A 72,089-nucleotide genomic window follows, 5' to 3' on the forward strand; every position below is an offset into this window, starting at 1 on the left:
CAATGAATAATATCGTCGTAAATTGGGCATAACTGCAGTACATTAGTTACATATGCATTAACATTACGAACCATGGAGCATTGTAAATTGCGTTCAAATCAATTTGTCGGTCCACATGCGGATCAAATCGACATCTGTGTTATTACGTTATGGATTTATTTTATTCAGATCCTTTACTTCCATAGCAGGTGCGATGGAGTACAGCCAGTAACATGCATGGACATTCATTGTCGATATATTTACGTATTACCTTTGAGTACATCTTTGACATAAGTAAAAAAAACTGATTTCGACTTCAATTTGTGCGTTGATGTAACCATTGTATAATCTGAAGTTCGCACATGATGTACACTGACGAAAAAAAATCACAACACCAAATAACAATTAAGGTAATTTAATTTCAGAATACATTTGTCTAGGTAACGTATTTCAGTGATTAACATTGGATGATAACAGGTTACTCTAAGCGCGAGGTATGCCATTGCAAATTTGAATGCTGTTACATTAATTACCGGTGTAACAGCAGGGGTATTTAATGCCAATATGCAAAGTTGTACCTATGTTGTCAGTTTCTGGGATAGAGTTCCTCGCCAGTTTCCCTTGGTCGGTCGACCCAGGGACGGTTAATGCTGTTTGTGGATGACACTGGAGTTGTCGTCCAATGATGTCCCTCATGTGCTCCATTGACTGAGCAGGCCAAGGCAACGTGTCGACACCCTGTAGAGCATGTTGGATTACAACAGCCATACGTATGAGGTCGAATCACCAAACCGATGTACAAATTTACAGTCAGATTGCGTGAGGTAACCACTAGCGTGCTCCTGCTGTCGTACAAAATCGCATCCGTGACCACAGCTGCACGTGAAGGTCCAGTGTGCCCAGCACGCAGACAGGTTACCTGAATGTCCCCAATTGGCCTCGTTGCAAATAATACATGGCAACGACAGCCCCTGAGCAGAACCACCCTTCATCAGAAAACAACTCGCCTTCATCCTACCCTCACACTTGACGCAAAAGAAGTCGCAAATGGTGGTGGTTTGGGGTGAGTGGAAAGCACGCTACAGGACTTGCCCCCCTTCTTGCAGCGGTGTACCGTAGGTCTCTAGAAGAGCGTAGCATTCCAAACGATTGGAAAAGGGCACAGGTCATCTCCGTTTTCAAGAAGGGACGTCGAACAGATGTGCAGAACTATAGACCTATATCTCTAATGTCGATCAGTTGTAGAATTTTGGAACACGTATTGTGTTCGAGTATAATGACTTTTCTGGAGACTAGAAATCTACTCTGTAGGAATCAGCATGGGTTTCGAAAAAGACGGTCATGTGAAACCCAGCTCGCGCTATTCGTCCACGAGACTCAGAGGGCCATAGACACGGGTTCACAGGTAGATGCCGTGTTTCTTGACTTCCGCAAGGCGTTCGATACAGTTCCCCACAGTCGTTTAATGAACAAAGTAAGAGCATATGGACTATCAGACCAATTGTGTCATTGGATTGAGGAGTTCCTAGATAACAGGACGCAGCATGTCATTCTCAATCGAGAGAAGTCTTCCGAAGTAAGAGTGATTTCAGGTGTGCCGCAGGGGAGTGTCATAGGACCGTTGCTATTCACAATATACATAAATGACCTGGTGGATGACATCGGAAGTTCACTGAGGCTTTTTGCAGATGATGCTGCGGTGTATCGAGAGGTTGTAACAATGGAAAATTGTACTGAAATGCAGGAGGATCTGCAGCGAATTGACGCATAGTGCAGGGAATGGCAATTGAATCTCAATGTAGACAAGTGTAATGTGCTGCGAATACACAGAAAGATAGATCCTTTATCATTTAGCTACAAAATAGCAGGTCAGCAGCTGGAAGCAGTTAATACCATAAATTATCTGGGAGTACGCATTAGGAGTGATTTAAAATGGGATGATCATATAATGTTGATCGTCGGGAAAGCAGATGCCAGACTGAGATTCATTGGAAGAATCCTAAGGAAATGCAATCCGAAAACAAAGGAAGTAGGTTACAGTACGCTTGTTCGCCCACTGCTTGAATACTGCTCAGCAGTGTGGGATCCGTACCAGATAGGGTTGATAGAAGATATAGAGAAGATCCAACAGTGAGCAGCGCGCTTCGTTACAGGATCATTTAGTAATCGCGAAAGCTTTACGGAGATGATAGATAAACTCCAGTGGAAGACTCTGCAGGAGAGACGCTCAGTAGCTCGGTACGGGCTTTTGTCAAAGTTTCGAGAACATACCTTCACCGAAGAGTCAAGCAGTATATTGCTCCCTCCTACGTATATCTCGCGAAGAGACCATGAGGATAAAACCAGAGAGATTAGAGCCCACACAGAGGCATACCGACAATCCTTCTTTCCACGATCAATACGAGACTGGAATAGAAGGGAGAACCGATAGAGGTACTCAAGGTACCCTCCGCCACACACCGTCAGGTGGCTTGCGGAGTATGGATGTAGATGTAGATGTAGACGTATGAGTCAGAGCTGTCCTTGAAGTAAGCGATTTGTAACAGTTCATTGTGTCACTGTAGTGCCAACTGCTGCTGCAGGTGCAATAGGATGCGCCAGAGGCATACTCCGAACGCGACGGTCTTCCCTTACGGTGGTGCCACGTGACCGTTCGGAGGCTGTACATTCTCGTGACCACGGCTGCCAGGAGGCATGTGGCTACATTCCTGCCAATTCCTTCCGCAGTATTGCAAAAGAAACATCCAACTTCTCGGAGACCTATTACACGATTTCGTTCAAACCTAGCTTTGTCGCCTTAAAGCCGTTCTTGAGTGACATTGTAAGCGTATTGTCATATCTCTGGCTTAGTTGTGGAGTATCTTTGCGGGCAGCCGCGTCTGTAGAAAGTCGAGCACGGGACACGAAACTGTTATGTTGTGTAGTGTGTAGCTCTGCATGCAAAAAGCATTGTTAGTATTCAGGTTGAAGTGCTACTACAGGAAAGTGATTAAATATGGAAGTAATTCAGAGGAAAGTGCGTCAAGATGTAATTAAAAATGAGCACTGCCGCCGATAACGTATTTGTGTATCCTCTCGTTGCGCGTCGCACAGTATCAATCATCCGCGCCGTGTTCGGTCTCCCAGAATGAACTGATGTGAATCAGTAGAAATTAGTTGCCATAAAAGAGTGTAGTCAAATGCCAGCGTCTTGTAGCGAGCGTGAGGACGTGCGTGCGATCATCGCGTTTCCGCATTATCAACAATCAGCCGCGCCGCGACGGTTACGCGCACGCTCGTACAGGTGAGAACTAAGAAACTGAAAAATTAACTTTACGGACAGTGTTATATCATTACTAGTGACAAGGAGGACTATTACCAGATATCTGTCAGAGTGACGAGCGTAAGGACTTTCGTTCGACAATTCGACTTCCGCATCATCAACAATCACTCACATCGTGTCGGTTACGCGTACGCTCGTCCGAATGATCTTTTTTGGACTGTTACTCATCAAGATTGTTAATTGGGACCAACATTTACGACTTAGAGTGTAAACAGTGCAACCTGTGATTTCCATATCGTCTCAGAATGTTCATACCAGACTTAGAACAGTGTTGTGCTTAACGTTGGGTGGCTCCCCTTACTCGCTTGCATATTTAGACACATAATTTCAGGCAAGCCAGCAGCAGTGTGTAGCAGAACAGTACGACCGCCGCGGGATTATCAGGCACGTGGTGTGGGCAGGGCGCACGGTCAAGAAAAGCAACGGTCACGAAACGAGAAGTCAGTTTAAAGTACCCCACCCATTTGTACTTCCGGGCGTGTTACAACATCAACTCACCACCCCAATCTCTAAGGTAACTAACGCTTATGTCTGTTACAGGGTGTGTTTAAAGCAAACTTAATTTGCAACTTCATAATGGTGCTACTAGCGCCACCGTTAAGTAACTGGCGCGAAATCTGACTAAACATCATTTCTGAGATGTAGGAATGCGCCTACCAATTATCGTTTATGTCGCACAATTCCTTATTGGTGATGCGATTTATTCCTCCGGCAGTGTAATAGTAAAATTTAGTTCTGTAGTTATCCTGTACGTAGTTTCTTCATTGTCGTTTTGAAGGTATCGGATACGCAGCACTCTAAAGTTGATGTGTGACTCCCCATGTGGATTGAAAATTTGATTTGCACGTCACATCTCATGTAACATGAAGCTTAAAGGTACTGTATTTGTAGGTAATGGACGATACCTTTGTTATTTATTATGTTTCTAAAATCTTTATACTGTTATCCACGATGTATACTGCAGTCTTCTATAGATGATACGTTTTTATAGGTGTTTCTTAATGACTCTTAAGTCGAATTTGGCCAGTAGAACAATAAATTACAGAGAAATCCGCAACCTACAATGGACAGCATTTTCTTTTATGATATAGGCCTATGCTGAAGTTGTGGAGACAGATTACCTTCTAATGAAGTTAGCAAATAGAGCAATTCAGCTTTCAGTCACTCTCTGCATCACCCACTATTTTTCAGGTCCAGAGGGCAACAGCAGATCCTGGCGATGTACACTCTCTGCAGTGCCTATGGGCACAAGCAGCTGCGCGGTGTGAACTTCTGAATTTCATATTAACATTCAACATTGTTAGCTTCCTTTAATCTTTATTAAGATATAATTTGGGACTCTCCCGACTGTTCTTAGTAGTATCGGTTTCTGCAGTAACCTCTCAGGTTTTCTCAACATGAAAAAGTTAACGGTATGTTGGTAGAACTTCATTTAGCGATTACGTATAACATCACAACTTGTACCACCATAAGAAGGATGGTTTGTTTGTAGAAATATTGTATGTAAAATGGAAACAGAACTCGCACTAGGCGCGCTATAGTTCTTACATTTTAACGTTTGTACGTCGCGCCTGCAGTCTTCATGTTTTAACGAAGTCCTATTGTTGAGTTTCAATGCAAAGAAATGATTTGCGCAATAGTAATAACAAACGGCCCACAAAATGATAATTCAGTCGCAACTGAGACTTTATTAATTTATAAAATTTTATCATACGTGTCTGTTTCAAGCTCGGAAACGCCACAGTCTCACCCTCGCCACCAGGCTCGAAGTTTACTTGGCTGAATTTTCATTGTTAACCGAGTGTTTCTGTGGTATATAGCGCAAAACAGCATTAGAGAGTCCTTATCCATCTGCATGTTTTTGTCAAACACATAAGACTTACCAGTGCCTACATAGATACTGGAGATGACGTCTTATTCACCGTAACTGTCATTAGGTGTAATCCAAAATTATGTGTATGAAGTTGAAGTGGCGTGAACTCCTCAGTTAATATCGGTAGTCATTCTTCTACCTCAATTCAGAGAAAAAAAGCGCTCATATGTCACTGCCTGCTGGGAGACGGCAAGGAATAACTTCAGGGTTTTCTAACTCCATTCCCAATGGCTTCATATTTCTCAGTGTGTAGGAGCTGTGTATGCGCTGAGTGAATTGACAGTTTTTATAGAGCGCCATCATGTATTGTGTTATGTTACCGAGAGAAGGGATCGAGTGACGATGTGCTGGCACATAGTGCACTCTCTTGTATAGCCCTAAGGGGAGTGCCGGGCATAACTTCCCCCTATATCATCTGTGGTGTCATCCACATATCGAAGCACATGAAGTAATAGCCACAACAGCTAACATCAATAGGAGACTTGTCACAGCCTTCCAGATGCGGACAGCCTCATCATCTGTTTATACAAAGGGCGTTCAAAATGTTTTGCATAGTCGCCCTAATTTTTTAATTTTTGCAGAAAGAGAATGAAATTTTTTGTGAACATACTTGGAATATTTAGCTATAAGTTGGTCTACATTTTCTTTTATTTACAGGTGAGCCATAATGGACCGTGGAGTCGGTGACGAAGTTCCTTTTCAAGACCGGCGATGACTCTGTCACATCGATTCACAGGAAGTTGCTTCCTGTTTATGAGGAGGACAGAGCCGGCTGCTGGTGGCCCAGCGGTTCTAGGCGCTACAGGCTGGAACCGCGAGACCGCTACGGTCACAGATTCGAATCCTGCCTCGGGCATGGATGTGTGTGATGTCCTTAGGTTAGTTAGGTTTAAGTAGTTCTAAGTTCTAGGGGACTGATGACCTTGGCAGTTGAGTCCCATAGTGCTCAGAGCCATTTTTTTTTGAGGACACAGTAGATCGCAGGAGTATTCAGCGGTGGTTGCAGAGATTTAAAGAAGGTGATTTCTCTCTCCTGGATAATCCACGATGTGGTAGACCATCGACGGCAATGAGTGATGTGAATAAGGTTCAAAATGGTTCAAATGGATCTGAGCCCTATGGGACTTAACATCTGAGGTCCTCAGTCCCCTAGAACTTAGAACTACTTAAACCTAACTAACCTAAGGACATCGCACACATCCATGCCCAAGGCGGGATTCGAACCTGTGACCGTAGCGGTCGCGAGGTTCCAGACTGAAGCGCCTAGAACCGCTTGGCCATTCCGGCCGGCTTGTGAATAAGGAAACCATTGATGAAATCATCCAAAATGCCAGATGTGTGACGACACGACTTCTTACTGAAATGACTCGTTTGTCATTGGGTAGTGTGGTATCACTGGTACAGTCACTAGAACAAAAAAATCTGTGCACGTTGGGTGCCTAGATTATTGACAAGAGAAATGAAAACGATGAGGAAGAATGTGTCCGAGGGTCTCTTGAAGACCTTTACTCATTGGACAAGCTGCGACGTGACATCGAGACCCACAGACCACAGCTTGTGGGTCAGCTCATCAGACTACTCCATGACAATGCCAAATCCCATACAGACCTTACGACGCAGGAGAAAATCCGGAAAATGGGTTGTAAAATTGTTCCTCACCCACCCTACAGTGCGGACTTAGCTCAGTCTGATTTTTACCTATTTGGTCGTCCGAAGGCCCACCTACGCTCTAAAACATTTGATAAAGAGAAAGACCTTATTTCCTGTGTGAAGCGATGGTGTAAAAGTCAATCCGCAGAATTTTACAGCGGTGCATTTACATCATGGAAAGAACCTTGGGCCAGATGCCTCACAGCTGATTGAGACTACATTGAGTAGTCTCAATGTATAACTAAATGTTCCGAGTATGTTCACAGAAAATTTCATTCTCCTGCTGCAAAAAAATAAAAAAAAATATAGACGACTGTTCAAAACTTTTTGAACGCCCTTTGTAGAGCACACGTCTCACAATTGGCACCAACATGGGCTCCGCTTCCTGCCAGACGTTGCCTAAGGACATTTGTAGTATCTTCGATAGTTGCCACCAGCACGGACCCCACAAGAAGGAAAGTCTTTGCCTGCCAGATGCGACCTACGGCCACATGTGGTGTCCGATACATCAAAGCGCAACTGTCAACGTTGGAACCACCATTGACTCTACTAGAAGGAAAGTCACTACCTGCCAGATGCGACCTACAGGAACGTATAGTATCATCAGTATACTGAAGTGCACCACCACCGAAACCGCAAGAAGGAAAGTAGCTGCGTGCTGGACGCAGCTTACAGCCATTTACGGGATCATCTGTATATCTAAGTGCAAGGGTACACCTGGCACCTCCATTGGCACCACTATGCGCAAAGTCATTAGCTGCAAAATGCGGCCTACAGCAACATGCTATATTGTGATCATACCGAAGCGAAAGTGTCACAATTGCCACCAACACTGATACCAATAGAAGGAAAGTGCCTGCCTGCTGGACGTGGCTTGCAGCCAGTTGTAGCCTTACTGATATGTCCAAGCACAAGTGTCACAGGTGGCTGCACTGCTGACACCACTTGGAACAAAGTGGCTGGCTACCAGAAGAGGACTATAGCCTCATTTGGTATCATCGATATATCAGAGTGCAAGTCACGCAGGTGGCACCACCACCGGCACCGCTAGGGAGAAAATCATTGCCTCCCGCACGCTGCCTGTAACCACATGTAGTATCATCGTTATTTTGTTGCACTGGTCTCACAGGTGGCACCACCATCGACACAGCTAGGGTGAAAATCGCTGCCTGCTGGACTGTAACAACATGTAGTGTCATACATCGGTTCACTGATGCGCCGCATCATCCTTGCAAGTTACCTTTCTTCCAGAATAGACCTGTTTTATTTAAGTCTGTGTCACGTTTTGGTTGTTGATCTGTCGATTCCTTCCTCTAAAAAGTGATGAAACATGGGTGAGGAGAATTTTGAAATTACAATGCTGTCTTCCTCCCCTACCAAGGACGACGTTTTAGTTTCTTGTGTTTTGTCTGTATTAGCTTTAGTGAATTATTATTACTGTGCCACCACAAGAACTTTCTCTTGCCGACGTACTTCAGTTGCAGGGGCAAGAGATTCAGGAAATGCTTCAGAGTGTCAGTCAGCTGGCAAAAGTACTTGAAATGGCAGCGACACTCAATGAACCACAGACGTACCCAGACACCGAAAATATGACAGGCTGGGCCAAATACTGCGGTCACTATGACGTGCATTTATCCAATTACGAGATGACAGCCACGGAGCCCAAAGTTTGTTACCTTTCTAGAGTGGGCGATGAAGTAACTCGGTTGGGCATCAAACTGTTTCGGGACTCTCGGTTACAGGACGTTGATTATGATTCGTTAATTCAGAATTTAGATGAGCACTTAGATGCTCATGTGCACTTAGAAACTACCAGACACAAGTTTTTTAGTCTTAGAAAGCTGCCTGATCAGAGAAATATACATTGTGTCACATAACTAAGAGGTTTTACAGATTTAGTCGTATGGTTAGTCCTATAGCGCCGCCATGCTAAGTGACGCAACTACCCAAAGTATATGCAAACGCTCTGCTGTTTTGAGGATACCAAATCTGATTTATAAACTGTGCTTCTTATAACTGATTCTCAGAATGTTGTAGATGAAGCAGAGATAGATTTAGAGTCTCCGGCCCTTTCTGTAGTCCAAAGTGCAAAATACACCCAGTTATCTAATCAGTCAGAATCAAGCGATAGGCAAAGGCACCGTGCATGCGCCACTTTGCCGTCTAACACAAGTAAGTCATGCCTCCAGTGTTATACAGTGAATGACCGCAAAACAGGAGCCAATGCAGAGAGGCAAAGTGCTTTTGCTGTAGCAGAGGCGGACGTGCTCAAACAGTGTGCTTACAATACCTCCCTGCCAGGCAGCAGTCAGATACTGTCTCTCAGTAAAAGAAAAGTTTGTATCAACCGAGGCGGTGCAAGAGACACAATCGTTGGCTTGTCCTTCACATAAACAGAAACGTCCACAAGTGATCCAACGCAACAGAAATAAACTATATGTGCATCCTGTGAAACTGTAGTAATTCGTACAGGTGGCCAACCTTTCTGAACAGAAGCACTTATGAATCGTTAGGTAACCCACAGCTACAGAGCCTATTGCCTCTCTATCAGCATACAATGGTCTCATTAATTCAGTACTGGGCGTGTGAAACCTGATAACATTCAGTAAATTACTGAATCTGTATTACTTGATGTATTGAATTCTCAGGCGAGCCCGAACATTCCTGGTCTCATTTCACTTGTCTAATACGGATGTTAAGGACAATGTGTTTCAAATCAATGCTTCTGTACCTCAGGACTGTGATAAGTACAGTAATCTTTTTCAAGAAGGTTTGAGAGGAGATAGAGATTTCGAGGCATTCATTAAAAAATAGAGCGTAAGCACATTTTCATGCTGCACGGCCCGCCCCCATCTCTTTTGTGATCAGGTTGCTTAAGAACTGAAACGATGACAAGACAGTGGTTCCACTGCACCGATGTCAGCAAAGCAGTGTGCGTCTCCCACAGGATTTCTCAAAAAGGCATCGAATGGGTTACGACTCTGGGTAGACTTTATATCGACAGTAAACCCGCAGACCGTGGTGGACTCTTTTCCTCGGCCTCTGTCCGATGAACTGATGGACAGACTGGCACAGTGCCCCTTCTTCTTCAAATCCGACTTCCAAGGGACGTATTTAAAGTTACTCTTGGATGACCAGACCAAAAGATTCTTCGTCATTAATACTCTCTTGGATTTATATCAGTGACACTCCCTCCCTTTTGGCAGTGCATCATCTCGTGCCATTTTCCAACGATTTATGGAACAGTTAACAACGAAAGTTCTTACCTGTACGAACTTTTTAGATGACGTTGTAGTATCTGGTCACACGTAAGTGGATCATCTAGCCAACTTAGAATGTTTGTTCCACGCTCCCTCGGAAAAGGCCTGAAGTGCAATAAGGCGATGTGTCCATTTTTCCATACGGAAATTGGGACATGTAATGAATACACAGGTCATCCAGCCAGCACAATCGCAGTTGGCGGCGATTAGAGATTTAACGACGCCTCGTAACGTTAAGCAGTTACAGGCGGTAATGGGAATTCTGAGTACATCACGTTTATTTCTTATGCAGCACAAATTGCTACTCAGTTGAACTGGCTGCAATAGAAAGGTGTTCCATTCGTGTGGTTGAGCGATGGTTATTTAAGGAGGCATAAAATTTCACTAGCATTTGTACAGCCAATGTTTCTATCTCATGGCAGACCACAGAACACAGGCGGCTTTTTTCAGTCCCTCCAAATCAATCTCGCCACTAATAGCAAACACATTACAACGCTGGGCCCTGTTGTCGAACTACCAGTATGGATTGTTGTACAGTCCCGTGGCTCAGCACTCAAACGCTGACTACTTATGACAGTCACCAGTCAGTGAATTCTGTGTTTGATTCCTCTGAGGATACGTGCTTTCATATTGATTCACAACATATTGCTACCCTTCAGAGGTTTCCACTAGATTATCGAATTGCAAAGGAATTTGTGCAGGACCTAGCACTTCGAGTGGTCTTGCAATATTTACGCTATGGGTGACCTTTGCAGCTTAAAAGAAATCCACCATTCCCTGACATATCATTACTTTGTGAACCATCACGTACTTGCTGCGCATTTTGATGTCCTTTGTGGTCCTAGTGAGAATAATAATGTGCGGGTTGCGGTCGTTCAATCACCCCAGCGGGAAGTGTTGATACTGTTGCAGCAGGGTCATCGGGGAGTGGTTCGCATCAAAAAGCTCTCTTGCCGCCGTTGTACGCGACTGGGCATGAACGGCCAAATTGAACGGATAGGACAGCCTGTGCGGAACACTAATTCGTTTCACTGCAATGGTTCTTCGAATGGCCACACCAAACAGGACTTGGCTGTAGTTACATATGGATTTCATGTGACCCATTTCGAATACGTGATGGTTGCTGGTGGCAGATGGTTATACAAAGTTTTCCTTTGTAGTCCCAATGAATTTCGTCACAACGTCAGTACAGTGTTGGCCCTCACATAGTTTTTTGCATTGAAACATTACCAGATTTAGTGGTTTCCGACAACAGACAGCAATTTACGTCGACGAACTTTCGACAATTTTGTCTAAAAACGGCATCCAACACATCACAATGGCGCCATTTCTCCGACAGCCGAATGGTGAAGCCGCAAGTTTTGTATGCGCGACCAAGACGCAAAGTGGGAAGCTACGTTAATCCAATATATCAGGCCCTAAGGAAGTTTTTGTCGTCCTACTACCCTTTGCTTCACGAGGGAAAGTCGCCGGTGGAACTCTTGCATGGTCGATGTCATCGTACTCCCCTGCATCTCCTGCAACCGCACAGAAACCACATGTTTCACCACGACCTACAAGGTTTGAGCCGCAGGACAGTGTCATTTTCAGTGTGTGTAAATGGTAAGTGTAAGGAGCAGTTGTTGTTGTTGTGGTCTTCAGTCCTGAGACTGGTTTGATGCAGCTCTCCATGCTACTCTATCCTGTGCAAGCTTCTTCATCTCCCAGTACCTACTGCAACCTACATCCTTCTGAATCTGCTTAGTGTATTCATCTCTTGGTCTCCCCCTACGATTTTTACCCTCCACGCTGCCCTCCAATATTAAATTGGTGATCCCTTGATGCCTCAGAACATGTCCTACCAACCGATCCCTTCTTCTGGTCAAGTTGTGCCACAAACTTCTCTTCTCCCCAATCCTATTCAATACTTCCTCATTAGTTATGTGATCTACCCATCTAATCTTCAGCATTCTTCTGTAGCACCACATTTCGAAAGCTTCTATTCTCTTCTTGTCCAAACTATTTACCGTCCATGTTTCACTTCCATACATGGCTACACTCCATACAAATACTTTCAGAAATGACTACCTGATACTTAAATCTATACTCGATGTTAACAAATTTCTCTTCTTCAGAAACGCTTTCCTTGCCATTGCCAGTCTACATTTTATATCCTCTCTACTTCGACCATCATCAGTTATTTTGCTCCCCAAATAGCAAAACTCCTTTACTACTTTAAGTGTCTCATTTCCTAATCTAATTCCCTCAGCATCACCCGACTTAATTCGACTCCATTCCATTATCCTCGTTTTGCTTTTGTTGATGTTCATCTTATATCCTCCTTTCAAGACACTGTCCATTCCGTTCAACTGCTCTTCCAGGTCCTTTGCTGTCTCTGACAGAATTACAATGTCATCGGCAAACCTCAAAGTTTTTATTTCTTCTCCATGGATTTTAATACCTACTTCGAATTTTTCTTTTGTTTCCTTTACTGCTTGCTCAATATACAGATTGAATAACATCGGGGAGAGGCTACAACCCTGTCTCACTCCCTTCCCAACCACTGCTTCCCTTTCATGTCCCTCGACTCTTATAACTGCCATCTGGTTTCTGTACAAATTGTAAATAGCCTTTCGCTCCCTGTATTTTACCCCTGCCACCTTAAGAATTTGAAAGAGAGTATTCCAGTCAACATTCTCAAAAGCTTTCTCTAAGTCTACAAATGCTAAAAACGTAGGTTTGCCTTTCCTTAATCTTTCTTCTAAGATAAGTCGTAAGGTCAGTATTGCCTCACGTGTTCCAGTATTTCTACGGAATCCAAACTGATCTTCCCCGAGGTCGGCTTCTACTAATTTTTCCATTCGTCTGTAAAGAATTCGTGTTAGTATTTTGCAGCTGTGGCTTATTAAACTAATTGTTCGGTAATTTTCACATCTGTCAACACCTGCTTTCTTTGGGATTGGAATTATGATATTCTTCTTGAAGTCTGAGGGTATTTCGCCTGTTTCATACATCTTGCTCATCAGATGGTAGAGTTTTGTCAGGACTGGCTCTCCCAAGGCCGTCAGTAGTTCCAATGGAATGTTGTCTACTCCGGGGGCCTTGTTTCGACTCAGGTCTTTCAGTGCTCTGTCAAACTCTTCAAGCAGTATCGTATCTCCCATTTCATCTTCATCTACATCCTCTTCCATTTCCATAATATTGTCCTCAAGTACATCGTCCTTGTATAGACCCTCTATATACTCCTTCCACCTTTCTGCTTTCCCTTCTTTGCTTAGAACTGGGTTTCCATCTGAGCTCTTGATGTTCATACAAGTGGTTCTCTTATCTCCAAAGGTCTCTTTAATTTCCCTGTAGGCAGTATCTATCTTACCCCTAGTGAGATAAGCCTCTACATCCTTACATTTGTCCTCTAGCCATCCCTGCTTAGGAGCAGGGTGCTGAAAAAAGCATAGCGTTTTATACCACCCAGGGTTCGATGACGTTGCACTTGTGGCATCAGAACCAGCTACAGCGTTCTTAGATTCATGATTCTGTAGCAGATTTTCTGTGCAGGATTCCACAACACCATCTCTGCCTCTTTTCCCACCTTGATCGTTGCCTCTTGTCGATGTTGCAATGGAGAGGAATGTTCATCAGCCACCTCCTGCAGCACATCCAGCAACGCGGGCAGGCACTAGACTGCCTTGGGGGATCCTGCAATTGTCGTCGACATCCCGCCCACTGTATCGGAATCCCTGGACTTTTAGAGAGTTTTTCGAATTAAATTTGGGTTCTTAGACTCCACCTTCTGTAAAACACAATGTGTTTCGTTTTGTGTTTACCACACCTATGGTGAGCCGTGCGCAGCTCGCGGTCATGCCGTTTATTGCTCGTCATCTTGTCTTATGGTTCTGTCGCCTCTTTGTTATTAATTCGATTTACTGGCATCACTAAGTTGCTGGTTTGTGTGCCCGTGAGCGCTTATCGATAAGTGCACTGTCGTACTATCTCTGGAGCGACCGCTAGTATTTCCGGGTCGGAGTTCAGTCGGCACGCAGCAGCAGTGAGTCGGGGACGGAGCGCCAATAAGGAGCGGACAGCCAGTGCTCGCCGACCGCTGGCGACACGCATGAACTGTCCGACGGAAGGAGATTGGAGCAGGACAACCGTTGGTCGGTCGTTCGGTAGGTCGTCTCATCGGGCGACGTGTATTTGGTCTTTGACCGTTTCTTGGCCTCGTCACTTGGTCATCTTGCCGGACATCTACATCTACATCTACATTTATACTCCGCAAGCCACCCAACGGTGTGTGGCGGAGGGCACTTTACGTGCCACTGTCATTACCTCCCTTTCCTGTTCCAGTCGCGTATGGTTCGCGGGAAGAACGACTGTCTGAAAGCCTCCGTGCGCGCTCGAATCTCTCTAATTTTACATTCGTGATCTCCTCGGGAGGTATAAGTAGGGGGAAGCAATATATGCGATACCTCATCCAGAAACGCACCCTCTCGAAACCTGGCGAGCAAGCTACACCGCGATGCAGAGCGCCTCTCTTGCAGAGTCTGCCACTTGAGTTTGTTAAACATCTCCGTAACGCTATCACGGTTACCAAATAACCCTGTGGCGAAACGCGCCGCTCTTCTTTGGATCTTCTCTATCTCGTCCGTCAACCCGATCTGGTACGGATCCCACACTGATGAGCAATACTCAAGTATAGGTCGAACGAGTGTTTTGTAAGCCACCTCCTTTGTTGATGGACTACATTTTCTAAGGACTCTCCCAATGAATCTCAACCTGGTACCCGCCTTACCAACAAATAATTTTATATGATCATTCCACTTCAAATCGTTCCGCACGCACACTCCCAGATATTTTACAGAAGTAACTGCTACCAGTGTTTGTTCCGCTATCATATGATCATACAATAAAGGATCCTTCTTTCTATGTATTCGCAGTACATTACATTTGTCTATGTTAAGGGTCAGTTGCCACTCCCTGCACCAAGTGCCTATCCGCTGCAGATCTTCCTGCATTTCGCTACATTTTTCTAATGCTGCAACTTCTCTGTATACTACAGCATAGGAAGGAGTCGGCTCCTTCCTTGTGCAGAGATGTTGTGGCCAATGGGCAAGAGTTACCTCTGCATGGATGGGTCCGAGCCAGGGTGCCTGGGTAGCCGTGACTCCGTGTTCCGAACGGACACAGAGTTGATTCGGGTTGGAGCTGCAGTCAGCTTCGGACAGCCAAGACTCGCCCGACCGTTGCCGACACACGTAACTTCAGTGGGAACGACCTGGGTTGGTCGTTCGGTCGGTCGTCTCATGGGACGACGTGTATTTGGTCGCCGACCGCTTGTTGAAACACTCTGTGTGTCGAATTGATTCGTCCTTGTTGTTCCACAGTGATTGTTTTTATGTTTGTTCGAGTTTGTGTCAGAATCTGTGGCTTTAATATGTAAATCCTTGTCTGTAAGGTTTCTCTACAATTATCTTGAATTCTTGAAACTGCCTGTTCTGTAAATGTGTATGTTAACGTGGTCTTTAATTATTCTTGAGTAATTGTTTGGGCCTTCAGCCGACAAGATACTTCAAATTTTCTTAAGATGTTTTTCTGCTGAACTGTGTAAAAGCGTATTTTTTAAGCCTCTCTTTTATTATGTTTTTAAGAAATTATTTGGCTTTCAGCCGAAGAATTTATTTGAATTTTCCTGAATATGGCCTTTAGCCGAAATTTGTAATTGCTTGGCTTTTGAAGAATTTCCTTAGCTGATCTGATATATTATTTCGGCCTTTAGCCGAGAAGATATTGTAATTTTGCTTAAGTAAGGCTTTCAGCCGTTACTCTAAATCCTGGTGCTTTAAAGGGAATCATTTAAACTTAATCTGGAGAAATTACTGGGCCCCTCAGCCATGAATTGTTCTTTGTTGTTTTAAAGAGAAAACTGTGCATTGGTTCGAGCAATAAAGTTGTGTCTGTGTCCCTGTATAACTAACAGTATTTAACCTGGGCCCCATTCAACAGCCTGATCCGCTCTGTCCTGCAAACCAGATTTCAATGGGTCACCTTCTCTGGATCTTGATTTATTTTTCTAAAACATCGTACAAAGTTCATGGTTTTGAGGGAAAGATTATGCCTCCAAAATTCGTTTTCGTTTGGAAAACGTGGTGTACATAACAGTAAGGTGAATTATCAAGCTCTACAGCAAATGCATATTTCTTCTGAACCGTTAATCTTCCTTTTGCAATTCGGTGATGGTACATATTTGTAGGCAATATACACTGAGGCGAAAAGAGTCATGGGATATCTCCTAACATCGTGTTGTACCTGCTTTTGCCCGGCGTAATGCAGGAGCTCAACGTGCTACGGACTCAACAAGTAGTAATAAGTCCACAGGAGATATATTGACCCTTGATGCCACTACAGCCGTCCACAACTGTGAAAGTGTTGTCGGTGCAGGAGGCTGTGCAGGAACTGACTGTATATTATGCCCCGTAAATGTTCGATGAGACTTACGTCGGGCATCTGGGTGGCCAAACCATTCGCTCGAATTGTTCAGAATGTTGATCAAACCAGTCGTGGTCGTGAACAACTGTGGTCCGGTGAGGTGACATCTTTGTTTGGGAAGGTAAAGTCCACAGACGGATGAAAATGGTCTCCATGTAATGAAGCATATTTTCAGTCAGTGATCGGTTGAGTTGGACCAAAGGATCCAGTCCATTCCATTTAAGCACAGCCCACACCATTATGGAGCCACGATCAGTTTGTACAGCCTTGTTGACAACCTGTGTCCATGGCTTCGTGGGGTCTGCGTCACATTCTAATGCTATCATTAGCTCTTACGAACTGAAACCAGGACTCATCTGCCCAGGCCACGGTTTTCCAGTCGTCTAGGGTTCAACCGATTTGGTCACGAGCCTTGGAGATGTACTGCAGACTATGTCGTGCTGTTAGCAAACGCACTCGCGTTGATCGTCTGTTATCAAACGCCTTTAACGCCATATTTCGCCGCACTGTATTGAGATATACGTTCGTCGTACGTCCCACAAGGATTCCTGTGGCTATTTCGCGCAGTGTTTCTTATCTGTTAGCGCTGAGAAGCGAATGTCGCTGCTCTCGGTCCTTAAGTGAAGTTCGTTGGCCACTGTGTTGTCCATGGTGAGAGGTAATACCTGAACTTTGGTATTCTCCACACACTCCTGACACTGTGGATCCGGAATGCTGAATTCCCTAACGATTTCGGAAATGGAATGTCCCATTCGCCTAGCTCCAATTACCTTGCCGCGTTTAGAGTCTGTTAATTCCCGTTGTGCACCCATGAACACGACAGAAACTTTTTCGCATGAATCACCTAAGTATAAATGACATCTCCGCCAATGCACTGCCCATTTATACCTTGTGTACACGATACATCTCATTGTAATCTGCAGCAAACGTTCAAAGTGTTTGACAGTCAAATGTAGCGTACAGAAAGCACAATAAGGAATAATTTCATTTTATCAAACCACTTTATGGAATATTTGGACTTGTTCAGCCTTTCCTAATAACATTCTGTTCCCAGATTTTGTTTCTCTATACCTTGTGTCGTTGAAAGTCTTATTACACGTGTGTGCGTCATGGTCACATTGCGCGTACTTATGAAGCCCATAGCAAGGAAAGCGCGTGGAATCCCAATTAGCGAGGCATAATTTGGTACCAGTAACAGCTACTTAAGAGCATGCATTAATTGTACGTGAGCCGGTGCTAAGCGCTGCCGCTCGCTCTCTGCGCTCCTCCGCCTGATTCATTAGACTTAACACCCAATTTTCGACCCTGCGGGCGCCGAAGCAAGTCACGACCGCGCGCGGCAGTAAATATGAAAGCTGCCCCGACTCTGCACACGTTGGCCGGCGCGCCATCTCCGATCACTTTGGCGGGCGATGACGCAAGCGTTGCGGCGCGTCACACGCCGAGGAAGCCCCCGTTCCCACAATTAGGCGGCAAAGTGGACGGCATTGCCCCGCATGGCGAAACGGGCTTTGAATTTCTGTACCCCTCATTAGCTCCCCGCGCAGAAGCGAACACCACCGAGGAAAGTTACGCCTTCAATCACTGTGCCGTAACTTCAGCATTTAGAGTAGGTCGCATAAATGGTTTGAGAACCAATTGCACCCACAGCCTTGAAGCAACATGTATTACAGTATATACTATGTCAGCTCGATTTCGGATGTTTCGTTTATCAGTTCAGACAAGGAACCCATTATATATGATGACAGTAACTGTTCTTGAAAGAACAGATACTGTTGATGACCGTCCAGCTTTTCTCTGGAATAAATGATGACTAACTGAAACTCTCAGCTGCCGACAGGTGTTGTTGATATACCTCGATGTGGACAGCTGAAAATGTGTGCCCGACTGGGACTCGAACCCGGGATCTCCTGCTTACATGGCAGACGCTCTGTCCATCTGAGCTACCGAGGACACAGACGAATAGCTCGACTGCAGGGACTTATCCCTTGCACGCTTCCCGTGAGACTCACATTCCCAACTGTCCACAATTCTACATATGTAAAGTACCATATAGACATTTGCCCATCCACTCATTACTCGCGCACGCTTTGGCGATTCCCGTAAGAGTTTGGGCAACCTGTGTGCATTCGCACAGACGAAGGTCAATGGCTGGGTAGCCTTTAACTATATATATGAAGACAGTAACTGTTCTTGAAAGAACAGATACTGTTGATGACCGTGCAGCTTTTCCCTGGAATAAATGATGACTAACTAAAGCAGGAGATCCCGGGTTCGAGTCTCGGTCGGGGCACACATTTTCAGCTGTCCACATCGATGTATATCAACAACACGTGACGGTAGCTGAGGGTTTCAGTTAGTCATCATCTATTCCAGGTAAAAGCTGCACGGTCATCAACAGTATCTGTTCTTTCAAGAACAGTTACTATCTTCATATATACAGTTAAAGGCTACCCAGCCATTAACCTCCGTCTGTGCGAATGCGCACAGGTTGCCCAAACTCTTACGGGAATCGCCAAAGCGTGCGCGAGTAATGAGTGGATGGCCAAATGTATATAAGGTACTTTACATATGTAGAATTGTGGACAGTTGGGAATGTGAGTCTCACGGGAAGAATGCAAGGGATAAGTGCCTGCAGTCGCGCTATTCATCTGTGTCCTCGGTGGCTCAGATGGATAGAGCGTCTGCCATGTAAGCAGGAGATCCCGGGTTCGAGTGCCGGTCGGGGCACACATTTTCAGCTGTCCACATCGAGGTATATCAACAACACCTGTCGGCAGCTGAGGGTTTCAGTTAGTCATCATTTATTCCAGGAACCCATTAAGTGAGAGGTTGTAAATTCAATATTTAGTAAAGCTCATTTGGAAGTGTTGTGTTAACAATCACGGCGGGGAAAAAAAAAAAACTGCTGACGACTTACCATGTGTGCAGGAGGGTGACAGAAAATAAGTGTCCGGGAGATGCAGAGATCAGCCTTCTATGAGATTCATGTTCACTTCACAAAATGGACATCGTCGATATTCAAGATGCGTTCAAAACAAACCATTAACGAAGATAGAATGAAAAATGGCGCATCACAGTGATCACAAAGATTCGCCCCATCAAAATCTAAGGCGAACTTCTTGCGAGTTACAAACCGTGCAGGACGTTCAGCTAGCATTGCACTCTTAAAGAATGCGTATAGAATCATATTGGTGTAACGGGATCATGAGAACTAATAGAAAGTGATGGCACACAGCCGAATTCGAAACAGTTTTTCGTCGAGCTTATCGTGAAACTGGCTGTCCTTTAAGGCGTTGCTGCAGATCCTGCAATAATATGTTCAGTAGATATCGGAAAAGCAAAAATCCAAAGGCTGAATTTGTCCATTGGTTCCAGATGGTATGATTGGCAATGTCACATGTTATCCAGGGGGGATAGTTTGCTCTGGAGTATGATTTTTACACGAAAACCAGGGTTGGTTGTTTGGGGGAAGAGACCAAACTACGAGGTTGAGAGAAGGACGTTGAAGGAAGTCGGCCGTGCCCTTTCAAATGAACCATCTCGGCATTTACCTGGAGCGTTTTAGGGAAATCACGGAAAACCTAAATCAGGATGGCCGGACGCGGGATTGAACCGTCGTCCTCCCGAAAACCAGGGATCAAGCAAAACAAGTTATTTTGACGAGCTATTGGCCAAAAGTAGAGCTCATGTCATACTGTAGCTCTCTTACATCCTTTTTCGCACTTTGCTTGTTGTGACGTAAATAGTCCCTACTGCCCTTCGAAGATAACGTACACGAGAAAGAATCGTAGGTGGCATAGCACTTCCAATTTCTCGCAGCACAATACATAGACCTAACTTTCCAGCCAATTAACCATCCAAGAGATGATCGAATGCGAACGCAGCATAGTGAAACTATCGCATCGACCATCTCTTCATAATTATGCTGTACTGATGGAGGTGATATTTTAATTTTACCTACTAGTGCCGCCTTTGGCACGATTGTTTTATGCATCTCCACTGTAGGATGTGATTTTAGTGTATTTTTGCTTCTGATGATGGTATATTTAGATATACCGAAACCGCGGTCAAGGATTTCAGTAAATCTGTATCGTACAACTGTTTGGCTTTTATCATTTACCTTGAAGATTTTTAACAGTTGCTGCTTCAGCCATGTTTAAAATTTTGAAATCTGTCTACTGTATTGGTTGGGCTGGATAATACTTTATTTTTATCGACTAAATATTAGTGTTGCAGCTAACTTCAGCGCAACTAAGAAGTTATCATTGTCAATACTGTCGACATAGGTCCACACAGTAATATTACATGGTAATTCCTCGGTTGAGTGACAAAAATTTATTGCGCAAAAGTGAAAAATGAAACTGTTTCAGATTCACGCAAGTACATGTAACAACATATGTTTAAGAATCAGGAACCTAAACCATAATTTCACTTCACATTAAGTGCCCAATGAAATTGCGTATCAAAACTTAATCTGAAACTGAACGTACGGAAGGATTGAAATACTAAACAGACAGCAATACTGTTTCCAAACGAGGATTTTTCTCCTTGACATCAACTTCTACATGGAATTCGAAACCCTTAAGGAGAAAATTATACAGATGGTGGAGGATGCTAAACTGTAAAACTTCAGTTAAGGAAATAAGTGCTGAAAATAAATATTTACTTTTATTGACATAAAATAATTATATTCTTACAGAAACAGTTTTGGTTCATACTGAAGAGACGGTCGCCACTATTAATGGATACAATAAAAGGTTTTTTTTTATCAAATTCTCTCAAATATCTCAATTGCCTACCACTTTATCATCAGCTTGTACGAACACGTAATGTAAAAAATCCATAGGGGTGAGACTTTTTTTGGGGGTCATCAGTCTTCTGACTTGGTTTGATGCTGCCCGCCACAAATTTCTCTCCTGTGCCAACCTCTTCATCTCAGAGTAGCACTTGCAACCTACGTCCTCAATTATTTTCTGGGTGTATTCCAATCCCTGTCTTCCTCTCAGCTTTTGCCCTCTATAGCTCCCTCTAGTACCATGGGAAGTCATTCCTTCATCTCTTGACAGATGGACTGTCATCCTGTGCATTCTCCTTATCAGTGTTTTCCACATATTCCTTTCCTCTTTCGATTTTGCGCAGAACCTTCTCATTCCTTAGCTTTTGAGTCCACCTAATTTTCAACATTCGTCTGTGCCACCACATCTCAAATGCTTCCATTCTTTCCCGTACAGGTTTTCTCACTCTCCATGTTTCACTACCATCTAATGCTGTATTTCACATGTACATTCTCAGAAATTTCTTCCTCAAATTAAGGAGTGAGACAATGTGATCGAAATAGCTGTGGGACACGACCTGTTCAAGGAACAACAGACAGTAATATCGCAGTGGACGTAGCACCGTCGAGTTAAAACCACAAGCTCTCGAGCCCAGAAATACAAGTAGATAAAGTCTCTAAAGTCTGTGTCAGCACATCTCGAATGAACACTAGGCAACGTGCACCACTCATATTGGGCGGTGCTAGGAAGACTCAGTTAGTTGATGCCGTAGAGTTTCAGCCCACGCACGAATAACGAATCGTTGCCAGTGATCTGAGACGACTGCTGAGAATGAGACGTGGCTGTTGTGGCTGTTGAAACACCATCACAACGGCAAGAGGCATCATCCGTTAACGAACTGTAGTAACTTCGGCACTGCAGTGCTGTGCTGGGTAATACATTAATTGTAGTAATGTCTGGGTTCCAAATCTGTTGATTCCAGTGCTGGGGGCCATTTTAATGATAAACTGTAATTTCTGCTCAGCCCGTAGTGTTCTACTGCGCACATTTCGCAGGGAAGTTGACATGCGGATGACCCAGTTTTTCCTAAGTTTCTGTTCATGGATATAAATTTCTTCTCGTAATTATCCTACATGTTGCGAAACATTTCGGCTTCCTGGCATTATATTCCGCTGGACTGTACATTAAATGCATGTTAGTAACTTCATATAAACGATAAATACTTCGACAACCAATCGTGAACTGTAAACATTGTTGAGTTCCAGGGTGAATAAATCACAGATGGTTATGTATTGTTTCTCAGCAAAGCTTCACCAACATCGAAGTGAGTAGGTGTTGTATGCCATGAAGAATTAACATTCGGTCTCTGCGAACCAGACGATACTGTTCCTTCTAGACTCATACCACTTTAACTATTCATTTCTGGTCATTCGTCCTGCATCTTAAAATATCCTCAAGTGTCTCCATAGCTCTGATCCTAATGTTTTGGGACTCCTTGTACACCGTTGTGGAAAATGTAAACAGAAACGAGCAGTTTATTTCCCACCTATGTGTGTCTAGCATATGGATTATTCCATTAAATCTTATTCTGGCTTCTGCTCGTCCTACATGTAATCCTTCAATCTTACCTCGCTCCCGACACATAGCCATAGATACTTCAAGACTGTTGCTCTTCCACTGGATGATGACCAGTTTTAGAAAATGAAGGCTGTTACCCTGTATATATGTGGAATACTTTACATCGGACTGAGGGTCTACTGACATTCTGGTACCAAGCGTCGATACTCTTCTAGTCTTACCGCAATGCTACCGTTTTCTGGCTATGGGATTTCGTGATACAAAACAGCATAATCCAAGAACAGCTTAACGGACTTTCCGATACTATTCATCACATGATTTATGTGTGTAGCGAACGGTGACGGTCCAATAATTATCCAATGTGCGCCGGAAGTTGCTATGACTTCTGACAATTTATACCCGTTAAGAATGGCTTTCTGAGAGCTGCCTGCTAAGTAAGCTTCAATCCATTCACAAATATGATATGATATTCTGCAAGCTAGTAATTTGTTTGTTAGGCGACAGTGTGCATCGAACGTCTTCCACCAACCTGGGCGACTTTTATTTACTGGCTTCCGAATTTTATTGACTAGCAGAGCGAGCTGAAGTTCACAACGCCTGTCTTAATTGCTACAAAGCAGGTTTTAGTTCCGGAGAAACATAAAATGCGAGAGCAAAACATATACACACATTATTGTCAACGATATAAGCCTATAGGTACACGCCTTTTTCCAGTTTCCTGGGACGCTTCGCTGTTCCAGCGACTTATGATAAACTGTCAAAGATAAGGAGAAAGTGGTTTCACATGATCTGATTTTCTTTGGTTTTTTCTCCTTCCGTGATCATGTATGCTGGTGTACGAGGGAGGCCAATACGTAATGTACCACTGCATCAGTAACGTCCCCATCAACAGAAGGTGCACGATCTGGGCTGTAGAGTGGATGACGAAGAACAATCCAATAATGTTTTGTGTGCACTACCATTACAGACGTCCAGTTGTCCAGCGAGGTCCTTGATTATGATCCGTCCATTACGTACAGTGAGAGTGTCCGCACCTTCCCACGATGGGGGAGCCACAGCTGTGTGCGGCTGGCAGGAACGTGGGAGGTCGGACATGTTTGCGCGACCTTGTTACGATGATTACAGACGGCTTGCCCAATGGCTCTCCCTGCTCTTGTTCACTGTTAGGTCTTATGAGACGTTCTGCAAGCCCCTATGAATATCTGCGATGTTCTGGTTTTCAACCAAAAGAGATTTAGTGACAGCTCTCTGCTTGGAACACACCTCGGTTACAGACACCACTTTTGAGACACCAAGTATCAAAAATCATGAAACTATACGGGCTGAAGCGAGAATATGCCACGATGTCTCACAACAAGTTCTACATTTTTTCAACCGAATCTGGCCGAGTAAAAGAGTAGTAACGGCGCTCGTAAGTATTTCGGCTTCAGTATGACGATGAAAGACGGAAGTTGACGCGTGCAACGATGCATAGGTTTACAGGAAACTTCCTTCTTAAGGGAAAGAACAGTTACTGGCGGCCAGTTTGCCATACAACTTCAATATCAGTAAATTTCGTACCAATGACGTACTTAAACTCGCCGATCCGCTTAGCTTTATTTTTAGGCGGTATTCTTCTCATCTCAAGATTAATGCTATGTGAAATCCCCACATACTCAGAGTTAGGCCGGCCGCGGTGGCCGAGCTGTTCTAGGCGCTTCAGTCCGGAACCGCGCGATTGCTACGGTAGCAGGTTCGAATCCTGCCTCTGTCATGGATGTGTGTGATATCCTTAGGTTAGTTAGGTTTAAGTAGTTCTAAGTTCTAGGCGACTGATGACCTCAGATGTTAAGTCCCATAGTGCTCAGAGCCATTTGAGCCAGCAGTCGAACAATGAGCATGCAATTGGAATTCACTTTGCACAATTCACAGTTGGCACAAATTTCTTTCCCTGCCCTGACGATTACAGGTGCACAGTGGTCATTCGGCGTCGGGATAAAATATTTATTGTGTAGTTTGAAGGTGAAGGGGGTAGAAAGAAAAGAAAAGGGAAGGAACTAATGATATAAGGTGCATTGAGACTTTATGAGGAATCAGCGGCGACGAGTGAAAAAATGTGCCGAACAGGAGTACTCCTGCTTAGTAGGTAGTTACGTTAACCACTGCGCCATCCGGACATACAGGTATCAGAAATGCACGGAATATCTCCGTAAGGTCACAGACTGACCCACATTCCCACCTAGCACCAACTATTCGCACTACTCGTCTTTCGGACATGTCGGAAAGAACAGGCACCACACATTCATACAAAAATATAGGAATTGAACTAGTTGTCTAATCTAACGATTGGTCACATCTTTCCACAACGGGACAAACAATGAAGAAGCTGAAAACATTTTATACTAGCATTTGGCAACAAACTCAAGAGATTATTTTATTCAATTAGTTGTGTGCCGTACAATAACTTTTGTTGTTAGCTGTAGCTGAATATATTTCCACAATCCTTAGGTATTTTGATATCATGCCACGATGCTACGACCACACACGGGGAATGTGTGGTAGCAACCGCTCAGTTTGTTAAAGATCCGATGGATGTAAACTATACTATTCACTTTTATTTTAAAATCTGTCAAGTTTCATTTTATATTTGGTAGTACTACAGTGATATTACACGAAGTACAAAATAAACAAGTTTATTAGAGTTGTCACTTTCGGCAACAGCTTTATAAATATTTGTAAATAGCCGATACACCTTTCCCGGTGCTGCAATCTTGATATACATTTATTATTCTAGACACGTTTTAGCATTTAGTTCAGGTGTATTACGATAGACGAGTGAAAAATCAACTAAAAATTGCTGGAGACTTCTTTCGTTTAAATGGCGAAAGAAGCCAGAATGGGCCTTTCGTTTAAACTATGTTTTTTAAAAATCGATTACACATGTAAAATATCTGCGATATACTATAATTCAAACTAAGTAATATTATTAGCAGGAGTTTGTGAATAATTTATGAATGGTTTGGTACGTTAATTGCAGACAGGGAAACAATTGTAGGCATTGAAGCAATTCGTTTGATAATTTTCGTTTTTTAAGAGTTAACTAACACGCACTGAAGATGTGTCCCAAACAAGGTCCAAAACATGTGTGGGATGATAAATATCAGCAGAAGAAAGACGAAGTTTTTTACATAAATATACATTCATACAAAACCTTTTTCGCCAACACAGAATTGAGCCAAAATTTTATAATTGTTATTAACGATTTAGCAGATGTGTTGGTCACATTAACTACAGACAGGAAAAAAAAAATTAATAGCTTACACGGTGTTTCAAATGCTCATCCTTCGCTGCACCTATAATGCACATGGAGAGGTCAGAGGTCGCTATTATTGGACGTTACAACGTCTAAGTAGATGCTATTTAATATTTGTGGACGAATATAACGGAAAGCTTTGAACCAATTCACCACGAAAGTAATGGCTGTTGTATCAGGGCTATTACAAAGGAACCATCAGGCCTCTGAGAGTCTCGGACTGCAGACGGCCAGTAAAGCGTAATTTACCTCTAAGGGGACACGGTAAAGTGGCTATCTGTGAGCATATGTCGGCCATGAAGTTCCGGCTGCCTTCAGTGACAGGCGAAGACTCGACGCAGGAAGGGTTCCATCAAGCGCTGGCTGGCCATCGTGTGACGCAAGGCGTAAAAGAGCCCGTGTGTGTGTGTGTGTGTGTGTGTGTGCAGCCTAAGTAGATCACGCGCTGCTCGTATTACGCGCGACCCGCCCATGGCCGCACCTCCTCTCGCGTGCTATAAGTAGTGGTCGCCCGGCGCTCCACTAGCACACTCCTCCCCGCGTCTGACAACGTTCTACGAAATGAAGGTAAGGACACCTCCTGCAAGGTATGGTACAGATCCATCGTAGTAGAATATCCACGTCAGAAAGTGACTACGAAAGTAAAAAGAGTTTCATCTTCGATTCAAAGTCTAGTTGCAACAACCAAATGCTGAAAGAAACGAAAATGAGCGCAAGAAGAGCACTGCGAGAAGCATATAACGAACGGGAAAGCAAAATTTTGCCAACCGATTCCGCTGAAAATCCTAAGAAGTGTGGTCGTAAAGTAAGTAAGTGGATCCACATTTTCTGTTCAGTCGCTCAGTGACCATGACGGCACCAGAACAGGGTATGACAGAGAGGAGAAGGAATCACTGAATTCAGTATTCCGAAATTGTTTCGCCTCGGAAGATCGAAATAAGTTCTAAGAATGGCACTATCGCTGAAATGGCAGATACAAATATCAGTGATCCTAGAACAGAAAATCAATCAAAATCTCTCAGTAGTGAAAAGGCAAGTATATCAGACGAGTTACCTGTGAGAACTTGCAGATATTATGCGAAAGAACGTGCTTCCCTTTTAGCACTAGTTTATTGTAGCTCGCTGGAGCAAGGAAGGGTACTAGCGACTGGTAAGATACAGGTTATACACGTTTTCAAGAAAGATCTTGGACTTTATGCGTATGATTATAAGCGAAAATCGACGTCGTCTGTTGTGTAATCATGGAACACGTCCTGTGCTGAGGCATCATGATGGTTCTAATGACTGAAAATCTCCTTTATAAAGGCCAATACCTATTGCGTAAATATAGATGTTACGAAACACAAGTGTAGCTCGTTCTGTATGTCCAAGAAATCCATAGCACCTTAGAGAAAGGGTCCCATGTTGATACTGTGTTAACTGACTTCCAGAAGACATTCTGCTGTTTAGTGAGCAAAATATGAGCTTAGAGATTATCAAACACGATTGTTAACTGGATCAAGAACCTGCTAAGAGATCTCGATACGTTATTGTTAAAGGGACAAAAACGTCTGATGACAAAATAGTGTCGGGAGTACCCCAAAACGGTGCTGAAGGACCATTCCTGTTCACAATATATGTAAATCAGCTAATGGATAACGTTCGAAGCTCCACAAGGCATTTTTTCAGATGACACTCATTTCTATAAGAAGGCTGCTACGCTAGAAGAGTCTAGCAAAATCCAGGAAGAAATGTGGAGTATCGAGGATTGGCACACAGAATCGCAGTTGACCCTGAATATAAATAAATGTTTCGTGGAGAGATCCATTACTGGTCCAATACGTTATTGAAGAAAAATCTCTAGAAGCACTAACAACCGTAAGACACCTAATAGTAATCATCCGGAGCGACCTAAAGAGGAACGACCACATAAAACTGATTTACTAACTTCCAGCATTCTGGAAGGCGTGACGTCAGCAGCTGTGTAGTTTACCAAATTATGTAATAAATCACATAGAACTGTCGAAGTTGCAATATTAGTTTTCTTTAGTACTTGAGGACTAGTTTCCAGCTAAGCTCACTATCAAATTATATAGTAAGCTATGCAATAATCTACATTACCGGAGCCGCATGAGTGTTCACTCTAGCTAAACACATCTCGTAAAATAGTGCAGGGCTGAACTCTATTCACCTAAGACGAAAGGAGTTCAGTCCTGCACTACTTTACGAGATGTGTTTAACTACGCTCCTGGAAATTGAAATAAGAACACCGTGAATTCATTGTCCCAGGAAGGGGAAACTTTATTGACACATTCCTGAGGTCAGATACATCACATGATCACACTGATAGAACCACAGGCACATAGACACAGGCAACAGAGCATGCACAATGTCGGCACTAGTACAGTGTATATCCACCTTTCGCAGCAATGCAGGCTGCTATTCTCCCATGGAGACGATCGTAGAGATGCTGGATGTAGTCCTGTGGAACGACTTGCATGCCATTTCCACCTGGCGCCTCAGTTGGACCAGCGTTCGTGCTGGACGTGCAGACCGCGTGAGACGACGCTTCATCCAGTCCCAAACATGCTCAATGGGGGACAGATCCGGAGATCTTGCTGGCCAGGGTAGTTGACTTACACCTTCTAGAGCACGTTGGGTGGCACGGGATACATGCGGACGTGCATTGTCCTGTTGGAACAGCAAGTTCCCTTGCCGGTCGAGGAATGGTAGAACGATGGGTTCGATGACGGTTTGGATGTACCGTGCACTATGCAGTGTCCCCTCGACGATCACCAGTGGTGTACGGCCAGTGTAGGAGATCGCTCCCCACACCATGATCCCTCCATTCACGCCTGTCGCGACACCACTGGAGGCGGGCTGCACGATGTTGGGGCGTGAGCGGAAGACGGCCTAACGGTGTGCGGGACCGTAGCCCAGCTTCATGGAGACGGTTGCGAATGGTCCTCGCCGATACCCCAGGAGCAACAGTGTCCCTAATTTGCTGGGAAGTGGCGGTGCGGTCCCCTACGGCACTGCGTAGGATCCTACGGTCTTGGCGTGCATCCGTGCGTCGCTGCGGTCCGGTCCCAGGTCGACGGGCACGTGCACCTTCCGCCGACTACTGGCGACAACATCGATGTACTGTGGAGACCTCACGCCCCACGTGTTGAGCAATTCGGCGGTACGCCCACCCGGCCTCCCGCATGCCCACTATACGCCCTCGCTCAAAGTCCGTCAACTGCACATACGGTTCACGTCCACGCTGTCGCGGCATGCTACCAGTGTTAAAGACTGCGATGGAGCTCCGTATGCCACGGCAAACTGGCTGACACTGACGGCGGCGGTGCACAAATGCTGCGCAGCTAGCGCCATTCGACGGCCAACACCGCGGTTCCTGGTGTGTCCGCTGTGCCGTGCGTGTGATCATTGCTTGTACAGCCCTCCCGCAGTGTCCGGAGCAAGTATGGTGGGTCTGACACACCGGTGTCAATGTGTTCTTTTTCCCATTTCCAGGAGTGTAGAATAAACAGTCATGCGGCAGTTGTAATGTAGCTACGTTATTGTTTACGTCGTTGGATAATTTGATAGTGAATTTTGGCTCGAAACTAATCATCAAGCAATAACGCAAATTATGCTGCAACCTTGATGGTTCTCTGCAGTTTATTGGATAATTTGATAAAACTAATTGTTGGAAAAGAGATTCCAGCTTGAGATTTATTGAACTGTCCTACAAAATATTTGTTCCATTGATGCTTCAGCATTGTTCATGAGTCTGGAGTCGTTAGCACTTTACCAAGTAGAGATTACAGAACAGATATTGAAGATCGAACGAAGAGCGGCAGATTTCGTCATGGAATCGTTTAGTTAGCGAGAGAGTTATTAGGAGGTACTCAACGGACTCCGGAGTCAGTCACTGAGAAGGCGTTTGTGTTGTGTACCACGGAGAGGTTTGCTGTTGAAGACACGAGAGCATGTGGTAGAAGAAGAGTCAGGCATTATACTGCTAACTTTCACACATTTCTAGTGAAACGAAATGACGAGAAAAAGAGATAAATTTGGAGATTATATGTATGTTTATCGAAAGTCATTCTTCCCAGGCATCATCCGCGAATGGTCGAGGTACCCTCCACCACACATTGTAAGGTGGTCTGTGTAGTACAGATGTAGATGTAGCTCGTAGATGAACCTGGGAACGCAGCCCGATACTTCATTGTGTTTTAAAGCGAGGCATCCGGCGAAGCTCAGTATATGGGCTTGTTAGGGCTTAACTGACGAGAGACAGAAAGACTGACGAGATATGCCTTCCTAGTTGTGGAGTACGGTGGAGAGATACAGAGAGACTTGATGATAGCCGTTAAAATAACTTTACGTTTACGTTGATAGTGAAAGGGTGTGGGCGGCTCTAGTCACGCAGTTCGTCTTCGGTAATTGACGACCCGCACACAATACTTCAGTCGGATTGGAAAACAGTAATCTACGTGCTGTTTCTTCGTTTGTGAGACTGAGTATAAGGGATCCGTACAGAAAACAATAGCAGTTAATTTTATGACCGGTCTGGCGGTGTTCTTTTCACCGAGGCGAAAGGGACCTGATTATGTCTGCCGAGAAAGTCCTTAGCGTAGTTAACTGGGGATACAGCGTCCGCTATTGGGAAAGATTGCATTTTGTCTGAATCTGTTGATTTTTCTGATAGCATCTGCAGCTTCGGAAGTGTTTCTCTCCGTCTGCGCTTATGATGAAACTGACTCATCCAGTACAGCTTACACGTGTCGGATCTGGCGGTCTAGTGGTGAAGTGGGCGACTACAAATCGAAAGGTCGCTGCGTCGAATTCCGGTCCGACCACAGATTTTTTCACTCTGCTTTTAATCTAGCGTTCACCTCTCATCTGTGTGAGGAATCCCCAGAATCATTGAGCCATACGAAATAATTACCGCTTTCTACTGTAAAAAAGGTCTCCTCGCGTTTTGAATAACGTAGTACCTTATTAATACCAACTTTGGTCAGATACAATTATCATTAGATCTAAGGACCCTTTATGCTTGCAGGAGATATTATTGGTTGAAACTAGAAAGACGAGTCTTATAAGTACTAGTAGATAAGCAAACAGTTTTTAGATGTGGCCCATTTTATCCTTAAGTAGTCTTGAATCAGTAGATGCTAGAAGATGATGTTCAATGTAGTTACCACTCATTCTTACACATCCTTCATTCTGGAGCCCCATTTCTAAAGTGTCACGAGCTCGTGCGAACACAGATTAAAACGAAAAGGCGTTACATTCACTTTTCAGCAATGAGTTGTTTGTAATGATAACAATTTAATATTGATAATATTGATATTTTGGTTTTGAGAAACTGATGACGTATGATTGTTGTGCAGATGTTTGTTACTCAGTGGCCAACTGAAGTATAATGTCGTTCCACACACAATTGTTTTATAATGTAAATACCTGTTCTCCTCCTGTGAATTAAGTAACTCATTGTGAAGTAAAGGATGCCGTCTTCAACCACTGAACTAGGCGAATCGCCACCCTTTTCTCTTGCTTTTCGTATCTGGACGCCTTTTCTTTTGGGCGAGTGGATCTGTAGGTTGACTACAGCGTACACGGGCGCTAAAAGGTGTGCCTTTTACCTTGCTTTCCCGTATCTGGAAGACTGTTCGTGGTGTGATGTGTGCAATAGCCAGACGGCGTCGGACGCAATACATAACGGACAGAGTTTGAGTATAATTCATGTGAAAGTGCACTCTGCGTGTAGTTGATGCTTAAGTAGAAATATGATGCAATTTGTGGAGAAAGGCCACGATTTAGTGCCTTTCGTAGTAGTCTCATACAGGCTGTAGCCTCGGACGCCAAATATTTCCTGGAAGAAGTCTGTAGTGCAAGGGTTGCACAACCATTACATCAGGAATTGTTCGACGAGATAAAAGAATGGTGCGCTTTGTCTGTTTATGTAATGCGAGACTTGAAGATCTTGTGGAAGCGCTTCTGCACACCACTCGTAACTGTACTGCATCTTAGAGACAAGCTATCGACTCCGAATTTTATATCCAGAACTTCCACAGGAGAGATAGCCATGTTAGAGAGAGCATGGTGACTGTTTTTTTGGAAACAATACTTGCGTCACCATTTTTACAGGTACTTCATGTCCATTTTCCTAATTCATTTTAAGATACAGTTTACTACCAAAAAGGTATCTTTCTCACCACAAAATTTTGCGTGGTAGTTTTATAAGAAAATGGTTAAGTACAACTGTAAGAAGTCACACTGTAATTCTCATTGGTTAATTTGAGTTACTTAGTTTCTCAAGCTACAGGTAGATTTAATGAAAGAAAACGACTAACTTAATTTGTGTATGAAAGGCTTCATTAATTTGATACCTGAAGTAATTGACGCTAAATGTCTTCCTCGTTTCATTCTTGTCCTGAATGTAAAGCTACGTATCACTAACGAATAAATCTTCATTTAACTTTTCTGCGAGTTTTTCCTTTCAGGGCTGCCTACTGATTTTTATAGGTGGTATTAGTTTCTTTACAGAAGGAAACTGCTCAAGGTGATCTCGTACTGGCTCCTCACCCTGTTGTAAATGTTGGACCTGCGGTTTAGTGGCAGACACTGACTTATCAAAACGGTAAGAGTGAAGCGATAAATGTTAGTTTCGGTGTAGAACAGCCCCACTGAATTCTGCTAAATAATCCAGAATTATAAGGGTAGTCTACACAATAGTCAAAAAGGTTTTAAATTAACTTTTACTAAAAATTCATTTTCAGTAAAAGCTTTTCTCAGAGGCGTCGAATTGTAATTGTTATTAATATTTTCGGGCACATAGTTAACACCACGATAACATCTGAAGGGCTGTAGTAAGTTCATAAATTTCGAAGAAACCAGCCACTCGTAAAACAGATGATAAGACACGATACTCATAGGCACCACTGAGCGGCGGTCTTTAAAACGTGGCCTCGTTCGAATGAGGTCACCTATAATGGAAATCCGCTCCTCAATGTGTGGAATAAACAACGCCTTTATATATCAGAGGCAGAAATATAAGGCATAGTATCAGGTAGATCAGGATGCAATACTTCTGGAACCACTCGACCAACATAGGCGTAGAGAATGATGTGGTACCCTGTAGTGTATAAACAACATTCATTTTTCTTCTGCAAGGGTAACGTTCGTTCGTTCGTTCTAGCGATGTTCTAGCGATGGGACAGAAAAACACGAAGAATGACCAGCACTTCAGCAGCCAGTTCTGACTGCTACGGCCATGCAGCAACGATGCTCAGTTTCTGCTGGAGTACAGGACATTCTTAATGTTTTACTGTCCCCGTTAATACACATCGCTAGTACGATCACCACGCTAGATTAATTTTGGACCGCACTGTCGCATGGTACATAAAATTCCGCTTTGAAAATAATTTTGGTTGTAATGGGAAACAAAGCGACGCTTTCCGTCGACATTTGGCGTCGCATGAAAGGCATGTCCAACAGTATTTGCTTGGGATGACTCCAGGTACACAAAGCAAAGACGAAACTGCAAATATATGCCGAAAAATGAGAGAAAATTCGCCTTACGACTCGAAGGGGGACAGGCGTTGTATGATTGCCAACACGAATGCTTTGTCTCACCAAACAAATTATCTGTTAGCAACTTTCATTGCCGTTGGTTAATATCCACTTCTATCAAGCAAAAAGAAACACACATTTGCTACAACTGTCCAGTGGAAAACTATTTCTCAATAATGCTCAGTTTCTGGAAATTTGATAAATTCCAATTTCAGTTGAGTCATAGCTTTTGTTAGGTCCCACACTGGCGTGTCCATAGCTGTTTTCGTCGCTGTCGACCGATGAAACAATGTTGTATGACTGACTTGTCTCGGCCATCACTACTACAGTGGCTGGAGTGTAACTGGATGGAGAAATGCTTCCTCTTGTCTCCTGGTTGGTCCTGTAAGTTCTTCGTACAATCGCAGCTGGTTATTTCGTAACCGAGTGCAACACGGGAGGACTATGAGGCATAACTTGTGATACATGGGAGCACAAATTAATTTAAATATGAGAATCGAGTATCTTGCATGTTGTGGTGATGTTGGAATGTTAGGTCTGAGGATTGATACTTGGTGTCGTGCCGGCCGTTGTGGCTGAGCGATTCCAAGCGCTACGGTCGCAGGTTCGAATCTTGCCTCGGGCATGGATGTGTGTGATGTCCTCAGGTTAGTTAGGTTTAAGTAGTTCTACGTTCTAGGGGACTGATGACCTCAGATGCTAAGTCCCATAGTGCTCAAAGCCATTTGAACCATTTGAACTTGGTGTCGTGACTAATTACCGATGAGGGAGTTCTACAAAAAATTGCATAGTATTTTCGCACTGTACGTAACAATACCGTTTTAGAAAGTGTTGGTATATGGTACAGTTCTAACATGAGTGGGTATCATAATTATGGCCTAAATATGAGCGGTAGGGTTACATCAAAATCTACATGACTACTCCGTAAGTACTCGGCAGAGTAGTCATACAACCACTTTTACTCCATTTCTCGTCGATTCCAGTCTCGAATGGTAGGTAGGGAAAATGAACACCTAAAATCTTTCTGTTGGAGCTCTGATTTCTGTTAGATTATCACTATGGTCGTTTCCCCCAGATAGGTGAGAGTCAACAAAACATTTCCGCATTCGGATGGGAAAGCTGGTGACTAAAATTTCGTGAGAAGATCTCGCAGTAACAATAAACGCCTTTGTTTTAAGTACTGCCACCCAAATTGCTCATAATATTTGTGACACTTTCTCCTCTAATCCATTGTAATACAAAACGAGCTGCCCTTCCATAACATTTTTCAGTGTCCTCCGTCAGTCCTGTCTACGAAGGATCCAATACCCTCCAGCAATATCCTAGAAGAGGACGGACAGATGTAGCGTGGGCAGTCTCTAAAGTTTATTCGTTGCCAGTGAAACGCGGCCTTTTCCACAACATTTTCCTTGTGTTGGATCTAATTTAAGTTCAAAAAATGGTTCAAATGCCTCTGAGCACTATGGGACTTAACATCGGAGATCATCAGTCCCCTAGAACTTAGAACTACTTAAACCTAACTATCCTAAGGACATCACACACATCCATGCCCGAGGCAGGATTCGAACCTGCGACCGTAGAAGTCGCGCGGCTCCGGACTGAAGCGCCTAGAACCGCTCTAATTTAAGTTGTTCATATTTGTAATCTCTACATATTTATTTGAAATGACAACATTTAAATTTGTGTGGTTTATCGTTAGTACTGAAGGGGAGTACCACACACTTTTTATTGTTCACAGTCAATTACCACATTTCACCATGGATATATCTTGTCTAATTCGTTTTTTATTCCCTAATTATCTTCTGACGACTTTACTAGATGGTAAGCGGCAGCATCATCTGTTCATATCTTCTCCTAAATTGTTTATAGAGATTAAGAACAGCAGAGGAACGGTGACACTTCCTTGGGGAACCTCAAATATCATATTTCATTCGATGACTTCCCATCGTTGCTACGAACTGACAGGAAAACAGAACCAGGTAGAAGGACAGTATTCCATAGACACGCAATATGATTCGAATCCCCTTTTGAGGAAACGTGTCAAAAGCCTTCTGGAAATCTAGAAATATCCAGTCAAATTGTGCAGCCTGTGGCGCTGGATACGTGCTCGTTACTAAAATCTTGATGCGCTTCACATCTTCAGCAGTGATGGAACCTACGAATGCTCCATTTTTCCAACAGGTGAGCGTGCTGTTGCTGACGTTGGTCGCTGCGGTAGTAGGTGAGCCTCCTGTTGGCCGCTCGTACCTGCCGCCGAGCGCGCAGTACAGCGCCCCGTCGCCGGCAGCTCTCAGCACCCAGTACGGGGCTCCAGCCGCTGGAGCCGCCTTCCTCGGCGGGTCTTTCCAGCGCCCCGCGGCCCGCGTCTCGTCGAGTCTGGGTGCGGCAGCTTCCAGCAGGATGCTGGGTGCGAGCTCACGGGCACGCGGATTCTCCGGTCTCGGCCGCGCCGCTGGTCTGTCAACCGAGTATGGTGTTCCTGGTTACAGCTACGGGCGTACTGGCATGCAGGAGGACCCTCTTGCAGTAAGTAACAACTTTTTATCAACAATATGTATGGAATCTTTAAAAGTACAGATACGTGGATATCGTCTACAGGGGGATTTGTTGCGATGCCGCAGGTGATCGACTACTTCTGGATAAGGTATCGTACGAAATGGGATGTTTGACAGATTAAAGCAACCCTTTTAAAATGTGGAGTCGTGGGATGACATAAGACAGAAGATATTCTGCTTTCCCATTCTGGCCTAAGACGGGTTGATCGGGACCGACCGACCGCCATGTCATCCCCAGCCAATGGCGTCATTTGGTTGTGGTATGGAAGAGCAAGGGGCCATCACACGGCTCTTCCGGTCGTTTTAGGCTTTGCAGACCTTGGAGCTGTTACTTGTCATTCAGGTAGTTCCCCGATTGGCATCACGAGGCTGAGTGGACCCATTGCAGTCCTCCGACCAAGGCAAAAGCTACCGGCAGTTCTGGAAGCAGAATCTGAGTCCTTAGCTTGGCAATCATCCATTTTGATCGCTCAGTTACGAAGGTGACACAGAAGATATCAAGTAGCCATTCATATCTTCAGAGTTACCAGAAAAGTTTCCTCCAGAGCTTCATCTAGATCAATGGTGTCTACAATTGATATACATGTTCGTTAAGGATGGTAGAAGAGAGACTAGAAAATCACGAGTCTGTTTGCTGAAACAGAATGGTGAAAACATTTTGAACGGAGGGAGCAATTATCACAAGATGTTGATAAGATCACAATTCCTTATAGAAACAGTATTGCGTCACTTATGGTAGGTCACCATACTGAGCACTTCATCCAACGTTGAGCAAAAGAAAGAGATGGAAGAAAGGGTACAGATGTGAAAAAACTAGTTTCAGCCAGGAAGAAATTAAGAATCCTCTAATCTTTTAGCTGAGGGGAAGAACTTGTGAACCACTGATAAATATTTGCTTGATCTGTGTTAAGACCTGTTCTTGATGCGCAACCTAAGAAACGAAATAAACATCCAAGTGAGGTAAACTTATTGTAACCAGGCTTTGGCGTTACTGCCCTAATTTTTTGTCACGAAGTATTACTGATAGGTGTGTGAAATATGCGTTTACACGCTGGGTCAAAAAATGGTTCAAATGACTCTTGAGCACTACGGGACTTAACTTCTGAGGTCATCAGTCCCCTAGAACTTAGAACAACTTAAACCTAACTAACCTAAGGACATCACACACATCCATGCCCGAGGCAGGATTCGACCCTGCGACCGTAGCGGTCGCGCGGTTCCATACACGCTGGTCATTCTTCGTGTTTCACTGTACAAACAGCACAAACTGTCGCTTTCCGTCTACAATGGTCGTCGCATGAACGTCGTGATAAGCAGTATCTGCATGAGCTGAATCCGGCTGCACAGTACAAAAACAAAATTGCAAATACCTGGCAAAACTTCAGAGGAAATGTACCTGACGACTCCTAGTACGTTTCCCTTTATAAGGACAGACTATTCATACATTTTTCACAATGGTAGTGGATACGTTTCTGTGAGACCTAGAGAGAGGCATGTTATCTTGAAGGTCACTTAAGCTTTTGGTTTTTAGTGTAAGCTGTAATACTTACTGAAGGTAGACGTCTGACGCAGTCTGACACCGTCACAGACACATACTTGACCAGTGTTGCACATAAGGAGCTGCCGGCAGCCTATGGTCTAGTGGCGAGCGTTGCTGCCTTTGGATCATGGGGTCCCAGGTTCGAATCACTGCCGGCTTGGGTATTTTTCTCTGCCGAGGAGGACTGGGTGTTTGTGTTGTCCTCATCTTTTCATCATCATCATTTGTGACAGTGGCTCGATTGGACTCTGTAAAAAATTTGGAATTTATACGGGTGCTGATGACCGCCCAGTTGAGCATCCCACAAACCAAACATCATCATCACACAAGAAGCTACTTACTCCGGGATGTGAGGATTCTGGCCTACTCACCAGAATAGGACGACTCATTTACTCAATGAATGTGCTCTGTAATACACTTCAAGTGCACATGGTACCTAAAGGATGAACAGACAAACACAAACCATAATACTTGACTTAATACGAATGGTTACTGCGAGTAATTAATTGTTAATTTTGAACGATGCAAGTGAACATAAGAGCAGCTCAGTTGTTGTCAGCTAAACATTCATAATCATGGTCTCCAGGAACCTCACCTATTGACATATTTGGTGTTCGACATCTTTATCGTTCTGATATAACAGGTCTCTCTAAGTCTGACGTGTTGTTGTGAATTAAACCTCTTGTCATTTTCACGTAATATACTGGAATCCCAAGGCACTATGGATCATATTCCCATGTTACAAACGTAGACGCAGATTTTACGCGTCTATCCTAAGCATCAAGACGTCAATAACTATGAAGTTTTCGTGACATGTTACCTTCCTATACAACACACGTGGTACCCGCTCCGATGGGGTTCCTCTCCGAAAGTTTTGGGTGAATAATTTTAATGAGTTGAACATTCTTGAAACTGTAGATGGTAATCCAGTGTTTTAAATTAGAGGAAATATTGTTGGGATCTTTTTGTATGTTATCAACATCAGAGAGGATATAAATATAGTCTGGCAATGGCAAGGAAAAACGTTTCTCAAGAAGAGAAGTTTGTTAACATCGAGTATAGATTTAAGTGTCAGGAAGTCTTTTCTGAAAGTATTTGTATGGAGTGTAGCCATGTATAGAAGTGAAACATGGACGATAAATAGCTTAGACAAGAAGATAATAGAAGCTTTCGAAATGTGGTGCTACAGAAGAATGCTAAAGATTAGATGTGTTGATCACGTAACTAATGAGGAGGTACTGAATAGAGATGTGGAGAAACTAAATTTGTGGCACAACTTGACTAGAAGAAGGGATCAGCCGGTAGGACATTTCTGAGGCATCAAGGTATCAACCAGTTTAGTATTAGAGGGCAGTGTGAAGGGTAAAAATCGTAGAGAGAGATCGAGAGATGAATACATTAAGTAGATTCAGAAGGATGTAGGTTGCATTAGGTACTTGGAGATGAAGAGGCTTGCACAGGATAGAGTAGAATGCAGAGCTGAATCAAATCCGTCTCTGAACTGAAGACCACAATAACAGAAACATCAAACTGAAAAATAAATAAGGCAAATGTTCAGCGATCATGATCGTACTGACTCTGCTCTTGAATATCGGACATAGAAATGTGATCCCTCCTTTTGCACACAGGGGTACTAAATCTGAAGTTCTTAACCGTAACTACCACTTCTGAGTTAACGTTAAAACCAACAAGTACGTTCATTGTTCTCAAGGGATTGTTGTTTTTGAGGTCTTCAGTCTGAAGGCGGGTCTGATGAAGCGTGTCCTCGGAAAATATAACGGCTGTAGATACCCTTGGTTTCGAATGTCTGCAGTATCAACATAGGAAGGCTGTGTTCGTTAGAGATGGAATTGCAGATCGGTCACTCCTCAGTACTGTTGCCCCTATGACTAATGAAAAGGCTGCTGCTGCTCGTCTTCAGGAAACAAATGTTAGTTGTGCCTCTCGACAGACGTTCATCCGATGTGATTGCCCTTATGATGTGACTGTATCTATCTATAGTTAAGGCAAACTCAGCATATTGCCTGTTTCGTGGGAAATCTGAAGCCAAAATTAATTTCATGTCGGTGTTTTGTTTCTAACACTAAGCTCATGACCAATGACTTACCGGAATAGTTGTGCGTGTTAAAGTGCCCCTTCCGTGACGGGGAGGAGCGCCAGCCCCAGATCGAATCCGTCCAGCGGATTAACGACGAGGGGTGGTGTGCTCGCCAACCTGGATGTGGTTTTCAGGTGGTTTCCCACATACCGATAGGTGGACATTAGACTGGTACCTAAGTCTTGCTTCAGTTACACATTTCGCAAATGTCTGGAAAAATTTTGCTCACTTTCACAGACATGAATAACATCACACACAGACTGTCAGGGTACACATATTCAGTACTGGGGGTAACGGGGTGGAGACAGAAAGGGTATCGCCGGCCGTTGTGGCCGAGCGGTTCTAGGCGCTTCAGTCCGGAACCGCGCTGCTGCAATGGTCGCAGGTTCGAATCCTGCATCCGGCATGGATGTCGGTGCTGTCCTTAGGTTAGTTAGGTTTAATTAGTTCTAAGTTCTAGGGGACTGATGACCTCAGATATTAAGTCCCATAGTGCTTAGAGCCAATTGAACCACAGAAAGGATATCCGCCAAATATGTTGATATCCATGCTGACCCTCTGCCGATACAGGTCAAAGACACAAATAAAAGGTAGAAAGAGAGGAATAGTTAGTTTGTATTACATGGTACCAACGTGTGTGAAGAATACGTACTCTTGTTTCAGAGGCTCTGATAGCATCCAACTATTTCCGCAGGAGCCGGCCAACTACGAGTTCAGCTACTCGGTGCAGGACGGCGAGACGCTGAGCGACTTTGGACAAGAGGAGTCCAGGCAGGGGGAGAGTGCCCAGGGCCAGTACCGCGTGCTGCTGCCCGACGGCCGCAAGCAGATCGTCTCCTACCAGGCGGACGAGGGCGGCTACAGGCCCACCGTTGAGTACCAGGACACCGGACTCACCGCCTACTCCGCCGGCGGATACGGCTACGGCAGAGGGCGCGCCGGAGCTGGAACTAGAGCTGAAAATGGGGGATACCACTACTGATACACGATCGGCTAGTCAGAACTGTGTCATGGTTGCGCTTGTGGTGTGTGCAGAGTGGGAGGGCCACATGCCATACTTCTTACATAGTTGCTGCTCTTTCTCCCATTATCGTTTTCTACAAAGCCTCATTTAAATCCTTGCTCCACTTCAGTCTTTAATTCCTGTTTTGTACAATACACTACTTTGTTTTTAGTGAGCAGTACTACCGATTTGTATAGAATTATATAACAGTTTGATTTCGTATAAACTGTTGGGAACCAGTGCCAAGTGTAATGATTGTTAGTCTCCAATAAATTATATGTTACTTAAAATAAATAGTCTTCGTTTATGGTGTCACTGCCTGGTGTTCACTAAATTTTTCCACAGATCAAGATATTGGACTCGGAAGAGCAATGTTCAAATTCTTAACGAACTTCTCCAATTTAAATCTTTGTCTGTTTCAATGAATCATTTAGTTTCTTCATAGCATCAGCTGATTCGTTCCACTGTTTTTAATTTGATATGCGAGGCACCATCTCGACTGACTTTGATGTCAGTCAGTTGAAATACTTGTTGACCTTGACGGTACCTAAAGTGAAGAAGGTGAAATGTGGACTAAAATACTAAACAGCTTCTCCGAGAAAGATCACAGCACATTTGTCATCGAAATTCGCTCAGAAAAAAATCACAGATTTAAAAATAAGTGGACTCAGAATCAGGAAACAGCTTATAACACTTGATAAAAGAAGCGACACACAGTCTTACGGGTGCTCTTTGGATTGTACACTGAATGTGCGTAGCAAATTGTTCCTCTTCTGGCATCGCTTCATCACATGCTGAAGAAGAAGCAAGGTCTTATTTCTTGATTTCACGATTCCATATGTACGCAGTGAGCATTGCTCTACATCTGTCGTATTTCGAAACAACAGATAGTGTGCAACTTGGAAGCAGAGAAATTGTGGATGATCGGGATATACTGGTAAAGGGTTAAGAAACCTGACTGTACTGAATTCTTAAACCGGAAACAATTTTAAAATATGCTCTCGCGAATATACTATAATATAAATTTCTAAAAGTAACGTAACAGATATAAAAAGGATTTTATCTGTAAAGTCGAGGAATTTGTTTTGGTGACCAGCCGCTTTTTCTATAACTTTATTTCTGTAAAGATCCGCTTCCGATTTTCACCTATTTTCAATACGGGTACTTTATTTTCTTGTACATATTCGGCTGTGAAACGTAGTTATAGACTGCATTTTGAACGCTGAAAGCTCATTTAATTTAGTAATTCAGTTGATTATCTTCTTCCTTAGACAAGGTGATACAAGAAATCGTTTACATAATGACGTGGCATATTGAGCAAACAACAAGGATCAGTAATCACATAGCAAGTGAGGTCGGGAAGGCCATCCTGGGCTGCTAGATGGCGTTGCAGTTACACACACCAAAAAAAGTTTTGCGTCAACTCGGTTCAGAAAGTTCCGGAACCTGTACGGAAAATTTGAATAGAGATTAACATAAACATCACTTCCGCCCTTTTTATTGCTCATAAAAACCACACCATGTAGTACCACGGTACAGCAAGACCTTCAGTGGTGGTCGCCCAGATTGCTGTACACACTGGCACCTCTAATACCTATTAGCACTGCCTCTTGCATTGATGTATGCCTGTATTTGTCGTGGCATACTATCCACAAGTTCATCAAGGCACTGTTGGTCCAGATTGTTCCGCTCCTCAACGGTGATTCGGCGTAGATGCCTCAGAGTGGTTGGTGGGTCACGTCCTCCACAAACAGCCCTTTTCAATCTATCCCAGGCATGTTCGACAGGGTTCATGTCTGGAGAAGATGCTGCCCACTGTAGTCAAGCGATGTCGTTATCCTGAAGGAATTCATTCACAAGATGTGCACAATGTGGGCGCGAATCGTCGTCCATGAAGACCAATGCCTCGCCAATCTGCTACCGATATGGCTGCAATATCAGTCGAATGATGGCATTCACGTATCGTACACCTGTTACGGTAGCTTCCATGACCACCAGCGGCGTACGTCGGCCCCACATAATGCCACCCCAAAACAGTAGGGAACCTCCACTTTGCTGCACTCGCTGGACAATGTGTCTAAGGCGTTCAGCCTGACCGAATTGCCTCCAAACACGTCTCCGACAATTGCGTGGTTGAAGGCATATGCGACACTCATCGGTAAAGATAACGTGATTTCAATCCTGAGCGGTCCATTGGGCATGCTGTAGAGCCCATCTCCACCGCGCTGCATGGTGTCGTAGTTGCAAAGATGGACCTCACCATGGAGAAAAGCATTACTCAACATGGTGGCGTAGCTGCCAGTGATCCTCGGAGGCAAAATCCGTAGGTAGCGGTCATCCACTACAGTAGTAGCCCTTGGGCGGCCTAAGCGAGGCATGTGATCGACAGTTCCTGTCTCTCAGCATCTCGCCCATGTTCATTCAATATCGGTTTGATTCACTCCGAGACGCCTGGACACTTCCCTTACTGAGAGCCCTTCCTGTCACAAAGTAAAGATGCAGACGGTACTGACCGTCTAGGTATGGTTGAACTACAGACAACACGAGCCGTGTACCTCCTTCCTGGTGGAATGACTGGAACTCATCGGCTGTCGGACCCCCTCCGTGTAATAGACGCTGCTCATTCATGGCTATTTACATCCATGGGCGGGTTTAGTGACATCTCTGAACGGTCAAAGGGACTGATCATACTCAACATCTATCTTCAGGAGTTGTGGAAACCGGAGTAACGCAAAACTTTTTTTTATGTGTGTATTTAGCCATATGCTACAAATGGACGCCCACGAGAGCAGATGCGACTGGCTCACCGTGACCAATCCTGTGGCCGGGAAAGTTTGCCTGAGAATATGCACTCACCTGGCAGCTGACATGTGCGGTGCCCCCATCCTGCTAACATCAAATACGGCGACGAATGTTCACGGGGATATCATTCAGCATAGCCGCAGAACTTCACCCAGGAAAACGTGATTCGTGTGACAATCAAGTCGTTCCAGGAGAATGTCCCACTTGTTGTGAGGTACGCGTACGTGTAGAAAGTGGGTTCACATCCACCCACTCCTGCAGGTTGTGATCGTCCATCACACCCTTCAATGAAAAGTCGCTTCGTCGGTGAAGAGGACACTCGCTGTGAAGTTTCGGTCTGCAGCTGATTCCTGCAGAAACCACCGCCCAAATCACATGCGCTTGTCGCAGTCCCCGGATTGGGATGCCTGGACGCATTGGAAATGAAACGGATGCGGTCCTTTGTCGTGTACAATGCGTCAGACAGAAGGCTGGGAGTTATCAGTGGCATGGGATGCACCTTGTGAAGCTGTTGCCTGCCTACTCCTTTAGAGAACGCTTTCTTCTGCCGCAACTGCCCGTGTTGTTCGTTGGAGACCAGCCAGCATCCGGCTCGTGCTCATGGAACGAGCCAGATTCGCACAATCGGAGATGCAGGTTGGCGAATAAAGTGTGGCACGCCATCTTTCCTTCGGGATATTTTGCACGATACCATCGCTTCTCGTCCATTGCAGTTGGCCGCGCATTTCAGCCAATTAGCTGTACTTGTGGCTATCTAAGTTACTCACGACGCTTCCACGGCGTGAATGGTGACGGTCCCCGTGCGCTCCGCCCCTGCTTGTACAGCAACGCCCCTCGTGGCGTTAGTAAATTCTGGTTCCTATGCGATTACTGCTCATTGTTGTACGCCCGATGGGCGATGTCAGTCTTGTGAACGTTTTTGTGAATCACCCTGTATATAAAAGGCAATATCCCCACTGAATTACCTACAGACTCATCATCGTCCAGCCGACGCTAAGGATAGAACTTGAACTTTGGAGAGAGTGCTGATCTCATATTGTAGGCATCGTTTAAGAAGAGACTGTTTAAAATTGCACTACTAAGGGTGTGAAATAGCGGATGAAAGGATTTTTGAAAATATGTCACCGTTAACACAATTTTGAAGCTAGAGGAGGAGGAGGAGGAGGAGATTAGAGTTTAACGTCCCGTCGACAACGAGGTCATTAGAGACGGCGCGCAAGCTCGGGTGAGGGAAGGATGGGGAAAGAAATCGGCCGTGACCTTTCAAAGGAACCATCCCGGCATTTGCCTGAAGCGATTTAGGGAAATCACGGAAAACCTAAATCAGGATGGCCGGAGATGGGATTGAACCGTCATCCTCCCGAATGCGAGTCCAGTGTGCTAACCACTGCGCCACCTCGCTCGGTTTTGAAGCTAGAACTACGAGAATTGGTGTTTGGTTTCTCAGTCAGAGATACCAAGATCCGTGTTTCAGTATTTTTGGAAATACAACCACTAACTGGGTGAAATAGTGGGTGAAACATTTTTGAAAATAAATCATTGTTAAAGAACTACTAAAGCATTTTTAAAACTAAATCTATGACAATTAATTTTTGACTTCTCGCTTAGAAATAAAAAGATCACGTGTTTTATTGATTTCAACATTCAACCCCCTACGGGAGTGAAATAGGGAATGAAAAATTTTATGAAATTATTTCATTATGAAAAAATTCTCAAAGTTGGCCTATGAAAACTTCATTTGGCTTCTCTGTTACAAGTAAAAAGTACAAGTTTCACTGTTTTTGGTAATTCAACACCTGAGGGGCTGAAATAGGAATGAAAATTGTTTGGAAAATATTTCGTAATACTTTTTAAAAAAATTTAAGTTCTATCTATGAAAACTGGTATTTCAATTCGTCGTTAGATATAAAGAACTATGCATTAGGGTATGGAAGTATTTATGGAAATATCACCGCAAGAACAAAAAACTTCAACTCAGAGTCACTTTGTGGGCGTAAGTACATTCGGAAAAGACCACGCTTCTACGGCCCTAATAAGCGTGAAAAGTTTAGAAGGAGTTGCAGTTTGTGAACAACATAAAAATTCGATTAAAGAAAAACAAAACTATCTCTGCAGACGATACGGTCTACGATAGCGATGTGGTGGGCGATAAGCTAGTAAGTTATATCGATAAAGACATAAATGTATTACGCCCACTGAAGGAGAGTGAAAGCCAGAAACGCGTCTTGACATAAATAACGCTGTATAAAAGTGGTTGTTTTTTCTATTGCTTCAAGAAATTCAATCCGCAGGCATGGGGCTCACCCAACATTAACATGAATAAGATAATAGTTTTCGTTACTTTCCTCCATATTGACATTTAAGTTGCTTCCAGATGGTTTTTCCGGTTCTTGTTTACCATCTATCTTTCACAGATATTCTTCGCTTTCTTGATGTTCGCGTCGTTACCTTTTACCTACGACTAACTTCTTTTAATTTCTGAAGCGCACACGTTATCTTCAGAGCCTATGAGAGGTGTTAAGTAAGTAATGTAAAAACAGGTTGGTTTTCTTCGGGTTTCCAATACGCCATATCATTCCTCACTCTTTTTGCCACAACACTCTTTTTTCAACCTTATGTAGTGGGACGCGAAATTGAAGCGTCACCCATCCACCAGTGCCAGCCCAGTTTGCAGGTGAATATAAATTTAATTTAGTGTTTTGTTTATGTATTTTTGTAATCTTTGTAATTGTTGTGAATTGTCTGAAGTTTTGTATTTATTTTTTTATGTTTCATGTACGGAGAGGGCGGCGCAACGAACGGAGACAGCATCTTCACTGCCGGGACCAGAGAGAAAATTGCTGGCCACTATACGTCGCGGGTCGACAGCCAAAGAGCAACGGAAGATCCTGAAACCGAGTTGTTGCGTCGTGCTTCTAAAAACTGGAAAAATAAGAATTTGTAATGTTTCTACAACAATGATGTCATAGAAAGTTTAATCATGTTGTAAATGTTCAGTCCTATCTTGTCAAGGCTCAGGTTCACGTCTATATGTAGGAAGATAATAAACTAGTGGGTACTGCTAAAGTTCAAATACGAGTTCCGAGAATTTATTTATGAAGAATTATGTGAATGAATTGATTATTAATTTTGACAACGTTCATCGCGATTTTGAATCTGGAAAGTTTATTCAATGTGGTTCTAATATTTGTTGAATCAGATAACTTGCATTAATATAATTTCTGAGAAGAAACAAAACGACATCTAAATTGAAAAGGTTTGCACAAACCAATTGGACTGAGTGACGAAATTCTGCGCATACGACTCAAATGATGATTTTTACAGTTTCGTTCAAGAACCATTCAGAGACAATTTAAAAAGAATTTAAATAATTTTGAAGTGTGTTGTAACTGACGTAGGTGACGAAGTCTGCACATGGTCATAAGTCAAAAGAAAATCATTTACACAAAACTTGCGTCGTTACACTACACTTACTGGGACGGCCTTTATGCCCGCATGCTTCCACTCTACTAGTCGACGTCGGAGCCAACGTCTCGCTGCATCAATAACCTCCACATCATCCACGTACTGTTTCCCGTAGAGTGCATCCTTCTTTGAGCGAAACAGATGGAAGTGGGACGCTGTGAGATGCAGGCTGTAGGGTGGATGAGGAAGAACGGTCCTATGACTGACCCGAGCTTCTCTCGGTTGCGCCTGCGTTGTCATGGAGAAAGAAAATTTCGTTTGCATTCCTGTGGTGACAAACACCCTGAAGTAGTTTTTGCAACTTCCTGAGGGTGTGTGCTACAGTTTGGCACGCAGGGTTTCTGAGAGTTTGCGCGGACCTTGTTGCGATGATAACAGACGCCTGGCTCAGCAACTCACCGTGCTTTTGTTCACTGCCACGTCTCCACTGGTATTCTGCAAACGCCTGTGAATATGTGCGATATTCTGGTTTTCCGCCAAAAGAAACTTTGTCTCTGCTTGGAACGCCCTTCCGATCCAGAAGCCATTTTGAAGTTTACGTATAACGCCGCCACCTACCACAACTTCATGAACGATAAGTGCTGGAGCGGGAATATCTGTCGATAGCCCACAATAAAAATCCGAATTTTTTCAACCATAATTGGGCGAGAAAAAAAATGTGTTGCATTGCTTATTGAACGTCCCTTTTATGTTTGCTAAGACACACAATTTCTTTCACTGGATTGACTTTTGATTTACTAATTTTTACATTTTTGGTAGTTGTTTGCTTTCTCTTAGTTCCTAGTAAGACATTTATATTCTTTTAATCTATCTTTAATGTGTGGTGTTTCAGAAAATCTGATAATACTCCAGCATCTATTTCGGGTCCTTTTCCGAATCTGCAGAAACAAGGATTACATCAGAAAATCCTACACAGTAGAGTGATTAGCTGTCCATTTACCTTTATTGCTTTGATGTTCTCCCTTAAGTTGTTTATTCCTTTGTGAGAAAAGATTTTATATGAATATTATGAAATCCGCGGTTGTGACAGACCTTTTTTATTCGTTTTGTTGTTCTTTCGTTCGCATTTACAGTTATTTTTATGGACCGACGCTGACAGAATTTCCAGTAGAGTCAGTCGCTGCCTCCACCATACATTAAAACATCATTTACTAGGTAACATTTTCAAACTCTTTCTCCAAATAAGTAAAAGCGACATTATTGATCTGTTCAACTTCACGTTTCTTTCCAGAATCATTCGCAAAGCTAAAATTGGTTCTCTTGTTCCTAATTCCGATCCAAACTCAAACCGTTATTCCTTTTCTTACCTGTCTATCTTGTTTACATTCTCCTATTTAGTATGTTCAGTCAAATTCTCAGTATTTCGGATGGGGGGAGGGGGGAAGTTTTGTAATTACTTTCCTCAGGGCACAAGACCCCCAACAGTGTCTTCTTGGCATGCCTTGGTGCCAGTGTTAATCACTCATTTTTAGAGGAGACAGCGTATTTCGATGTGACGACCAACTCGATGAGAAAAGAAGCGGGTTTTTTATAACTACGAATCGCGGTCCAAAACGGCACACCTATGTCCACTTCGACCCCAAGTGAGTGATTGGCTTAACGAGGTACATATGTTGCGATGCCTAATCTGCAACAACCTTCAACAAATGTGACGAACTAAAGCACATGTAGCTGCGTAAGTACTCTACTTTGTTATCAGCGAATGGTGTCTTGCTGAGCGAGAAAGACCGTGCAATATGCACTTGTTCAGATGACAGCTGGATTCTAATTGCCTGCTAGGCACTTCATCGTGTATTCCGACACTTCTTACTCACGACACTGTCACACTTGCTCCAAATTGGTAGACTGCTGTAAAAGATTACTGGTCAGAATAGGCTAGTTAAGTGCCTGTCCCTTGTTCTCAATACTCCCTATTTGTGTTTCCTGCATAGTGTACATATCTTTCTTGTTGTGTTCATTCGATCTTAGAAGGGACATATGTGTCATCATACTTACAGTAGAATATACCACAATCGTTGATGTAATTATTTAGTACCCTTTACCGAATTCCAAAGATAATTAATTGTTATACAATTATCAGAAAATTCTACCATTTCTGTGAACAATTATAACTGTGTTAAAACTATTAGGCAGTACCTCTGAAATGAAGCAATCAGAATCGTTTCCAGCAGTAAGGAATCTCACTATGAACACTGTCAGTAGTTGACACCACATTTTAACTGCATGTGATGCTAAACCAGTCTTTAACAGGGAAACTATCTTTATATTTTTTCTGTATGTGTATGAAAACAAGGGTACATAGTTGTTTTTCTGAGTTTACTTTGAAACGTTTGAGTAAATATGCAAACTGTAGAGTGGTGTGATAGTTCTGCGAGCTTGAGATTGTTTAGCAATAGACCTGATGAATTTCTCGTCATCGAAGGGCACGCTTATTTTCTCATTCTGATCTTTAGGGTGGCCACAACATTGTTCATCCGTGGTATGGGCGTAGTGCCTCATTAATAATCAAATAGCGTAGTCAGCCCTGGGTTGGAACCAAGGCACTGCTTAAATTTTGAATAAGAATTATCAGCAACGGGGCCCGAAGACTTCAGACATAAGAAGTCGCCTTCGTTCTGCCAACGGCTTTGTCAGAGATGGCGCAGCAGCGAATAGAGGTTCAGGGCAATGGTGGAAGGATCAGCAATAATCAACTACATGAGGACTCAGAGTGATAGGCACATAATATGTATCCACATGAACATGTGACCTGTAATTCAAAAATGTAATGATGTTCTCCCCATTGACAAAAGGTTCCGGACTAGTTCCCCATTCGGATCTGCGGGAGGGGACTGCCGAGTGGGAGGGAAGCATGAAAAAAGATGCTATAACGAGCGAAAGTTTAAAATTCTACAAGGCGTGGATTGGCGGATGTTCGAACTTGGTAGGGAAGTTAGAAAATGTGACAACAGGAATTCTAAGGCTCAATTTAATATAGCGGGAGCCATTGAAGTGAAATGAAAAGAAGAGAGGGCTCTATGGTCAGACGAATGTAGGGTAATATCAGTAGGAGCAAAAAATGGTATGACTGAACTATGGTTCATTATGAATAGGACAGTAGGGCATAGAGTGGGTTACTGTGAACAGTTCGGTTACAGGGCTCTCCTCATCAGATTCGACGCAAACGAATGCCAACAACAACAGATCTGGATACATGCCAACGTCACAACCAGAACATGAGGAAATGGAGAGACTATACGAGGATATTAAAAGAGTATTTCCGTATGTAAAACGAATTAAAAATCAAAGAGTCATGGGGGAGTGGAAAGTGATTTTACGGGAAGGAACAGATTAAACGTTTATGGGACAATGTGGGCTTAGAAGGAGGAATGACAGAGCAGAAAGACTGAGTTTTGCAATAAATTTCAGGTGAAAAGGTACCCAGGTGCAGATACAGACTCAGATCGCAATTTAGTAATCATGAGGACTAGACTGAAATTTAAGAGAATCACCAGGAAGAATCAGAGTGGAAGAAAGTACGATACTGAGGAACTGAGGAGTCATGAGACGAGTTTTAAGTTTGCTAGGGTTGTGAATACTGCGATACAAAATAACTGAGTAGGCCGTTCGGTTTAAGAGGAGTCAACCTCTCTAAAGTACTACAATTTATCAACTAAAGAAGGGAGTAATAAAATCAAAAGGGAATACAAGAATTCAGCAATATAAAAAACTTAAGAGAGAAATAAACTGGAAGTGCAGGGCAGCCAAGGCTAAATGGCTGCTGGAAAAGTGTGAAGAAATCGTAAAAGAAATGATCATCATCAAAACAGTGTCAGCAACAGAAAAATTAAAAGCATAGAATAGTAATATGAAGTACGCAGTGACAAGCGTGCAACACAGTTAAACGCAAAGGAGAGAGCGAATATAAGGGAAGAGTACATCGAAGGACTCTATGAGAAGAAGAATTTTTCTGATGACATGATAGAAGAAGAGACTGGACTCGATATGGAAGACATAGGGGATCCAGTATTAGTCAGAACTGAAGAGAGCACTTGAAAATTTGATATCAAATAAGGCAGAAGGAAAACTGCTATCGGAATATCCAAGATCACTGGGGACAGTGACAACCAAACGACTATTGAAGTTGCTGTGTAGAATCTGTGTGATTAGCGACGTACCTTAGATTTTCGAAACATATATCCTCAAAATTCCGGGAATAGAGTGAAATACCGCACAGTTCATGGATAGGAGATGTTAAAAAGAGTAATATACAGAGAAATGGAAAAGGAAATTGAGGATCTATTAGCTGACGATTAGATTACCTTTAGGAAAGGTAAAACCACCAGAGCTGACAATTTTGGCCTTGTCCTAGATAAGGGAACCAAGACTGAAGAATAATCGAGACACCCTCTTAGGATTTGCTGACCTACAAAGAGCTGTAGCTAATAAGAAGGTAAAGAATACAACTGAGGAAAAAGAAGTTGTAGCATAACTTGACTAAAATAAAAAGAAAATCGTCAATAAGGCACATTCTGAGACATCAACAGATCACTGATTTAGTGTTGGAAGTATGGGATGTAAAGATTTTAGAGGAAGACCGAGAGATGAATACAGTAAGCATGATCAAATGGACGTAGGCTGCAATAGTTATTTGGAAATGAAGAGACGTGTACAGGGTAGAGTAGCGTGAAGTGTTGCACCAAAGCATAATTTGAGCTGAAGACCACAACATCAACAAAGGATTACAGTCTTTCGCCTCTACCGTTCAAATGTACTTCCAAGATGCTTTTACGGAAATAAAACAAAGGTTCATCAGTGGGATTAAAATTCAGGGTGAAAAGATGTCAAATGGATTTGCTGATGCTTAAAATTATGTGGACTGGACTGGTAAGATAATGAATGATGAGGTTTTTTAAACTGTTTATAAGATATGCTATCGGAATATTTCAATTTGAACACCCATCGCAAGAGCGTCATAATAAAATCATAATAAAAAACTTAACAAAACCCCTTCTTCCACTGCTATACCGCACCAGATACAACCCCACGTCAGGAAATTCGCACCAGCTTATTGGTAATAGTTGCTCAGGTAGAATTTGTCTGTATAGAAGTAATCTCAGTTCGAAAGAACCCCTGTATTATAGCCATGAGTCCATCCATGTCTCTGTCGTCGTTAACCAACTTCATGTTTACGATCCTGTGTTACACGTCGCACACCGCTAAAGCACAAATAGGCGCTACAGGCAATAAAACGCTCATTAAAGTCTCTTAAGAGTGGCAACGCGTTAGTTTATAGGAAATGAGGTGCACGAGAAGAGGCAGACAGCGAGTAAGAGTAAGCAGCATAAGCGTTTCACTATTATATACGAATTATTAGAAAGATCGTGCGTTTATAGCTCCATTATTTAGGACAACGGCTAATTTCGTTCTCAAGAATTTCAGATCATGTAGACACATCAAAAGTTATAAAGACCTCGGAGCTGAACCCTGTGGAAGTTGTTCGTTACATGCAATAACTTGTTCCAGAGAAGTCTTGCACAACATCTTAGAAGTTGCCCCTACTCTGCTGCATTCTTCTCTCCATTAAAAAATTCGGAAGATCGTTCCATGCCGTCATCTTGTTAAGGGGCACACAAGTTTCGTCGGTCTCTCAATTCACAGTTAGAAGCCTCACAGCTCACTCGGTAGCGAGTAACGGCTTTTATTGCTAAAGATAGGTATCTTGTATTGCTCCATTAACGAGATATCAACGCAGCAATTACGAGAGCAAGGTCACCTCGCACACGGATGTGCCTTCCAAGTCCAGGAGACGAGCACGGCCTTGCAGCTGGGCGTCAGCCGCTTTACAACTGCAGCCACATCAGCCGTGTAGGAAGGACGGGACAACTGAGGTACTTCAAGTGGGAAGGGAAGGGTGGGAGGTAGCCCCCACCACGAGGCACTCTATAAAAGCACGCGTGAGGCTAGGACGCCATTTCAGAAGGAGAAGCGCATAAAGCGCTAGAACTTCGCTCCCAGAAGAGGGACCATCCCTCAGCCTTGTGCGCAGGAGGCAGGAGGACGCTGCTCAAACCAAACAGAGGCTTGTGGCTCGGATGTAATAGCCCGATCCTATAAGCCCGTCTCACTAACGAGAAACCACGCGTGGCTTCCGATAAGAAGAACATCTGAGCAACTAGATTTAAACACGTACAGTGAATCGGAGGATTTTTAGTTATACTCTGTACAACACAACTACCCGACTCTTGCTTGTACTTGCCCTTAGGTCAGTGGAAAAGCAGAGCCCCCAGTAAAAAGAAGAGAAATCGAATGAGGCCCAGGTATTAAAGGCTGTCACAATTGTGGTGCCCAATAACAAAGTCCTAGTCCTCTGAAGTAAGTTTGCTGTAGATTTGTGGCACAGGTTTTCGATCGAATACAAGGAGGACCTGCAAGATCCACTATTAGCTGTCAAAACAGTGGAAGCGTGACAAATCTTAATTCTGCCCGTTGCAGACAGAAACTTCGAATAGATTTTGTGTTGTTGCAGACTACGGTACTAAAACTGGTTTGATGCCGCTCTCCACGCTCGTCTGTCCCTCGCAAGTCTTACGGTAGCCTCATAACTACTGACACCTATGACCTCATCGTGCGTGTCCTGTTACCTGTCCCTTTTTTTAGTCATGTTGTGCTGTAAAACCCTTTCTTTGCCATTTCGATTGAGTACCTCCTTATTTAGAGTTAATTACTCGCTCTACTCACCTAATATTCAGTATTTTAAATGCTTCTACACTCATCTTGTCTATACTGTTTATCGCCCACGTTTCACTTCTGTGTAAAAGTTAGTCTTGTGAGAAAAAATTTCGGAAAGAACTTCTACACAAGAGTGTTTATATTCGATGGTGACAATTTCCATGACAAAAAATGTCTCTCTGTAACAAAAGTTTTATTGCTGTTATCTTCTGCACTTAATATCATTTTTACTTCTGCCGTCTTCTTTTATATTGCTGTCCAAATATCAAAACCAGTCTACTAATTTCAGGGTCACATGTTCTAATAGAATTTCCCCCAAGGATCACCTGACTTGTATGTGATACACTCATGACACTACTTCTATTTTTATCAATTTTTATACGTTTTGAAGACAGTAATCGTTCCATTCAACTATCCTTCCAGTTCCCTTGCCTTCTATGAACGTATTAACATTTCATCACCGAACTCTTAATTTTCATTTATATTCCATTAACTTTAATTATTTTCCGAATTTTCTCCTGTATTTCGTAGATTAATCCTTTGATAAGTACATCTCTGAGATTTAGTAAAAGTTCCTACAAGTATGAAACTTCTTGGTATATTAAAACTGTGTGCCCGACCGAGACTCGAAATCGGGACCTTTGCCTTTCGCGGGCAAGTGCTCTACCATCTGAGCTACCGAAGCACGACTCACGCCCGGTACTCACAGCTTTACTTCTGCCAGTATCTCGTCTCCTACCTTCCAAACTTTACAGAAGCTCTCCTGCGAAACTTGCAGAACTAGCACTCCTGAAAGAAAGGATATAGCGGAGACATGGCTTGGCCACAGCCTGGGGGATGTTTCCAGAATGAGATTTTCACTCTGCAGCGGAGTGTGCGCTGATATGAAACTTCCTGGCAGATTAAAACTGTGTGCCCGACCGAGACTCGAACTCGGGACCTTTGCCTTTATCGGGCAAGTGCTCTACCATCTGAGCTACCGAAGCACGACTCACGCCCGGTACTCAAAGCTTTACTTCTGCCAGTATCTCGTCTCCTACCTTCCAAACTTTACAGAAGCTCTCCTGCGAAACTTGCAGAACTAGCGCTCCTGAAAGAAAGGATATAGCGGAGACATGGCTTGGCCACAGCCTGGGGGATGTTTCCAGAATGAGATTTTCACTCTGCAGCGGAGTGTGCGCTGATATGAAACTTCCTGGCAGATTAAAACTGTGTGCCCGACCGAGACTCGAACTCGGGACCTTTGCCTTTCGCGGGCAAGTGCTCTACAGCACTGCAGTTCTTCCTACAAGTATATTTGTTTGATTGCATCGATGATTGATCAGCTGGAACTTGGTTCTTTTTGCGTTGCTTATTGCTTATCTCAACTCTTGCTAATACGTTGTGTACGCGAAAACTGCCAAGTTTGGCTCTGGTTCTGAAGCTCTGTCTAACTATAGTTCCCCCTATAACTGACTGGTAAGTAAGCTCTAGCAGGAGAGCAACGGTAGGGCGTATCCAATAGAACCACACCTAATAAATCACTGTAGTGTTCATACCAATTAGGACTGGTTTACCTTAATAACAAACGAAAAATGAATCAGTGAAATTATGAAATCGTGAAAGCTGCACAGAAGTTTGTTTTTATTTAAATAGCGACCAGTTTCAGGCCTTAGTCAATTATCAAGCCATCTATATAAGGGCTATCATGATATGTGTACGTTGGTCTCACGGCTTATATGAGTGGCAAAGTGCAAGATACTAGCTGCATACGATAGTCCAGCCCCTTGCACTTACCTACTCACACAAGCTATGCGACCGGCGTACACACGTTATGGCTTGATAATGGACTATGGGTGAAACTGCTCTCTATTTAAATAAAAACTAACTTCTGTGCAGCTTCGACGGTTTCGTAATTTCGTTGACCCATAGCAAGCTGCTGCCCGCTGCCATCCAACATGCTGTAAATGAGTATAAAAACGAAAAAGAAAGTTAATTTCAGAGTAGCGCTACGCCAAGTAAACTATCATTAGAGACGAGAACAGTTTCGAAATGATGGATGAATGGGAAGCATTCGACCATGGGCATCAATTAAGGAACATCCACAAATTCTCCGTAAGAGATGTTCGAAGACCACGGATAACTTAAGAAAGGTTGACCCGACAGTGGTTTGAGCTACACTGCTCCTAAATATAAATCTGTATTAACCGGGTGCATTATTATCTGCATATTCTTCCAAGACAACTGAAACGAAATATTTTTTAAGAAAATCATCTCGACTGCTTCATTTTCCTCTGCTGACAATGACAATTTTTTAATCCGTCAGAAAGTCTGAGACTTGTGCGCTGCTTACGAAAAAGTTCACTCTCCGAAGAAAAGTTTGCTTTCACTGTTGGAGGGTGAGTCACGAAATTCCCATTATTGGTAATTTATTGTGGCTGCTATCCAACAGTTGAGACATTTCAACCAATATTTCATTCTTCTTTGTCATAAGCCACAAGGCACATCTGCCTAATTTACTGTCAACGGTTTGAAATGCGTTAATATAACTAACCGAAAAGAAAAATCGCCTTGTTGTTGGTAACTTTGAGCTCCACTAGTAACAGCTGTAACGACTGCTGAAGCTACTTGTTAAAGCTACAAATTGATGGTTACTCCTTTAGTTCATTGTGCACTGAACGTCCATGACCTCTTTTAAATTTCAAGACTATTATACACTACCAAATTCTACAGCACTGCAGTTATATTCTGTCGATGTCTTCAGGCGAATTTCAGCCCTTGTTACATCGACCGAATCCTGAAAGCCATACACTTTAAAAATTGCAAGAGCAAACTGTATTCGGAGAAGAGACAGTCATTTGTGTCATCAGCTTTACAATTGTATATTTATTCTCTACCGGTTTCGATTATTCTAATAATCTTCACAGGAGAACAACAGTACAATAGTGTGCGTCAATGGGTAAAACATAGATTTTCATCATATATGAGCCAATCAAATGCAGAACATATATGTGCCATAGTAGTCTGTCCTAATACAACCCACATTGCAGACAGACTATTATAACAGCTACGTATGTCTGCATTTGATTGACTCATATATGACGAAAATGTATCTTTGATCCATTTTCGTATACTGCTTTTCTTCTGTGAAGGTGACTGTAATAATCTAAACCCATAGGCAACACAAAATTGTATAGCTGATGGCAGAAATATGTTGTTTTTCTTTCAAATTATCTGAAAGCTTTAGAAAGTCCCCTACGAAAGCTCTACTAAAAGTCGTAGTTCAGCTTTGTTATTTGAGCAGTAGAATATTTGATGATGGCCACAGTAGTGAGAATATAAGACGTAGATTGGCAGTGACAGGGAAAAGGGTTTCTGAAGAACAGAAATTTACTGAATTTACTGACGTCAACTATACGGACAGAGTGTCAGAGTTTAACATCCCGGCGACAGCTTGGTCATTAGAGATAGAGCACACGCTCGAATTACTGAAGGATAGGGAAGGGAATCGGCCGTGCCCTTTTCAAAGTAACCAACCCGGCATTTGCCTAGGGCGATTTAGGGAAATCACGAAGAATCTAAATTTGGGTGGCCTGAAAGGGATTTGAACCGTAGTCCTCAAGAATGAGAGCCCAGTGTGTAAACTCTGTGCCATCTAACTCGGTGACAGCGAATATAACTGTAAGTGTTAAAAAGTATTTCCTGAAGCTATTTCTCTGGAGTGTAACATAGTACGGAGGTGAAACATGGGCGATACGTAGTTAAGGGCAGCAAGAGAATAGACGATTTTGGAATGTGGCGCTACGGAAGACTGCTGAAAATTAGATGAGCATATCGAATAACTAATGAGGAGAAGGTGATTCGATATGTGGAGAAAATAAATTTGTGGCACAATTTGACTATAATAGGGGCACATTCTGAGTCGTCAAAGAAACGTCAATTTAGTATTGGAGGTTACTATCCGAGATAAAAATTGTAGTGTGAGATCAAGAAAAGAATACAGTAAGCAGGTTCAAATGGATGAATGTTGCAGTAATTATTGGGGAATCAACAGGCTTCCAGAAGGTAGAGTAGTGTGAAGAGCTACCTCAAATCAGTCTTTGGACTGGAGACCACGACAGTATCTCGCGAATCGAGCACGACAGGAAAAATTAGAGAAGTTTGAGCTCATACGAAGGATTACCAGCTTGTAGGCACAGTATTTGTACGCATGTTGGGTGTATATTAGCTGGTAAACAGTAATGCCGGACGAAGAGGTAAAGAAGTTTACTTTCATATCTTTTTAGGCTGGCTTCACCGACCCCAGGCTCCATACCTCAGATTGTTCAGTTGAGCATCCTGTGACTCCTGTTAAATCTTTGCACGCTCTTACGGAAACACCCTGTACATATACATGCTGGGACAAAAATGGTTCAAATTGGCTCTGAGCACTATGGGACTTATCTGCTGAGGTCATCAGTCCCCTAGAACTTAGAACTACTTAAACCTAACTAACCTAAGGACATCACACACATCCAAGCACGAGGCAGGATTCGAACCTGCGACCGTAGCAGTCGCGCGGTTCCAGACTGTAGCGCCTGGAACCGCTCGGCCACTCCGGCCGGCCATGCTGGGACAGAATTCGCGAGATCCCTCGCCAGCTCCTTATGCTGAACTACAAGGTTTCATTTTTGTCAGATAGCATAACAAGCAAGGAGGTACAGTAATATCCACATGCTATCAACCGGGCGTGAGTCGTGCTTGGGTGGCTGAGCCGGTAGAGCACTTGCCCGCGAAAGGCAAAGGTCCCGAGTTCGAGTCTCGGTCCGGCAAACAGTTTTAATCTGCCAGGAAGTTTCATATCAGTGCACACTTCACTGTAGAGTGAAAATTTCATTTTAAAATTACCCCCTAATTAAAAAAGTTGATGGGTGAAAAATTAACGTCTTATCTCCTAACCAAGAGCTAATCGGTCATTTATGTGATCATTTTTTATTCATCACAAAAAGCAATTTCTGAGCCTGAAACTTTATCATTGTTGGCAGTGTAATTTTATGCTTGCCTATGCGAATGAAGCAACGTACGCTGAATATTATACCCCGTCTATACAAAAATATTCGACATCTGACTAACACAAAAAAAGGATAAAAGTTAATACAGTGACGTTAATGCTTTAGGTGTTCTTCATAGTATCCCCCTCCACTCAAAAAAAAAAAGCGTAGAACACACAGACCCTTCGATACTACCAAGTGAAACTGCCAGAAAATTCCTTCTTTGGGATGTTATTCAACTCCCCTGTCATATTCGCAGCCTCTCCGCTCTTGGTGAATCTGACCACTCTACACTTAGTCGTTTTGTGGCAGGTTTGTATTGATAACATTGAAACTCGTCACCCATGATGATTTTTATCAGGAAAGAATTGTCTGCATTTTTTCTTTCAATCAAGTCGCAATAGGCATCCGCATGTCTTATTTGTTTGTGAGTCATGGTGTGCGGGACAAACAACACACTTTTATCGTCTTCAAAACGTTGTGGAGAAAATTCTGGACACTTCAGTTAGAGACGTTCAGTTCGTTACTCCATTGTGACTTGTGAGACAACATCGTTGATGCTCTACGGCCTCATGTGCACTACATGCCATCGCCTGCTCATAAATGACAGGTCGAATATACATCTGTTGTTTACAATAATTTTGAGCTACCACCGTAGTTACTGCGCTGGTGTTGCTTAAATGCCGGGAATCTTTTTGGACGGGCGTAGTAGGCGCAGTCAGACTCTGGCTGCCTTCGGGTAGCCGTTGAGCGGTGGCCATCGTCTGCTGCATCGAGAGGAAGTTGGCACAGATATAGTTCTGATCAGGACACACAGCTGAAGATCCTTTGTAGTAATTTTTTTTCTATTACTGGCGGCTTGAACACTAAATGATGCATTTAGCAAACGACACGCAGCTAAAAAATGAAGGAAGCAGTGGTCTGATATTCTCGACTTATTTCAATATCAGTCAGTCGTCGAGAAGTCAGTATATCTCTGCATCACTCTTGTGTGTGTTTGATCTAGTTGATTGGTTACAGCTCCGTATTCCGAATGTCTCTTGTTCAATTCTCACCTGAGTCAATAACTTTATGACACACCAAACACGTCCTTTACCTCTGGCAGAGCCAAGTGAAGAACGCCGGGTTCCACCGGCGTTTGGAACACCTTTTAAACATTAACTTACATGAAGTTGGCTGAGATTGGACCACGACGGGAGGGAGATGTTGCAGCAAGTGACTGCTCCGATTTCAATTACATAAGAAATTTAGTTTCTGTGTCCTTATCTAAATGTAAGAAATAAAAAAAGTCATTGTAAGTTTGTAAGCACATTACTTCGGCAAATCCATTTAGTGTCTTCTTTTTACCATGTAGAATTTTTCAAGGTCACAGGACAAGACCCTGTGTGATCACAATAATTTCTTCGTAATGTTGGCGGTCCTTCAGCGCTGTTAACATTGCATAGCCTTTCATTTTTGTGGCGCCAAGAACATAGCGAGCAGTATGTAGAAATGCCAGAAAATTGTGATAAGAGCAGGAAACGAGCCATCGATGTTTGTTTTCGTTGACCATTGTTCTGTCATCTGCTCATAGTTAATAAGTCAGATAATCATCCTAGGGAAACTCGGTTGTTTAAGCTGTCGTTTCAAATAATAGTGTGTGCTACTTCTAAGCCGCAGTCTGATATCGTTAGATTATCATGAATTTTTTAAATGAAAGTCCGATTTTAGATCAATTAACCAGTGACTGTAGAGGTCCACACAATAGATTTCCAACATTTGTAGTTGCGGGTATTAGCGTGTGGCAACTACAAACAAGAAGCTGGTTTCATTTCGCCGCTCTCATTTCAGAAATTAGAAAATCCAGTGCTCTATGACTTCTGCTCTCTAAATGTGGTATGAATGAAACTAAGAACCTCTGCAGGGGATAGGTAAAATAATGTGAAGACCTGTACTTACTTGGGAATGGTTTATTAATAAGTTGTTGGACCACCATTTGCCCGTAATACAACAGCGATTCTTCTTGGAATACTGGTATATAATGAGTGTATAGTTTCCAGTGGAATGTTATGCCACTCTTTGATCACAACCCCTTTTAACTCCTGTAGTGACGATGGAGGCGGAAATCTGCTCTGGAGTCTGCGCTCCTATATCGCCCACAAGGATTCGATGATGTTCAAGTCCCGAAAATAGGCTGGCCACGGAAGACGCTGCAGTTCAGTGGCATGCTCCTCATACCACAATTGTGCCGTCCTGGCTGTGTGAATGGGTGCATTATCGTCCTGAAATATGGCATCATTGTTGGGGAACAAAATTTGAATCATTATTTTGCGTAACTCCTGTATAATCGTCAGCTCAGATGTTTTCTTTCGTTTGGCCAATGTTACAACAATTTTTTACACATCATTCTACGTCGTATCAACTATGTATCTATAACTGAAATTTTGTGATCAATCACATCACAGCTAATTTATATTTGTCCTACACTCAAATTCATGGTGTGGTTCATGGTGTGTGTTCCTGTAGTCACGTCCTAGTTCATGAACCACGGGTAACGTATGAGTGGCCAAGTAAGTGGTCCCGACAGTCGGGATACCAGTTACTTTGGAATAAGGCTGGGCATCTCGGACACATTCTGAGTCGTGGTCACCTTTATGCTCATACGGCAAAGACTACCAAATCCACCGGTTAGTCCCTCAGCCGTTAGGGGTAAAACCCAATGGGATTCGGAGCAAGTAAGGCTAGCAACCTGCTTCCCTGGTACTTTAAATATGATGCTGGCAACAATCAGAGCAAAATGCCTCGGACCTTTGGAGGTGACGGAGTCCCACCTCTAACTGACAAACCAGGGACTCCTAAGATACGACTTGGCAAACAAATGGTAATGAGATGGGGAGCTATTAATATCAATGGGGGCTACTCTGGGAAGAAGGTAGAGCTGGCAGAGGCTGCAAGTAAGATGGGGCTGGACGTTTTAGCTGTTAGTGACATTCGGGTAAGGGGTGAGAAAGAAGAGGAAGTGGGAGAATACAAGGTCTACCTGTCAGAAGTCAAAGCAGGAATAGCACAATGGGGTGTAGGGCTTTACGTCAGGAAAGAAATGGAACCCAGTGTAGTTGCAATAAGGTATGTAAACGAACGACTGATGTGGATAGATTTGACAGTGTCTAGCAAGTAAATTAGGATTGTATCAGTATATTCGCATTGTGAAGGGACAGATCAAGATAAGATGGATGGTTTTTATGAGGCACTCAGTGATGTAGTTGTTGGAGTAAAGGACAAGGACAGTGTTCTGCTCATGGGTGATTTTAACGCCAGGATTGGAAATCGAACAGAAGGGTATGAAAAGGTTATGGGTAAATTTGGAGAGGATATGGAGGCAAACAGGAACGGGAAACGACTCTTGGATTTCTGTGCCAGTATGGGCTTAGTAATCACAAACTCCTTTTTTAAACATAAGAACAATCACCGGTATACTTGGGAAGGCAGGGGAACCAGATCTGTCATTGACTATATAATAACAGATCAGGAATTCAGGAAGGCTGTGAGGGACACATGTGTATTCAGGGGATTCTTTGATGACACTGATCATTATTTAATCTGCAGTGAAACTGGGATTGTGAGGACGAAAGTGCAGGAGGTCAGTTCCATATGTAGGAGGATAAGAGTGGAGAAACTTCAGGATAAGGAAATCAGGCACAAGTACATAACAGCGATCTCAGAAAGGTGCCAGTTAGTTGAATGTAGTCAATTACAGTCATTGGAAAAGGAATGGACAAGGTACAGGGACACAGTACTAGAAGTGGGTAAAGAATGTCTTGGAACAGTAGTGTGTAAAAGTAGGATGAAGCAAACAGCTTAGTGGAATGATACAGTCAAGGCAGCCTGTAAAAGGAAAAAAAAGGCGTATCAAAAATGGCTACATACCAGAACCCAGGTAGACAGAGAAAGTTATGTTGAAGAAAGAAACAAAGCCAAACAGATAATTGCAGCATCCAAGAAGAAATCGTGGGAAGACTTTAGAAACAGGTTGGAGACTTTGGGTCAAGCTGCTGGAAAACCATTCTGGAGTGTAATTAGCAGTCTTCGAAAGGGAGGTAAGAAGGTAATGACAAGTATTTTGGACAGGTCAGGAAAACTGCTGGTGAATCCTGTGGATGCCTTGGGCAGATGGAGGGAATATTTTGAAGAGTTGCTCAATGTAGGTGAAAATGCGATTAGTAATGTTTCAGATTTCGAGGTAGAATGGGATAGGAATGATGATGGAAATAGGATCACATTTGAGGAAGTGGAAAAAATGGTCAATAGATTGCAGTGCAATAAAGCGGCTGGGGTGGATGAAATGAAGTCGGAACTCATCAAATACAGTGGAATGTCAGGTCTTAAATGGCTACACAGGATAATTGAAATGGCCTGGGAGTCGGGACAGGATCCATCAGACTGGACAAAAGCAGTAATCACACCAATCTTTAAACATGGAAACAGAAAAGATTGTAACAACTACAGAGGTACTCTTTAATCAGCGTTGTGGGTAAAATCTTCTCAGGTATTGTTGAAAGGAAAGTGCGAGTATTAGTTGAGGACCAATTGGATGAAAATCAGTGTGGGTTTAGGCCTCTTAGAGGTTGTCAGGACCAGATCTTTAGCTTACGGCAAATAATGGAGAAGTGTTATGAGTGGAATGAGTGGAACAGGGAATTGTATCTATGCTTTATAGATCTAGAAAAGGCATATGACCGGGTTCCTAGGAGGAAGTTATTGTCCGTTCTACAAGATTATGGAATAGGAGGCAAACTTTTGCAAGCAATTAAAGGTCTTTACATGGATAGTCAGGCAGCAGTTAGAGTTGACGGTAAATTGAGTTCATGGTTCAGAGTAGTTTCAGTGGTAAGACAAGGCTACAACCTGTCTCCACTGTTGTTCATATTATTTATGGATCATATGTTGAAAACAATAGACTGGCAGGGTGAGATTAAGATATGTGAACACAAAATAAGCAGTCTTGCATATGCGGATGACTTAGTTGTGATGGCAGATTCGATTGAAAGTTTGCAAAGTAATATTTCAGAGCTAGATCAGAAATGTAAGGACTATGGTATCAAGATTAGCATCTCCAAAACGAAAGTAATGTCAGTGGGAAAGAAATATAAACGGATTGAGTGCCAAATAGGAGGAACAAAGTTAGAACAGGTGGACGGTTTCAAATACTTAGGATGTATATTTTCACAGGATGGCAACATAGTGAAAGAACTGGAAGCGAGGTGTAGCAAAGCTAATGCAGTGAGCGCTCAGCTACGATCTACTCTCTTCTGCAAGAAGGAAGTCAGTACCAAGACTAAGTTATCTGTGCACCGTTCAATCTTTCGACCAACTTTGTTGTATGGGAGCGAAAGGTGGGTGGATTCAGGTTACCTTATCAACAAGGTTGAGGTTACGGATATGAAAGTAGCTAGGATGATTGCAGGTACTAGTAGATGGGAACTATGGCAGGAGGGTGTCCACAATGAGGAAATCAAAGAAAAACTGGGAATGAACTCTATAGATGTAGCAGTCAGGGCGAACAGGCTTAGATGGTGGGGTCATGTTACACGCATGGGAGAAGCAAGGTTACCCAAGAGACTCATGGATTCAGCAGTAGAGGGCAGGAGGAGCCGGGGCAGACCGAGGAGAAGGTACCTAGATTCGGTTAAGAATGATTTTGAAGTAATAGGTTTAACATCAGAAGAGGCACCAATGTTAGCACTGAATAAGGGATCATGGAGGAACTGTATAAGGGGGGCTATGTTCCAGACTGAACGCTGAAAGGCATAATCAGTCTTAAATGATGATGATGATGATGATGATGATGATGATGATGACACTCAAATTAACATTTGAGTTGCTACGTCTACACCGCGTCAAAACTAGTGGATACGAAAATTAAAAGAAAATTTTCATTTTAGAGGAAATCACCATCAAATCTCCACGGTAATCGGCTGTCGCCATCTTAGCACCTGACAAGGCCGGTGGTGATTCGGCCTCTCCGGAAATTGTGGTGCTCTGCAGCCTCGGCACCAGAGAGTGCGAAGACAGATTCCCGCCCCCCACCCCCCACCACCCCCTATCTCTTGCGCCCTCGAATAAGTACTGTTATTAATGGTCCAGGGAGTGTACCAGTGGAGCACGCAAGGCGTAGATTAGGCCGGAGCAGCGTTCCGCCAGCTCCAAGGGAATTTTTTTGAATTCACTCGAGCAAGTCGACAGCGGAGTTTGGAAATAGTACGCGGGTATTCAATCGCATGTAACTATAAATCGCCGCCGCCCCTACACCAGTGAACGTGACAATGTGTGACCAACGTGATGGGAAGGGTGCTGTGTAATTCGAGTAAGATGTTAATTAAGGACATATTTCAACCAGAAAATGTAAGTTTCCAGAAAATGCAAGGTGAGATTTTCTGAAAGCTTGGAATACGTAGTGCCCCCAAAATTTCAGAGTCTTGTACAAAGTTAGACAATGTTCTTCCCAAGTAGCTGATATTATTAGGATATCGTCTACGTATATTTTCAAATCCTTCAATAAGTCTCTCCCTAGTGCTTCATCTAACGTACGTATAAATACAGACACAAGAGATATTACGTCCGAATGACAATACATTGAAATATGATTTCCCATCAAACAAAAATGCTGTATACCTTTTGGATTCTGGATGTAATTTTATTTGCCTACATCCAGCAGTCAAATTCATTGTGCTAAAGAACCTTGCCTTATCAAATTTAGATAACAATTCGTCGATATTAATCGGTCGGTCTCTCTCTGTCTCTGCATGTCGATTCAATGCACGAGCGTCTAAAACTAATCGTAGCTTGCCGGTAATTTTCTTTATCACGACCAGAGGATTATTCATTACGCTGCAACTGTATTCTGAAATGCACTGTTGTACAAAACTTGCAAGTTAGTTTCCAACAACTGGAGTTAACGAATTAGGGAAGGCATGCCATATTAACCAGCGGTTTCAGAAGAAGAAACACAGATATAATTACGTTAATTGTGACATATTATGTTTAACTGCGGAGTTTCTCACAAATTTTATGGTGGGAAAACGGGCTGAACTATAAAACTTGTAGTGAGCACACGAATTCGGGTAACGAGAAGAAGTTTGGGTTGGGCAACCAAGGTCCCGAGGGTTTAAAGATCACATGGAGACACTCTAACGTTTTTGACGACGATTTAAAGCGTAAAGTAGACGTACCAACTTCCCACTTCTTTTATACGGGGTGACTTACTTCAGATTCGCAGCCGATCTTCTTTGCACGCTAGCTGGCTGCTGGAAAACTCTCTCTTGTCCGTAGAATGAAACTAGGTACAGAAATATTTAAGCCTCTCTCTCTACTTGTGAAATAAGTAGATACACGAACTTTACTTTTCGTCAACCAACGGTATATTTCAACTTTGTTGTTGTTGTCTTCAGTACTGAGACTGGTTTGATGCAGCTCTCCATGCTGCTCTATCCTGTGCAAGCTTCTTCATCTCCCAGTACCTACTGCAACCTACATCCTTCTGAATCTAATTAGTGTATTCATCTCTTGGTCTCCCTCTACGATTTTTACCCTCCACGCTGCCCTCCAATACTAGATTGGTGATCCCTTGATGCCTCAGAATATGTCCTACCAACCGATCCCTTCTTCTGGTCAAGTTGGGCCACAAACTTCTCTTCTCACCAATCCTATTCAATACTTCCTCATTAGTTATGTGATCTACCCACCTAATCTTCAGCATTCTTCTGTAGCACCACATTTCGAAAGCTTCTATTCTCTTCTTGTCTAAACTATTTATCGTCCATGTTTCACTTCCATACATGGCTACACTCCATACAAATACTTTCAGAAATGACTTCATGACACTTAAATCTGTACTCGATGTTAACAAATTTCTCTTCTTCAGAAACGCTTTCCTTGCCATTGCCAGTCTACATTTTATATCCTCTCTACTTCGACCATCATCTGTTAATTTGCTCCCCAAATAGCAAAACTCCTTTACTACTTTAAGTGTCTCATTTCCTAATCTAATTCCCTCAGCATCACCCGACTTAAATCGACTACATTCCATTATCCTCGTTTTGCTTTTGTTGATTTTCATCTTATATCCTCCTTTCAAGACACTGTCCATTCCGTTCAACTGCTCTTCCAAGTCCTTTGCTGTCTCTGACAGAATTACGATGTCATCGGCGAACCTTAAAGTTTTTATTTCTTCTTCATGGATTTTAATACCTACTCCGAACTTTTCTTTTGTTTCCTTCACAGCTTGCTCAATATACAGATCGAATAACATCGGGGAGAGAGTACAACCCTGTCTCACTCCCTTCCCAACCACTGCTTCCCTTTCATGTCCCTCGACTCTTATAACTGCCATCTGGTTTCTGTACAATTTGTAAATAGCTTTTCTATCCCTGTATTTTACCCCTGCCACCTTTAGAATTTGAAAGAGAGTATTCTACTCAACGTTGTCAAAAGCTTTCTCTAAGTCTACAAATGCTAGTAAAGTAGGTTTGCCCTTCCTTAATCTAGCTTCTAAGATAAGTCGTAGGGTCAGTATTGCCTCACGTGTTCCAACATTTCTACTGAATCCAAACTGATCCTCCCCGAGGTCCGCTTCTACTACTTTTTCCATTCGTCTGTAAAGAATTCGCGTTAGTATTTTGCAGCTGTGACTTATTAAACTAATAGTTCGGTAATTTTCACATCTGTCAACACGTGGTTTCTTTGGGATTGGAATTATTATATTCTTCTTGAAGTCTGAGGGTATTTCGCCTATTTCATACATGTTGCTCACCAGATGGTAGAGTTTTGTCAGGACTGGCTCTCCCAAGGCCGTCAGTAGTTCCAATGGAATGATGTCTACTCCGGGGGCCTTTCAACTTCATACAGAATAAACTTCTCGCGTTCCATATACTTATATGACTTCCAGTAAGTCATTTGCCTCGTCCAACGTCAGAAACAAATTTAATTTCATTTATAAAAGAGATGGATTAATAACCATGGCTCTACTTCACTTGAATCATAAAATAGGTCTTGCCTCTAACAAGGCTGGATAAAGAGTCCATAAGATTACTTTTTCAACTGTTCTTGTTTCACATAACAATAATCAATGCCACAATAGGCACAGAGCTGAATGAAAGCTCCATGGTTCTTCCTCTAAAACATCTATTCATTGCCCGACAAGTACTGGATGGTGCCGTTCGACCGCCGCATCTACTTTCTTCCCGCGACGGATTTTAAATCTGCACACACAAACATGTGACGCGCAATAGGTAGATTTTACCATCCCATACTCGTATCTAGAATATCGTATGCTCGAGACGGTAGAAGTCTGAGTGGTTCAAGAATTTACACAGAAATTCTCGAATCACTACAATACCGTATAGATCCACAGAAAGTCAATATTTGAATTTTTTGAAAGAGTTCCAAATATACACTTGTCTTCGACGGTGCACACTGGTTGAGCAGAATGAGTTTGGATAGAATAGTTAGTATGAAATATTTAAGGCTTTCCTGTGTTAATGATAATATTAAACCGATTTAGATCACACGTGTTTACGACTGGACACGGATGGCACGTGGCCCACGTCGACAGACGCTGGCATGGCAGTAGGCCAGAGGAGACTGGATGCAGCACAAGTCGCCATAGGAGCCTCTGTTGTGGCGGCGGAAGAATATGGGTGACTATTAGGTTATATAATGTTATTATAATCCGTCTCTATTGCAAAATTTTTTATTCATGTGACCGGTTTCGGTTCATTCAGAACCATCTTCAGATCTGATATTTCAGTTACAGGAGTAACCCGTCCAAATCCAGCAACTTTCACATTCTGCGTGTGAAAGTTGCTGGATTTGGACGGGTTACTCCTGTAACTGATATATCAGCTCTGAAGATGGTTCTGAATGAACCGAAACCGGTCATATGAATAAAAAATTTTGCAATCAAGACGGATTATAAGTAACGTTATACAATCACTGATTACTGCTATCCCATCAGAAAATATGTCTGTTTTTGCAAACTATTAGGTTAGCTGACGGGACCTGTTGATAGTGCAGGTATATTTTTACAACCGACTCACGGACAAACTTTTGAAGAGTATTATGTTATCCTAACTTTACATAAAACTAGGGAGCTGTGCCCCGTAAAGAAGCCAAGGTTCCCCTCATCCCCCAGCGTTCATCCTTTCTCCCTATTCCCCCTCCCCTACTTTTTTGCATAACTACTGATTGATAATTCCAAATCACATTATAGGAGACCAGCTCCTAATTCCTAGACTCATGTTCAACCATTAAATCTTGTGACATGTGAGGGCTACTTTGTTCCTAAACTGACGAGTTGCTTCGTAAAAAGGATAGGAATGCTTGAATCCGAAAGGCGTGCGTGAGGGCATCTTGCACAATTCATGAAGTTCACTATTTGCTAATTTTAAACAAATCTGAAAATGATCTGTTCGTAAATTCAAAACTGATCATATGTGAGGAACCTTGCAATCCCAAATTGCCAAATATGTGTTGCTTATGTAAAGTGCTTAGGCAGTTTTCGAATTATTTCACCAGTATCCTTCGACAACAATCGAAAAGAGACAGCAGTAATTCGAACTTACACGTAAAATGTACCAGTCAAGACTACTGAAAACTGTCAACACGGTTGTGTGACACCACCAAACAACAATCTGATGCAATAAATAGTAAATGGCCATGTTTCAATAACTGGAACGTCTGCTGGTCGACTGTCCTATGAACTATTGTGGTGTTACTTTACACACTTACATTCATTTGTTGAATGTGAATATAGATTTTAGATTGGCCGTGTGTAGTATCAAACATAAAACCTCAGTCGACAAAGGAGTTTAATATCTCAGTTTATGTGGTCCCTTCTTCCAACCTAGGTTACTTCTCGTCCATATATCAATCACTGGATGGAAATTAATTTTATAATCGATTGTTGGAGGTCCTCTTTCTATCAAAAGGACAGGTAAAAGTCGGCAGAAGAACAGCAGTATACTGAAAGTTGTTAAATTCTGCAGTTTGAACTGCCACCAATTGACTCAAATATTCGCCTCAGAAAGGATAATACATTGTATACAAAGTTGAAAAAGTCACTAGAAATTAAATTCTTTCCACTCGTAAAATGTACTGAAAGTTTGAAAAACAAAATAGAATGAACTTCACTTTCCATTTTAAGTACACTGTAAATACAGCCTCTGGTTTGTAGTTTGCAAAAAATAAAATAAATCATTCGTTGAGCATAATATTTGTAATATTAATAAATAGATCTTTTATTGCCAAATAAATGAGCATAAATGAGCATGGACAACTTGCGTTCAACATTAACTTTTCGTCACAACGATCTAAATCTGATCATATCCTAATAATATCCCGTTAATAACTGAACAGATTGATACAGCAGAAACAAGAAATTAACAGTTTCATTTTTGAAGTTCTTATGCTTTAAAACGGATGGCAGACTACAGGGACAATAAGCGAGCTCTTCTCTGAGGAGCGATGGCTTTCGACGCATAGCAACTGATGACCAGGCGCGCGGCACATCTCGGTCTTGGGTGGCGTCATGCAATCTCCTAGTGATTACAGTTACATGAAAAAGAAATAGAATTTTTGTAGTTGTATAATACACATACAGCTAGTTAAAAACATAATAAAATAATAAAATGTGTAGAGCATGCAGCTGAGAGTCGTACACAATTCTCTGACACAACACTACCCGAGATCCAGGGAGTAAATGAAGTGTGTTGCGAAATCCACTTGAGCTGTTACATGAGGATGTGATTTAGCGTTTTACTAGAAACTATTTCACGAGCGCACAAGTTGTGAATACTTCTTGTTGCGATGTGGCAACTGAATGAGATCATAACTAGGCATTACTTAAGGAAGGAAGGGATACTAAGTTTTCACTTTCCGCTGATGGCGAGGTCGTTAGAGATGAAACAGTCGAGGACTCGAGTGGTATGGAGTAGGAAATCGGACTTGTCCTTTTCATTGCAATAATTTCAGCATTTGTTCTAGCTAATTTAAGGAAATTACGGGAAACTAAAATCTAGAGTCTGAATCCGAACGGTCCCTTTCCCCAAACCGGGTCCACTGCGTTACCACTGGGACACCTCGCAATATCTACATCCATATATACGCTCTGCAAACCACTCTACAGTGCTTGGTGGTGGGTAGTTCGTATATAAAATGTATTTCTGTCATGTTTCATTTGCTTATTGGGCGATAAAGAAATGCCTATTTTATCTCGTTTCAAACTTGTCAACGCTATGAAAGATCTACCATGGGTGCAGGAGAACTGACTCGCACTCTCCTTCCAAAAAAGGTCCTCTACATTTACCCAACATTTTTCGGGAGAGCTATGATACCTTTCTTCCAAGGATTCCTGCTTAAATTTCTCGAGCATTTAAGTTAGGCTATCATATGAACTATGCAGACTATTACTAGACTCGATGCGGGTTTTTGAATCCATTCGGCGTTTAGTGTCATGCATAGTTGATAAGGACTCCAGGCGTTGGACTTCAGACTGGGTGACACTAGTGTCTTGTATGTAATTTCAGTTACAGATGTACTATATTTTCATAGAGCGCTTCCAGTAGATCTAAGTCTTCTGTACGCATTCCTCAATACTGATGTTACTCGATCGTACCATTCCACATGGCTCACTAGCATTATCCCAGGCTGCTTACACCGGTGATTCCTCCTCAGGGAAAGGCACGGGAGGTTTTCTTCTTCATACTTCCTCAATCCGAGCTTGTACGCTGGATGAAATGACCTCGTTTCGACGGGATGTTAACCTCTAATCTTCCTTCTTTATAACGTGTTGACCGCTGATCTTTCAGCTAGATACTGACGGGTCACATCTACATGTTACAGTCATTATCTTATATTTATCTACATTCACTGTACAAAGAGGAAATTTTGTTCAAATCATGCGTTCCCTTACGATCGTCCAGCTACGAAAACAACATTTCCGAACAGTCTTATGCTGATCCTGTCCAAAATGGATGGTCATATGTCAACGTAACTTCGTACATACATCGGCGGTTATGTAACTGACTGGAGTTTCAACTCTGTGATGAGTAGAGCGGCCACCAGACTGCATTATATGTGTTAGTGTATGGTGTACGTTCCAGGTCTGATAGGTATTGCATGGTGTGTGAACTGCGT

The 72,089-nt window shown here is 43.0% G+C and overlaps 1 protein-coding gene across 1 annotated transcript; it reads left to right on the forward strand.

Annotated features, from left to right (window-relative positions):
- The first annotated feature begins 26,736 nt into the window (after positions 1–26,736).
- On the forward strand, positions 26,737–41,226 carry LOC126088599 (pro-resilin-like). The gene is made up of 3 exons (XM_049906805.1): positions 26,737–26,761; positions 35,918–36,262; positions 40,624–41,226. Exons 1-3 carry the CDS (start codon positions 26,756–26,758, stop codon positions 40,909–40,911), a joined length of 639 nt encoding a protein of 212 aa, XP_049762762.1. The 5' UTR covers positions 26,737–26,755; the 3' UTR covers positions 40,912–41,226.
- The last annotated feature ends 30,863 nt before the right edge of the window (positions 41,227–72,089 follow it).

Source organism: Schistocerca cancellata, chromosome 6 (genome assembly GCF_023864275.1).
Source record: "Schistocerca cancellata isolate TAMUIC-IGC-003103 chromosome 6, iqSchCanc2.1, whole genome shotgun sequence".
Lineage (NCBI taxonomy): Eukaryota > Metazoa > Arthropoda > Insecta > Orthoptera > Acrididae > Schistocerca > Schistocerca cancellata.

What these genes read in the sequence shown, in the direction of transcription:
- LOC126088599 (XM_049906805.1), top strand. An exon ending in TGCAGGAGGACCCTCTTGCA is followed by an intron (nt 36,263 to 40,623) that starts GTAAGTAACAAC and finishes CTATTTCCGCAG; the next exon opens with GAGCCGGCCAACTACGAGTT.